General features: G+C 50.7%; 1 protein-coding gene across 1 annotated transcript; it reads left to right on the forward strand.

Moving 5' to 3' along the window:
- The first annotated feature begins 22033 nt into the window (after positions 1-22033).
- Positions 22034-58971, forward strand: SLC2A1 (solute carrier family 2 member 1). The gene is made up of 10 exons (XM_077837154.1): positions 22034-22136; positions 35607-35699; positions 49509-49669; positions 52206-52446; positions 53491-53653; positions 53740-53927; positions 54303-54407; positions 55845-55946; positions 56476-56679; positions 58082-58971. Exons 1-10 carry the CDS (start codon positions 22119-22121, stop codon positions 58277-58279), a joined length of 1473 nt encoding a protein of 490 aa, XP_077693280.1. The 5' UTR covers positions 22034-22118; the 3' UTR covers positions 58280-58971.
- Positions 58972-60948: the final 1977 nt, after the last annotated feature.

Genomic DNA, 60948 nt, shown 5'->3' on the forward strand with positions numbered 1-60948 from the left:
ATTCATTGCCCTGATTGTTCACACATCACCCTCTACAACCCTCTACAACATGAAGGGGAAAGGAGTCCAGGACAGCTGGCTGTATTTCAAGGAATCCCTGTTGAGGTTACAGGGACAAACCATCCCGATGAGTCGAAAAAATAGTAAATATGGCAGGCGACCAGCTTGGCTTAATGGTGAAATCCTAGCGGATCTTAAACATAAAAAAGAAGCTTACAAGAAGTGGAAGGTTGGACATATGACCAGGGAAGAGTATAAAAATATTGCTCGGGCATGTAGGAATGATATCAGGAGGGCCAAATCGCACCTGGAGCTGCAGCTAGCAAGAGATGTCAAGAGTAACAAGAAGGGTTTCTTCAGGTATGTTGGCAACAAGAAGAAAGCCAAGGAAAGTGTGGGCCCCTTACTGAATGAGGGAGGCAACCTAGTGACAGAGGATGTGGAAAAAGCTAATGTACTCAATGCTTTTTTTGCCTCTGTCTTCACTAACAAGGTCAGCTCCCAAACTGCTGCGCTGGGCATCACAAAATGGGGAAGAGATGGCCAGCCCTCTGTGGAGATAGAGGTGGTTAGGGACTATTTAGAAAAGCTGGACGTGCACAAGTCCATGGGGCCGGACGAGTTGCATCCGAGAGTGCTGAAGGAATTGGCGGCTGTTATGGCAGAGCCATTGGCCATTATCTTTGAAAACTCGTGGCGAAAGGGGGAAGCCCCGGATGACTGGAAAAAGGCTAATGTAGTGCCAATCTTTAAAAAAGGGAAGAAGGAGGATCCTGGGAACTACAGGCCAGTCAGCCTCACCTCAGTCCCTGGAAAAATCATGGAGCAGGTCCTCAAAGAATCAATCCTGAAGCACTTGCATGAGAGGAAAGTGATCAGGAACAGCCAGCATGGATTCACCAAGGGAAGGTCATGCCTGACTAATCTAATCGCCTTTTATGATGAGATTACTGGTTCTGTGGATGAAGGGAAAGCAGTGGATGTATTGTTTCTTGACTTAAGCAAAGCTTTTGACATGGTCTCCCACAGTATTCTTGTCAGCAAGTTAAGGAAGTATGGGCTGGATGAATGCACTATAAGGTGGGTAGAAAGCTGGCTAGATTGTCGGGCTCAACGGGTAGTGATCAATGGCTCCATGTCTAGTTGGCAGCCGGTGTCAAGTGGAGTGCCCCAGGGGTTGGTCCTGGGGCCGGTTTTGTTCAATATCTTCATAAATGATCTGGAGGATGGTGTAGATTGCACTCTCAGCAAATTTGCGGATGATACTAAACTGGAAGGAGTGGTAGATACGCTGGAGGGGAGGGATAGTATACAGAAGGACCTAGACAAATTGGAGGATTGGGCCAAAAGAAATCTGATGAGGTTCAATAAGGATAAGTGCAGGGTCCTGCACTTAGGACGGAAGAATCCAATGCACCGCTACAGATTAGGGGCCGAATGGCTAGGCAGCAGTTCTGCGGAAAAGGACCTAGGGGTGACAGTGGACGAGAAGCTGGATATGAGTCAACAGTGTGCTCTTGTTGCCAAGAAGGCCAATGGCATTTTGGGATGTATAAGTAGGGGCATAGCGAGCAGATCGAGGGACGTGATCGTTCCCCTCTATTCGACATTGGTGAGGCCTCATCTGGAGTACTGTGTCCAGTTTTGGGCCCCACACTACAAGAAGGATGTGGATAAATTGGAGAGAGTCCAGCGAAGGGCAACAAAAATGATTAGGGGTCTAGAACACATGACTTCTGAGGAGAGGCTGAGGAAGCTGGGATTGTTTAGTCTGCAGAAGAGAAGAATGAGGGGGGATTTGATAGCTGCTTTCAACTACCTGAAAGGGGGTTCCAAAGAGGACGGCTCTAGACTGTTCTCAATGGTAGCAGATGACAGAACGAGGAGTAATGGTCTCAAGTTGCAGTGGGGGAGGTTTAGATTGGATATTAGGAAAAACTTTTTCACTAGGAGGGTGGTGAAACACTGGAATGCGTTACCTAGGGAGGTGGTAGAATCTCCTTCCTTAGAGGTTTTTAAGGTCAGGCTTGACAAAGCCCTGGCTGGGATGATTTAACTGGGAATTGGTCCTGCTTCGAGCAGGGGGTTGGACTAGATGACCTTCTGGGGTCCCTTCCAACCCTGATATTCTATGATTCTATGAATCTATAAACCACTTTAGCCTTGCTGAGGACTCAGTGCAATCAGCAAGCCAACTCGATATAACCTGGTTGTAAACCAATAGATGTGTGTTTACATGGAGGTTTGCGCCTGTTTAACTAAACCAGTTTAATGAACCCCACGCACGTCTGTGTGTAGAAATGCACATTCATTTCCAGGAGAGTTTGGTTTCTGTTTTCTTTTGGTTCTAGAGGTGAATCCTGACTTTGTGAAGGTGCTTCCCTATTATTGGCCTATCTCAGCGGTTCTCAAACTGTGGGTCAGGACCCCAAAGTGGGTCACGACCCTGTTCTAATAGGGTCACCAGGGCTGGCTTTAGACTTGCTGGGGCCCCAGGCTGAAGCCAATGCCCAAGCCCCACAGCCCAGGGCTGAAGCTGAAACCCAAGGGCTTTGTCCCTGGGCAGCAGGGCTCAGGTTACAAGCCACCCGCCTGGGGCAGAAGCCCTTGGTCTTTGGCTTTGGCCCCCCTGCCCAGGGTGGTGGGGCTCAGGCAAGCTCAGGCTCAGGCTCTGGTCCCTCCTCCTGGAGTCATGTTTTTGTTGTCAGAAGGGGGTTACAGAGCAATGTAGTTTGAGAACCTCTGCTCTGCTTTGCTGTGCCCTGGCAGCACAAACCTGGTTTAATTGAACAGTTGGGGATTCTTCTGGTGAAGAGGCATCGCTCCATGGTGTAAAGCTGATGTAGCCACCCTGCATCCCTCCCTCCTGGCAGGCTGCTGGGTTGGAGCCAAGAAGAGGGGATGTGGCCAAGCAAGAGCAATCCTCAGTTGCTGGGATGAGACCTGTGCCTTGAGGCCATTGCAGCCAGCTGTGGAGCAGCTGAGGAGAGACCAACAGGAACAGGGACTGTTGCCCAGTGCTTCCAGTGAAGGGTCCTCAACCCTGGAATTGTCTCACTCCCCTCTTAGGGTGTGACTGCAGTGGAACTGGAAGGTGTAATTTCCAGCTCCAGGACACAACTACCTCCGACCCAGTGGCGGGAGAGGCAAGCCGCTCCACTACATACCTCTGATCTCAGACGGGTACATACCAGGGTCAGAAGCTGTGACTGGATGACAGGAGATGGGTCACTTGATAAATTGCCCTGTTCTGTTCATTCCCTCTGAAGCACCTGGCATCGGCCAGTGTCGGCAGACAGGACACTGGGCTAGACGGCCCCTTGGTCTGACCCAGTGTGGCCGTTCTGATGTTCTTACACTCAGGGCATTACCCCTCCAGCACTCAGAACACCGCTGCTATACTTCTGTTTGTAGCACACTGACTCAATGAGAGCTACACAGGTATGTGTCCTCGAGCTGGGGATTTCACCTTCCAGCTCTGGAACAGATGTGCCTTCTGTCTATCTGAGCCCAAGTTCCCTGACCTTCAGGACACACTGCAGGGGCTGTTCAATGTGTCTTAGAATCATAGGACTGGAAGGGACCTTGAGAGGTCATCTAGTCCAGTCCCCTACACTCAAGACAGAATTAATTATTATCTAGACCATCCCTGACAGGTGCTTGTCTAACCTGCTCTTAAAAATCTCCAATGATGGAGATTCCACAACCTCCCTAGGCAATTTATTCCAGTGCTTAACCACCCTGACAGTTAGGAAGTTTTTCCTAATGTCCAACCTATACCTCCCTTACTGCAATTTAAGCCCATTGCTTCTTGTCCTACCCTGAGCCATTAAGGAGAACAATTTTTCTCCCTCCTCCTTGTAACAACCTTTTATGTACTTGAAAACTGTTATCATATCCCCTCTTGGTCTTCTCTTCTGCAGACTAAACAAACCCAATTTTTTCAACCTTCCCTCATAGGTCATGTTTTCTAGACCTTTAATCATTTTTATTGCTCTTTTCTGGACTTTCTCCAATTTGTCCACATCTTTCCTGAAATGTGGTGCCCAGAACTGGATACAATACTCCAGTTGAGGTCTGATCAGCAAGGAGAGTGGAAGAATTACTTCTCATGTCTTGCTTACAACACTCCTGCTAATACATCCCAGAATTATGTTTGCTTTTTTTACAACAGTGTTACACTGTTGCAAAACCTAAACCACTGACTGCCAGAAGCTGGGACTGGATGACAGGGGATGGGTCACTCAATAATTGCCCTGTTCTGTTCACTCCCTCTGGAGCATCTGGCACCAGTCGCTGTCAGAAGGCAGGATACTGGTTGGACCATTGGTCTGACCCAGTATGGACGTTCTTATATTTGTATTTTTTAATCAAATCTATTTGATTTAATACGTTTCAGAGGTGCCACAAGTACTCCTTTTCTTTTTGATTTAATATGTAATGCACTTGTCCTAACAAGTACATTTAAATCAAATCAATTCAATACATCAGTAAAGCCAGTAACAATTAGACTGACCTGGCATGGTAGTCAGTCGCCTGCTCACTCCGTCCTCGCAAGCTGGGGACTTTTTGGCTTGGCTCCAGACCCAGGTTTATCACTGTTAGGATCAGGTGCATATAATGATCAAACAGTGATTTTCCAAACTGATCCTTACCCCAGGGTCCACTGTCCGGAACTCAGCACTTCCCAGGCATGCAACCAATGGACCATCAGACCCAGGAAACCTCTCACTTATGGATGAGAGACCAGAAACTAACGAACATACAGTTTGCCCAGCCTGCCAAAAAGCTGTCCCAGGACACAACTGCAGCAGCAAAGGTGCTGTGAAAACAATCCCCATACTTTCTTCCCCTACACACCCCTACCTCACTGAGACGTTAATTGTAGAGTCTATTCAGGATTGTTCACATACATTCCAGCCTCACTGACCTCTGCACTCCAGGGAGCAAATGGGAAGGTCTGAGTGCGTCACAGGTGCCCTGAGTCTGCTTTTTTTGCTTTACAGGTCAGACTTGGGCAGAGCTGATTTCCCTTCCCTTCCCTTTTAAGTCAGTGCATATTTACCAGGGTAGGGTGACCAGATGTCCCATTTTTATAGGGACAGTCCCGTTTTTGGGGACTTTTTCTTACATAGGTGCCTATTACCCCCCACCCCCGTCCCGTTTGTTCACAGCTGCTGTCTGGTCACCCTATACTGGGGCCTTGTCTACCCTACAGACGCTACAGCAGCATGCTACAGTCACCACGTAGCATCATAGTGCAGACACTCGCTATGGCCGCAGAAGAGTTCTTCCATCACTGCAGCTCATCCACCCCTCCAAGAGGCAATAGCTGGGTGGGCAGAAGAATCATCCTGTTGACATAGTGGTGTCTGCCTGGGGGTCTAGGTTGGCTTAACTACGTCTCTCAGGGGGGTGAATTTTTCATATCCCTAAGCTACGTAGCTAGAGCAACCAAAGTTTTAGGTGTAGACCAGGCCTGAGGGTTAACAGCTCTGCAGCCTAAGGCCCTATTAGATGTCCGTTCTAAATCATATCTACACAGAAAAAAAGTGACTTTTAAAATAACATTAGCTCAATCTGGGCTTTGCCTTTGGCAAGAAGAGGGTGCTTCACACTGAGCTAACCAATTGCAGCGGCTATCTCAATGGAACATCCTGCTTTGGAAGATCGAGTTCGCTCAGTGGCCTTAGTTTAACATGACGGGTGCATTGGGGACCCACCATTAACACCCCGCAGAAGCAGCTTCACTTCTTCCCAGTTGTGCTGCCCCCCGGGCTATAACACAGCCATGTGTTACGCTACCTGCCCCTGAAGTCAAATAACCCGTTCAAAGCATCAAGTCCAAGGCCTAATATTTCCCAAGTGACGAGTGATTTTGGCTGCCCAGTGAGAGGCTTCATAAAGGGTCCTGGTTTGTAGAGGGTGAGTGCCGAGCACTGTTTGAAAATCAGGCTTCTTAAAGTGTTTCCGGGTTAGGCCCGAAAGGAAGAAGGCACCCAAATCACTAGTCACCGAAAGTTTAGGCCTTCTCCCCAGGACAGTGTAATGCTTTGGACACTGGCAGATCCTCAGGTGTTTTACACATTAAGCAGGAGCAACAAAGGCCTTGACTACCGGGGAACGTGTTACCGGCTAGATAGGACTGGTCGACATTTAAAATGTAGGTCACCAGTGGGGCCACGTGTGAGTGGGCAGTGGGACCTCACCACTGCCAATAGTGCGCAGGGCGTGTAAGGTGCACACAGCTGCAGGCACCACTGGAGGGCACCCGGATGGCTAGTGAGACTGAAGGGGCTCTGTTAGACTCAGGTGAGAGAGAGACCGCGAAAGGGAGCAAGAGCAGGGAGGGTTGAGGGGCCTGCTGCAGGGTACGTGCAATGCACTGGCTTTGTGTGTACTGGTGAGGTAGTGGTGGAAGAGAGCTTAGACACTCTGCCAGGGGAGATCTCCTTTAGTCCAGGGGCCTGTTTGTGGAGCTGAAGGATGAGAGCTCTAGTCCTCTCTCCTGATGTGTGGCGGAGTTACCTAGTGGTCACATCTGATAAGTGCAGATTTAGCAAGTGGGCCACATAGACAGGAGAGTCCCCTCCTGCACCCACACAGGGTTCTGTCCTCCTCCTGTCCTTGCAGCGAGGAGGCCAGACCCCACTGTCAGTCTCAGCAGTGCAAATAGAAAGTAACCCCACTGACTTCAGGGGACTTACTCCAGACAGACACTGTGTAAGTCAGAGCAGAATTTGGCTTGTGCTGCTCCAGCTACAGGCTCTCTCTACTGGGAGCTGATGCATTTTCATTATGGAGGTGAAGAGGCCCTCTTTGTGGGTGAGATCACTATATCGATGTCACACCCTGGGCACATGACTGACCACTGCTCAGGACCAGCTATCCTGCCCTGCCAGAAGCCTGCTTAGGAATTTACATCAGTATAGGTGATTTCAGAGTAACAGCCGTGTTAGTCTGTATTTGCAAAAAGAAAAGGAGGACTTGTGGCACCTTAGAGACTAACCCATTTAATGTATTTGTATTTGAGCATTATTTATTTCCACAGTATGCATCCGATGAAGTGGGCTGTAGCTCACGAAAGCTTATGCTCAAATAAATTGGTTAGTCTCTAAGGTGCCACAAGCCTCCTTTTCTATCAGTACAGCTGTGTCTCTCAGGGTTATGAAAAATCCACACCCCTCAGAGATGTAACCCCTGCCGTAGGCAGTGTCCGGCAACCTAACCACTGGATGACTTCTTCCCGTGAGACAGGAGCACCCCTCTCCCTGGCGTTAGAATGTCTACACTTCAGCACAACAGCGGTGCTGCTGCACTGGTGCCACTGTGGCATTTTAAGCCTAGACAAGCCCTTCCTCCTTACAACATGAGCAAACGTCTTCTTTGATGAGGTCTGGAGAGGTCTGGTGGCTGATTCAGAGGCTTTGTGAGGGGTGGATGACATAGCTGGAGGGATGTGGATTTGAATTGATGGGAAGGAAATGGCAGACATTGGTGACAAGTAGCTGTTAATTAACCCCTTTTCCTCCTTATTCAAGGGAACATCTTCAGTTGCACTGGCGAATTATTAAGGAGTCAGAGGGGAGCAGATGTGAAATGCATCAGATAAGCTCTTTCATGATTTTTGTTTTAGTACTTGCTCTTTAAAAGGAGGGATTGTCCATTACTAGTCTTCTGGAGAAGCATGCTAGAAACAATAAGCAGGGCAAAAAACAAGAATTCGTTCCACTAGAGACTGTTCTTAACTCTCTTTATTGCCCCCTTCACAGACACAAGGAGTTCCAACATAGCTCTCTGCCTGCCAAAGGCAATCAGGCAACTGACAAACTTTTCAGAGGCAGTGCGGGTGCAACATAGCGGTGTATGCAAGGACTTTAACTCTAGACATGGAATAGATGGCTCCTGCTATACAAACTATATGGAATGTGAGCTTGGCATTACAGAACTAACTCTACTTGTGCTGGTCAAAATATATTTGCTCCAAAATGAGGGAGAAATGCCTCCCCCCTGCACATTATAATATCACCAAAATAATAATGCACGGGTGTGTTTCTACTTTGGTTGTTAAGAATATCATCCATTATGGAGGCATAGAGTTGGCTTGTCTGTTACTTCACCCACAATATTTCTAGCTAGCTAGGTATCCTTCAGTTCTTGTTGTGCTGTGGTTTCTAAGAGCCTGCTCACACTTGGGATTGTTTCATTGATAGAGCTGCACTAGTGCGATCTCCCAAAGTAGGTGTCTGGTATGGGTGTAAAATGTGAGTAGCTTTTGAAACCAAAGAAAGCCAAAATGGTGAAAGTCATCTGACCTGAGGCAGCATCAAAAAGTTAATAGCCTTGTTACCTAAAAGGGCTCAGTGTCCATTGACTCCCAGGTCTGCTGTTACTAGATGCACCTTAGAGACTAACCAATTTATTTGAGCATGAGCTTACTGTGCGCAAATGAATGGGCTGGTCTCCCAGGCACCCCAAGCCCTCCTGCTCTTTCTGTGAAAACAGGCTAACGCGGCTGCTGCTCTGAAGCCTGTTACCAGATGGGCACCTCCAAACATATCAGTGCACTCGAGGCCACCACTGCAGGCTGATCTGTGCGGGGATCACAGAGTCTCATAGAGCATCAGGGCTGGAAGGGACCTCGGGAGGCCACCTAGTCCCACCCCTGCTCAGAGCAGGACCAACCCCAACTAAATCATCCCAGCCAGGGCTTTGTCAAGTCAGGCCTTTAAAACCTCTAAGGAAGGAGATTCCACCACCTCCCTAGGGAACCCATTCCAGTGCTTCACCACCCTCCTAGTGAAAAATAGTTTTTTCCTAATATCCAACCTAGACCTCCCCCACTGCAACTTGAGACCATTCCTCCTTGTTCTGTCATCCGCTACCACTGAGAACAGCCGAGCTCCATCCTCTTTGGAACCCCCTTTCAGGTAGTTGAAGGCTGCAATCAAATCACCCCTCACTCTTCTCTTCTGCAGACTAAATAAACCCAGTTCCCTCAGCCTCTCCTCATAAATCATGTGCCCCAGCCCCCTAATCATTTTTGTTGCCCTCCACTGAACTGTCTCCAATTTGTCCACATCCTTTCTGCAGTGGAGGGCCCAAAACTGGACGCAGTACTCCAGATATGGCCTCACCAGTGCCGAATAGAGGGGAATAATCACTTCTCTCGATCTGCTGACAATGCTTCTACTAATGCAGCCCAATATGCCCCGTTAGCCTTCTTGGCAACAAGGGCACACTGCTGACTCATATCCAGCTTCTCGTCCACTGTAACCCCTAGGTCCTTTTCCGCAGAACTGCCGCTTAGCCAGTCGGTCCCCAGCCTGTAGCAGTGCGTGGAATTCTTCTGTCCTAAGTGCAGGACTCTGCACTTGTCCTTGTTGAACCTCACCAGATTTCTTTTGGCCCAAACCTCCAATTTGTCTAGGTCACTCTGGACCCTATCCCTACCCTCCAGCATATCTACCTCTTCCCCCAGTTTAGTGTAATCTGTGAACTTGCTGAGGGTGCAATCCATTCCATCATCCAGATCATTAATGAAGATGTTGAACAAAACCAGCCCCACGACCAGCCTCTGGGGCATTTGACTTGATACTGGCTGCCAACTAGACATTGAGCCGTTGATCACTACCCACTGAGCCCGATGATCTAGCCAGCTCTCTATCCACCTTATAGTCCATCCATACTTCTTTAACTTGCTGGCAAGAATACTATGGGAGACTGTATCAAAAGCTTTGCTAAAGTAAAGATATATCACAGCCATCGCTTTCCCCATATCCACAGAGCCAGTTCTTTCATCATAGAAGGCAATCAGGTTGGTCAGGCATGACTTGCCCTTGGTGAATCCATGTTGACTGCTCCTGATCAGCTTCCTCTCCTCCAAGTGCTTCAAAATGGATTCTTTGAGGACCTGCTTCATGATTATTTCTGGGGACTGAAGTGAGGCTGACCAGTCTGTAGTTCCACAGATTCTCCTTCTTCCCTTTTTTAAAGATGGGCACTATATTAGCCTTTTTCCAGTCATCTGGGAACTCCCCCAATCACCATGAGTTTTCAAAGGTAATGGCCATTGGTTCTGCAATCACATCCACCAACTCCCTCCACACATTTCATCCAGCCCCATGGACTTCTGCATGTCCAGCTTTTCTAAATAGTCCTTAGCCTGTTCTTTCACCACAGAGGGCTGCTCACCTCCTCCCCATACTGTGCTGCCATCTGGGAGCAGACCTTGTCTGTGAAGGCTGCCACCACAAGTCTCTGCTAGGCTTTATATCAGCTCAAATGGAACTAAAGCATCTGCCTATAGCTTTAAACAAGTTAAACAAAGCAACAAGCACTTAATAGAGGTCAGATCCATTCATTAAAAGAAAACATATTTGTTTTAAACAAACTATTTATTAGAAGGGGTGTGAATTGAGGGGTTGATAATGGGATGTGATGGGTTTTCACTTAAGAGCCACTAGTTCTAATTCAGTCTATACTAGTAATGGCTATTCCTGGGAGATATAGATATATACATTGTGACAAAGTTCCTGCTCTACCTTGGTGGGTCTTGCGCTTATTGGCAGATTTGCTCACCTTGGAGCTTCACAGCAGTCCTCAGCTTGGCTGTTTTTCTGAATTCACAATCCCAGTCAACTCCTCATGTGTCTGATCAGGAGTTGGGAGGTTTGGGGGGGAACACAGGCCCGCCCTCTACTCCGGGTTCCAGCCCAGGGCCCTGTAGAATGTAGCTGTCTAGAATGCCTCCTGGAACAGCTGTGTGACAGCTACAAGTCCCAGGGCTACTTCCCCATGGCCTCCTCCCAACACCTTCTTTATCTTCACCACAGGACCTTCCTCCTGGTGTCTGATAAGACTTGTACACCTCAGTCCTCTAACAATCCACATTCTCACTCTCAACTCCTAGGACCTCTTGCTCCCAGCTCCTCACATGTGCACCACAAATTGAGGTGAGATCCTTTTTAAGCCCAGGTGCCCTGATTAGCCTGCCTGAATTGATTCTAGCAGCTTCTTGATTGGCTGCAGTTGTTCTAATCAGCCTATCTGTCTTAATTGTCTCCAGAAGGTTCCTGATTGTTCTAAAACCTTCCCTGTTCCTTACCCAGGGAAAAGGGACCTGGTTAATTGGGGACCAAGAGCTTTCCCTTCAATCACTCTTCTGTAGCTCTTTAACCTGGAGGAAGGAGGAGGAAGAGGGCTGCTGCTACAACTCCAGCTCCCACTCCTCCCCTGGCTGAGCCAGACACCACCCCACTCCCTTCTCTGCTGCTACCTGGTTGCTGGCTGGCTGCTGGCCCCCCCACCCTTGGGTGCTGCTACTGCTCCAACTGCAGCCCCTTGGGGGGAGGGGAGCCTGCTAGCCCACTCCCCAGAAGGGACCCCAGTCCCAGCCGCTGTGGACACCACCACCACCTGAGAGGGGTCCTTTCTGCCTAGCTGGAGCTGCTGCTGAAGCCCAGAGGATGAGGAGAAGAGGACCATCTACCAGTGGGGGAGCACCTAGAGACTCTGCAGACCACTGTGGAGGGGGCCTTCTGAACTGAGTAACTTTCAGACTGTGCTCTTGTGGTGGGGGTCTTGAGTGTGTTTGCAGGGACACGGGGGGTGTGGTGTGGAGCTGCCCCCTGATCTATCTGTGTGTCCCCCACCACTGCCCCCTCCACCACCCCCACTGGCTGTTTACCATCTGCCTCAGCTCCTGTCTCTGGACTCCGCTGCTTGCTTGGCTTGCCATGCCCTGATTCCACCCTTGGGCCAGAAGCCGCAGCCAGCCAAAGTGACTTTGTGCAAGCGCACGTGGGCACACGTGCCCCTCCCCCGGACTGCCCACCTCACAGCTTTGCCCCTTGCTGCCTGCCCCATTTGCCCTTTGCAGCTTTTGCCCCCCCTTACTAGCTTCAGTTTGTTTGCCTGCCCTGCCCGTTTTCCCTCTGTAGCCTTTGTTTGTTTCCCCCGCCCCAGCCTCTGAAGCTAGCCCCTTGGTTTCCCTGCCCTAACTCCAGCCCGCCTAGCCCCTTGCTCCGTGCGCCCATGGGCTTGAGCCACTCCCCATTTTAGTTTCAAACCTCTTCACTGCACCCCCAATGCTGTTGTATCCCCCCCACCCCTAGTGCAGCTAGAGGAGCCGGAATTCCACCCCGTGTCGGCGACTGACCCATAACCCCTGTTTTGTCCCTGCGTCCAGCCCACCCTTTTGGAGCCCTCCTCCCCTGCCTGCAGCCTAGCGGGGAGGAGTGATCAACCTGCTTCCCCTTTCCGCTCCTCCTTCTGGTGACTCCCCTTCCCTCCCTGCTCACGATGGGGGGGGGGGACGAGACGGGTGGGGCCCCTTCAGCAGGCCCAGCTGCCCCTCCCCCGCCTGCCCCTCCGTCACCCCCCCAAGCCTCTACCTCTGCTGCTGAACCACCTGCCGCCACCCCCATGGTGACCTCCGCTACTGCCACATCCCTTGCCCCCTCAGATTCGGGGGGAGCCTCCCCAGCCGGCGGGAAAGGCCAGGGGAAGAAGAAGGGGAAAGGCCCTGCTAAAAAGACCAGGCCCTCCATGGCAGGGGCTGCCCCCACTGCCACAGCCCCACCACCAGCCGCAGCGACTCTCCCTGCTGATCCCTCCACCAGCTCTGCGGGTGCCCCTCCCCTGGCCCCCAGGGCCTACGTTCAGGTGGCAGCAGCCCCCCCGCCTGCCGCTCCGTCATCTCTCCCACCCACCGCCTCCGCTACCATCTATAGCGGCCAGGGCCCCTTCCCCACCATGACCAGGAAGCACGGCGTCCGTTGCCTCCTGGTGCTCACCTCGTCCCACGTGGAGACCTACGTGCGGGCGTTGGCGAGGGTGGTGGGGCCCACGGCCATTGTGGCAGCCTCCAAAATGTATGGCAAGGTCGTCTTCTTCTTAGCATCGGAGGCCACCGCCCAGGAGGTGGTGGAGAAGGGACTGGTTGGGGGAAGGAGGGCGTTCTTCCTCCTGGAGCCGCTAGAGGACCTGGGCGCCCTCCTGGTCCTGACCTCTGTCCCTCCCTTTCTTCCCAATGCCGCCCTGTTACCTGCCCTCTCCACCCTGGGGAAACCCATCTCCATTATCAGCCCTCTCCTGTTGGGCTGCAAAGACCCCGCCCTCCGTCATGTCCTCTCGTTCTGCCGGCAAGTGCAGCTTCAACTGCCGCTGGCGGCGCGTGAGGGAGAGGCGCTCGAGGGGTCCTTCCTAGTCCCCTACCAGGGGGCCCATTCCCGGGTGCACTACTCCACGGGGGAGGCCCGGTGCTACCTCTGCCGGGCAATGGGGCACGTCCGGAGGGACTGCCCCCGGCCCAGCAAGGGGGGGCATCCGGGACCCCTGAGCCCCGGCAAGACACCGGCCCTGTCAGCGCCAGCGCCCCTAGCTGCCCGGCACCCGGAGCCACCCCTCCTCCTTCCCAGTCCACCACTGCTCCCGCTTGGGCCCAAGGGGCAGCTCCCCCACTATGCCCAGACGAGCGGGAGAGCCCCGCCTCTGTTGTCTGCAATCTGGCGGGGCCTGTGGAGGAGGCTGTGGCAGGGATGCCGCTGGGCATGGGAGAGGGCCCACCCTAGGGGGAATCCTCCCTCCCTCATGCTGCCCCACCGTTACCCCCCTGAGTCCCTGAGCCATTGCCTCCACCCCCTAACATGAGCCCTGCTAGCCAGCCCCCCGGATGATGTCATGGAGGGCTGGGCCCTGGTCCAGGGGAAGCTCAAGCTCCGCTCCTCCCATCCGATGAGGAGGTCCCCCGGAAGACCAGGAAGGGGGGCACCAATGCCAAGCCTTCTGCCTTGCCCACGGGTGTATTCCATCCACCGGTGCCAGCTGGAGAAGACATGGCAGCACCGGAAGGCAGTATCTCCCCTCCACGGGAGTCCCTCCTCTCCAAGGCCCCCGACAGAACCCCTCCTGCCCTGGTACCATCTGAAGCCCCTGTGAGCCCCAAGGCAACCGTCGCGTTGCCAGTGGGGAGAACCCCGGGGTGGCAGACAGCGATCTCCCCTCCATATACTAGGAAATCGAGGCCCTGGGTCTGACTTCGGTCACCCAGGGGGAGGATGACTCTATGCCAGTGGGCCTCGATCTGGGCAACCTCACTCCAGCCCCCCTTTTTCCATGCTCACTCCCTCCTAACCGTTGCTTCCACTCCCACTTCCGAGGAGCCCCTGGACTCCTCCATCAACCCGGCCGCAGATGTCACCCCGCTGACGGCCACCGAGCCTGTTGAGGCGACGGCGAGAGCCACGCGGCCGGTACCCAAGCCACCAGGGGCACCCCTCGTTGGTGTGGAGCAATCAACCTCCTTCCTGGGCTGGGGCCTTACAGAAGATAGTCCACCTCCTGATGCTGTGGCTGCCAAATCCACCATAGAGCCTGCACCTGGCATGGCTGAGAGCCCCCTCCCCACCCCCTTGCCCCTTGAGCCTGATTGGGAGGCACCACCATCCAGCTACTTGGCTCCCGAAGCCCAGAATCTCGTCTCTGCCCCTGACCTTGACCCTGTCCCTATCCCGTCCACCTCCCGCGATGTTATTGCCGCTCCTGGGGCTGTCTCCTTCCCTTTTCCAATAGGTGACCCCCAGGGAGCGGCCTTTGTGTTTCCCTGTCCCGACCCACTAGGGGCTGCTATCCTCCCTCCACCGCCCCCTATTGTCCCAAGGTTCAAAGCAGGCCAAATGGCGCCAGTCCATCAGGCGCCCCGTCGGGGGTCTGCACCACGTCTGCCTGTCTCGGTGGGCCACGGGGCTGTACCAAGGGCCCCATCAGGGGATAAGCAGGAGACCATAACCCCACCCCCCCATGCGCTGTGAGAGGAGTTGCGGGAGTTTTTAGAAGACGTCCGTGGCTCCTGCAACAAGGTACAGCTTGCTCTCCAGTGATGGGGGGACTTTCATCAAATCCTCCGGGCCGCGACAGCCCTCATGCGGGAGAGTAAAAAGACCTGGAAGCAAGGCGCCGCGGCCTACCGGCGGGTCTGTATCTTCCATGATTCCTTACTCACTTACGGGGTAGGTCACGGACTGTTGCGTGGCCCATCAGGAACCACGAGCGTCCCTGCTGGCGAAGATCCCCCCCAGCCCTCCTCATGGCACCTCTCACCATAGCAACATTGAACACCCGGGGCTGTAGGATGGGTCTCCGCAGGTCCCAGGTGCTCTCCTTCCTTCAGGAGGGTGGGTACTCTGTGGTTTTCCCGCAGGAGACCCATGCGGATCCGACCGCCGAAGACAGCTGGCAGCTGGATTGGGGGGACAGGGTCTACTTCAGCCATCTCACAGCTCGTACGGCTGGAGTGGCGACCCTGGCTGTTCGGCGCCCGGAGCCGCCCCTCCTCCTCCTCAGTCCACCAGTGCTCTCGCTCGGGCTCAAGAGGTACTTCACCCATCTCGCCCAGACGAGTGGGAGAGCCCTGCCTCTGCCGCCTGCAATCTGGCGGGGCCCCTAGAGGAGGATGCAGCAGGGATACCGCCGAGCATGGGAGAGGACCCTCCCCAGGGGGAATCTTCCCTCCCTCATGCTGCCCCACTGCTGCCTCCCACAGTTCCTGAGCCATCGCCCCGGACCCCAGATGATGCCATGGAGGGCTGGGGCCTAGTCCAGGGGAAGCGGGGCAAGCGGAAGGCTCGAACTCTGCTCCTCTCCACCGATGGGTCCCTGCAGGGGTTCTCCTTTTACCCCAGGAGGCGGGAGGGCAGGGCCTGAAATGTCTGCACACTCAGGTCCATGTCTTCCGCCTCCAGGCCCTGCAGAGGCTCCTTTATGGTGCAGGTAGTCTGGTGTGGAGCGTACTTTGGAGGGAGGAGGGAGTGAGCATGGAAAAAGGGGCACGCCTTCTTGTGCCGCTTCCGAGTGCTCCGATACGACTGGAGCTCCTTTATCTTCATCCGAGAGGTCTTCCTCTCCGGACTGCCAGTCTTTTACCAGGACCTCCTCCGGACCTGGAAACTGCTTTCAACGACCAGGTCCGTGGCAGCCATCGAGGGGGCAGATCTCCTCGTGGAACCCTACTACACAACCCCCAGCTTTGCGTGCAGGTGACCGAGTCCCCCTCTGTGCGCCAGAGGTTGGTCCTGGCAGAAGTCACAAGAGTCAGAGACCTCCTGGACTACGACCGGGAAGACTGACTGGATCCCCTGACGCTCGCTCAGTGCATGGGGCTCTCCACACCTCGTACTCCCTGGCGCGTACCTCAGGAGGTGAGGCCCGTTTTGCCGCCCATTGCTTGGGTTTATCTCGACCGGGTCCTGCACAAGGGCGCGCCCTGCCTACCCTCCACCTCAGGCCTGCCGGACCTTTTCATCAGGCCCCTTCACTGTGAGCCGGCTGCAAGAGATGCAGCCAGTCTGCTTCCAGACCGTGCCAAGCAAACATCTATACACGCTCGTGCTCCACACCCTTCATGCCCTCACCCTCGTGTCCCACCCCGCTACAAAATGGCGGGACCTTCTGCCACCTTTGGAGGGTGAGGATCCCCGGAGGGCCAGCCTATATTCCACCTTGGTCCCGAGGCACAATGGGGATATCAGTTGGCGGCTCCTTCATGGAGCCGTGAGCACGGGCATGTTCTTGGAGCGGTTCACCTCTATCCCAGACACCTGCCCCTTTTGCAACGTGAGGGAAACCCTGGCACACATATATCTGTAGTGTACCAGGCTGGAGCCCCTATTCCGGCTCCTCACCAATATTTTATTACGTTTTTGGTTGCACTTCTCCCCTCACCTTCTTATTTATGCACTCCCTATCTGTGGTCCCACAAAGTCATGGGATTTCCTGGTCAACCTCCTCCTGGCCCTAGCTAAAATGGCCATCTATAAAACCAGAGTGAGGAGGTTGGCCGATGGAGTCTCCTGTGACTGTGGGGCCTATTTCCGATCCTCGGTCCATTCACGTATCTGGGCAGAGTTCCTCTGGGCGGGGTCCACTGATTCCCTTGATGCCTTTGAGGAGCAGTGGGTGCTGTCCAGGGGTCTCTGCTTGGTGTCCCCATCTAGTTCCCTTCATTCGACCCTTTGCCCACACTCCTGTCCCTGTTATTTCATTAGTTGTCCCCAATATTTATTTGGTGTCCAGGTCCTGTGGATCTCCCTCTTAGGCTGAGGCGGGGAATCCTTTAGCAGTGGGCAGGCTTTGCCAACCCACTTCCCAGATCCCAATAGGATCACTCTCCTGTAGCCATCTGGCCCGACACTGTCACAATATTTATATATATAAATAAGTAGGTGGGTTTTTGTTCCAGCCCTGGTGGATCGGCGATACCACAGAGATGGAAGTGCCCATCTTCATGGAGGAGTTGTGTCCAGATCAGGGTTCAGGTAGGGGAAGCTTTACTGCCACTTTTTTTCCTGGGTATGTTCGGACTAGAGTTTGTGATCCTGTTTGAATGCGAGTGAATCAAAGTCAGTGTCCAGACTATTAGCTACAATCGTGTTCATTACCTCAAGTTTGTTGGCAATCACTTGAGGACTACAAACCCCCTGTGGATGAACAGTGTCAGTCACCATGCCTGTCAATCTGATCTCTTTCACCAGTACTAAATTGCCTTGCCTACCTTTCAAGGGAGAATTGTTTAATTAATGTCTTCCTGGAGCTCTGGCCAGGCGAAAGCTGTCTGAGTGCTCCCTAGGGTTACTAACAATATAATGTCATAAAAACTTTCACAAGATATTTATTCTCTCATTGTGTTTCAAAATATTTGTTAACAGGCAGGAAGGACTGTGCGTGGGAATACTTATGGCAGAGGGAAGTGGAAAGTGTCAGGTGTGTCTGGAATTTGCAGCCAGAGACTGACTTTGTTTTGCAATGCCAAGGTGTTGCTTCTATGGAAATAAAATGAAGCTGACTTCCTGGAATGCTGGTAGAGATCGATCTATAGAAAGCCTGACTGTCAGTCCTGTGACCAGTCCTCTTTTGGGCAAGACATGCCAATGTCAGATTTCCATACATATCCCTTTGAGTTTACATATTGCTCACAAGATGATGAGTCCAGACACATTCTGATAAGAGTTAATGATTCATTCTTTCTTATTTACATATGTTTGTATCAACTAAGTCACTACATGGGAGCATGAATAACCAGTCTGTCTGCAAGAGGATGTACATCTGGTAACCAAAGTGCCCTGCTCTGCTGGGTCCTGTCTGGTGTATATCTTTATAAGCAGTGTACCATATAAATGTTAGCTGGTAATTCATTAGAGATGGTTAGACTCAGGGCACTGGATGGGTCACAGGACTGCTACTGGCAGACTGAGCCTTCCACTTCTAGGTCAGTGATTGAAAAATGACCCAGGCTCATAGTTCAACTTTAGAGGCTGAAATCTGAAAGCTTTTATGTTACATATATGAAATAAATTGCAGACGCTGGCCCCAGTTTATCTAATCCCATATGCATGTGTTTAACTCTGAGCGTGAGCTTAATAATAATAAGGGAAAAGGCCAGATTTTGCTTTGTTGAATGGACTATTGAATCCCTCCCATATTGCACATATATCAACTGACACTGAAAAAATTGGATGGTGTCTTTGCACACCTGGACTAACTTAGTTAGAAAGGTATGTATTCTACATAATTATGAATAGCTTGTCTACCCACCCACTCAAAGGACTGGACTAGCAAATATCCCTTAAATCCCCCTGTAAACACTGATTGACCAGCCTTACTCAGCACAAAGGGGGATTATTGCCTCTGTATTTACAAAGCCCCTATAATTTCCCCTCCATCAGCACTTCTTCATGATTTTCCCTAGTAAGATTATCTCCTACCACCTTCCTTTAAAGGGAAGAAATGTAGGGTTTCCTAAGGAAACAAACAAAGATTGTCATCTCTTTGTGCCATGAGAGTAATCCCCAGATCAGTACTCCACACCCTCACCTTTTATGTCTATGCAAGAAACAGGCAGGTTGGTGGATTGTTGAAGACGGAGGAGTCAGTGACCATGCATCCTGTCACATATACACTGTGAAAGGGTTTGCTCTCCCTCCCTCCCTTCCTTGTGTTTCACAAAGATTTGTTGGACCAAGATTTTAAAGTAATCTAGATCAAGATGCCCAGATGTAAAAGGCAGATATTGCAGAGTCTGCATCTCAGTGTGACCTGATCAGATAGAAGGCTCCCCAAGGGGCTGAGCCTACACCCATTGCAGACAATGGCAAAGATCTGATTGATTACCATGGAGAACAACAGGCCCCTGCATAGAAGTGGTCAGAAATTTTCAGTAGAAAATGCTGATTTGTCAAACCTGAAATATTTCACAAAAATATTTAGTCAACCTGCAGGCAGGGTTTGGATGGAAATCTGCCTGGTTCTGAGCCAGGGCACCTAGTGGGCTGCTGGAGACCTCAGGGCTTTCAAGGATCCATGGCTCCCAGACTGCCACAGTGCAGTCAGCCCCAGGTCCTCTACTCCCGGGCAGCTCCACCATGTGGTCTTTCTCCCCCAGGATGCGGGAGCTGGGCAGAGTTGAGAGCTGTCTGGCCAGGGAATTTGGAAGCTCTGAGGTACCCAGTGCTGGGGCAGTCTGCATGGCAGAGCTGCCAAGGATCCAGGAATCTTTTGGAGCCCCTGAGTGAAATTGACATGATTCTTGTCAGTTTCATGGCTTCTATTTAGAGATGAGCAGCAGTGAACCACTGACATCAATCATGTCAAGATCACTTAGCTGCTGGGGTTCTGGGATGCAAAAGTGTTTTGGAAACATCATGTTTCTTAAATGAAATCTTTGGAATCCCCAGTTCTGAGAAGTTTAGAAAAATCTGTTTTCTGCTTGAATCCACCTGAAACAAAATTTCAAAATGACAAAAATTCCTGGGAACCGGAAATTCTGGATTTTAGTCTTCTCTGCCCCTGATGTACAGGTTCAGCATGTAGTAAGCAATCCAGTGGGGGAACAGATGGGGGAGATGATCTCTCTCCATTGAAAGGGATGATGGGGTAGTAGAATGTCTCCAGATTTATATTAGTGAGGTTTAAAAACACACACAATGTTTAGAAAGGATAAATCCTTGTGCTACCGGGCCTAGGATTTTTTGTATGATAGGGGTTAGAATTAGGAAGAAATTGCCCACTATGGTGTTTTTTGCCCCTTCATCTGGTTCTGACTGCAGTCAGAGACAGGATCTGATGAGATCTGGCAATTCACTGCCACCTTTTATCCGTGGTCACAACTATAGATTCCTGTTGTTTCTTATTTGTTTGTTTTTTTAATGCTTTACAGTTTCTGGTGTCCTAGCATTTGTCAATTTGCTAGTATGAACTTTTTACAGTGCTAAAACATTTCCACAGGAAATTAAAATTCATTTCTCATGTGTACTCAGTGATCCTAGTCATGCACCAGCTGCTGACTGTAGCAGATTTCAAAATGCCAATCAAAACTACAGGCCCAAGAGCTCGTTTGCTGTCTCTCTCTTTCCACGCACGGCTCAGGCGGCGCCTCATGGTCTCGGACACCATCCGATGGTCCAGGGACATCTACATCGAACACATTACCGGCCACCAACAGCACCAGGAGGTGTGAGCTGGTACGACATCGTGTATCCGCTATGGGAAAGGGACTGAGAGGCTTTTTCTATGGGACCATATGAACTGGAACCCTAAACTCACTGAACAGTAAATCCCACCAAATAAGGGTAGATCCATCCCCATCATCGTATCTGCTCATTATACTCCACACCTGAACATAGCCATTGTATGGACAACATACCCCCATAGCTCAATGTCTGTACTTTGACCGGTTAAACTTTTACCCCCAATCAGGGAGATTGCAGATTATGTATTCCTTACGCCACCAGCTCCTAAACTGAATTTCGCACCCCTTGATAATCTGTATCTTATTCCCTGATAACCAGAAACTTCTATGCTTGAACTCTGTACCATTTTCTTTTTATTTCAACGTTATCTTAATAAAATTATTTAACCTGCGGTCCTGGCAAGATTGATTATTATTCAATAGTGGGTGATTTTACTCCGTTCTTATCACTCTGCTGGGGAAGGGACCCGGCTGCTTGGAGCAAGGGGGTGGGGAAAATATGTTTTGTTTTCTTTGCGAAGTGTGGAATAGAGTCAGTCCTGCCTTACAGCCTCCAGCAGACAGAGCAACAATCTCCTTTCAGCAGAGGAGCCGGCTCCACCTTTAAGCTCAGCAGGTGCAGTGAGAGGCCGAAAATTCAGAACAGCGACGTCCCCGAGGGATGAAAACACAACAGGAGAAACTCCAGTGTAAAAACACCATTTAAAGTTGGCAATCCTATCCCTCCCCTTCCCCCCTCTGCTCCACCCCAACATCGCCAAGGCCTGAGTGAATTGCAAAGGGAGGAGTTTGGTACCGAGCAAGGAATGAATTGCAGGCTCTGTTCCTTTCCCCCGGACCCTTTTATAAATGAGCTGGTTGTAGCGTGTGTACGTGCCCGGGAGAGAGAAAGCGTCCATGGGAGGAGCGTAGCATCTTGAAATCTCTCTGTCTCGGGCCGGGCCGGGCCGGGCCGGGCCAGGCACGAAGACTCTCTAGGGCTGCGGGCCGAGCCGAGACATGCCAAGCAGGAGCCCCCGGGAAGAGGAGACCCCTCTGCGGTGGCTAGCTGGGGAAGGGCCCAGCCGGGAGGCTGCGGGGATTGCAATGCTGTCCTCGTGTGTCCGGGCTCGCCTCTGCAGCGAGCTCCTGGGCGATGAGCGCGAGAGCCGAGCCCCGGCCGCCCGCGCGCCCGCCCTTGGCCCAGCCAGCGCGTTAACAATGAGAACCACGTCCGCCCCCCGCCGCGCGCCGCGCGCGGGAGGCCAGGGCCCTTGACGGACGGACGGGCCAGCCACTCAGGGCCCAGCGCCCGGGCCCTCGAGCCCTCCAACGGCGCACCCCCGACACACCCCCGTGAGCGCGCGGCCAGCCAATCAGGCGGGGCGCTCGCGACACACGCGCACACTTAAGCCGGGTCAAGGCGCGGCGGCCGGGCCAGGGCTTATACGGCGCGTTCCGAGCGCAGCGCGCGGCACGGGCAGCGCCGGGGCACCGCAGCAGCGCGCCGGAGGACTCGCGTCGGCTCGCCGGGACCCCCCCCGCACCCCCCCGCGCGGCTCGGCGCCCTGGCCCGGGGCAGCGTCCCTTGGAGAGAGCGCGCGGGCGCAGCACCATGGAGTCGGGGAGCAAGGTGACCGTGGGCCCGGCGGGGGGAGGCTCCCCGGGACCTTCCGGCGGGGGCGGCGTGTGCGTGGCCGTTTCGGAGGGAAGCGGGGTTTGGGGGAGGGCAGAGCGGCCTGCGGGGGGTCGCTGCTTCCCGGAGTCTTTCTGCCCCAAGCAGCCGCCTGCCTGGCCCTGGGCGAGGCGACGCGCACCGGGCGAGCCCCGTGGCCGGGGGCGTTCGGGGCAGGGTGGCTGGTCTGCGCTCACCCGCAGCGCAGAGGGAAGGCGGCTCTCGCGGGTCCAGCAAGGCCGCTTGGCCGCCGGGCTGGGTGCGGGCTCCATGTCCCTCGGGCCGGACTCAATGGGGCGTGAGGCGGGGCTGAAAACCCTAGGAGCCCCCTGCGCCTTATGGAGCATCGCCGGGGGCGCGAGTCCTGGCGGCTGTTTTAAACCTTCCCCCTCCTTGGCGCCTTGTGGGCTTGAGCCGCCGCCTGCTTTGGGCTCCTTAGCCAGTGCCCCGCTGGCAGCGATGGGACCCGGCTGTTGCCCCCCGGCTCCCTCCGGGGACGCCCCATCCTGCATTGCCCGGCGGGGGCGGCGGAACCTGGGGGGTCGGGGTACTGCGCAGCGCAGCCCAGTCCCAGCAGCGTGCGGAGTGGAAAGTTTTCAGCCTCGAGCGGCGATCGTGTGTTTAAAATAAAATAACTAAACAAATTAAACCCTTAGACAAGTGACTGATGGGGGGGGGGGGAGTTCCCTGCCGGAATCCCAGATGCAAGATAATCAAGCCATGTCCGAGGTGTTCGGTAAAAGGGCAAGTTTGCAGGGCTTAGGACTGGGGGGTTAAACCCCCGCTCCACAGCCTTTGGGGCTGGACCGGGGGGGAGAGTTCGTTGAAACTTGGTGCTGCGGTTTGGTGGGAAGGATGCCCGCCCCTGTAGCCGGTCTGTATTCAGTTGCTTAAAATACCCCAGCCTTCCTGTGTGCGCGTTAGCCTTGCCTGGCCGACGCTGGTGACCCCAAAGCTCCTAGTGGCACAGGAGGGAAGGGCTGTAGGCTTACGGGTCAGGACGGGGCTCGATGTCCCGCGTTCGCAGCAAAGTCCCCCCGTTTTCCCAGCGAGCCAAGGGCCGAGGGGATGCGGTGCTTCGGAAAGCTGGAGGGTTTCCCGTGTTGCCAATTCCTGGGATTTTTTTCCTTGATACTTGACGGTTTTTTCAAGCCCTACCGTCTGGAATCGAGGGTTTCAATAAGAATCTCCCCTTCCGTTTGACATGTTTTCCGAGCACGGCTTGTTATGGAGAAAAGCTGGGAATGAGGCCAGGTCCCCTCCAAAGGTTCAGACCAGAAGGCAAATAAAAAACCCCGAATCTTATTGGGGGAGCGGCCTGATTTTTAAAAGATGGGGGGCCCGACTCGGGATTTTTGAACATGTGGGGTTGGCAGTCCTGCTCTTTCGGTCTACGTTGTCCCGTTACGTAATGGGTCGGACCATTATGACTGTCTAGTCTGGCCCAGAATTTCACCAGGTGGTGATTCCTGCATGGAACTTGTTTGAACTGGAGCAGGGATGTAATCCCAGAGAGAGTAACCAAGGATACCCTCTTACAAATTATACAATCACAGTAAGGCCTTAAGGGGGGAAATAGTGTATGTATTTCTAATAATTCTTCCTTTGAGTTGGGCCTCGCATCATCGTTCAAATCCCCTATAATCTAATCCCCACACAGGCTTGACTTTCCCTCTTTTTGGTACATTTGCAGGACCGTGTTAAAAGGATTTTTTTCTTGTTTTTATTTGCTTGGTGGAAGAGCCCCCTAGTAGTCCCTGCCCTGAAGAGCTGCTTTGTTCTGTGCTTGGACCATACCTAGGACCATCTAATGCTAGTCCGGACTTGGAGCTCTTAAACACTAAGTGGATTAATTAACCCTTTAGGTTTTGTTTTTCTTCCCTCCTCCCTCAGGCTCCAATCCACAGCAGTCACCTTGTTTTACAGAGTACTGGTATGTGACGATTACATCGGTGCTCATGGTAAAAGAATAGGTTTTATAATGAAGAAAAGAGGGTGGGGGATCCAAAGCAAAAAACAGAAAAATCCCATCCCTGCCTAACTCCACAGAACAGAAGGGTTCAGACTGAGACTCCAAGTGGTCTTTTCTGATCTGACTTCTTATGGGTCTCAGATCATCCCAATGAGTAAATTGTTCCCCAGTTGCTCACATCTTCCCTGGTTACCTTCCACTTCACAGGCTTATCTGTTGCGTTACACTGGTATAGCTGATTTGGGTGGTGGTACTCCAGATTACAGCTGCTAAACCGTGGCCATGGAACAAAGGTTTGTAGTCTGGCTGCGCTGGGCTAGCTGCACTAGGCGAGTTTATAATGGTTGTATATTTAAAAATTGAGTATCCACGCAAACCCCTATGTAGCCTCTCTTTTGGTATAAACCTGGCTTACATCGATTTAGTTTAAAATGATTTCTTGCTAATTTAAACTAAATCACTGTGACTGGGTTAAATTGAATTAAGAGCGTCCACAGAGGGGGTTGAACCAGTTTAACCAAATTGATTTAAAATAATGATGTTCCTTAAACTGGCAGCTCTTGTGTGAAGATAAATGTGTAGACTAGCACTTACAATCATATTAGGTACTTTGAGTCAATTGACAATCAATTAATTCGAGTTGCATACTTGACGGTCGGGTCCCTAAAGCAGATTTTAGACCCCAGTGTGCAATGAAAGGGGATACTAGAGTCCAGGGCGGGGAATTCAGTCCAGCAGGCTCCTTCCCTCTCTGTTCAAGAGACCCATCTCTTTTAAAATAATAACCGGTCTTGTGACCATGCAGGGAGGGCACAGGAGAAGCAATGCTGTTCCGCCAGTCTGTGTTTTCTGGGTCAAGATGCTTACAAAGTTTATTTGTGCAACACTGTCTCCAGATTCCCTCCTTTCTCCCTAGCTTTGGAATGTGGTTTGGGATCAGCGCGTTACTGTATTTAGTTCGCTGCGCTCTTGTGCATTTTCAGGAGTGCTGATGGCTGGGTGGGGAGCTGGCTGGCAGCTCCCGGAGTGGAGCGTTCCTGTGCGCCCAGCTGTGGGCTTGGAACCGGAGCTCTGGGACGTGACAGCCAGGAGCACCTCACAGGCACAGCTTGCTCCGGAGGGGGAGGAGGCGAGCGGCTGGGACTGAGGGAATTTTGCCCGGTTGAACATAGAAGTCCAACGCTGGGCCAGATTCTGATCTCGGGCACAATGGTGTAAATCCGCAGTAGCTTGCATTTGGCTGTAGAAGCCCCAAAGGAGGACAGGGGGCCGGTTCACCTACCATAAACATAGAACTGGCTGGTTTCTATCAGCTCTGTGCTTAGAGGATATTTCCTCGTCTCTCTTTAGCGGATCTTTTCAACCTCTCGATGCTGCCTTCATTTCTGGGGTGTCACTTCAAGCTGTTCGAGTGGAGACCGTTTAATCATAAAGGTCCCCGGGGCGAGTAGAGACCAGAGCGCTGGGCAAGCACCGGCTAAGCCGGGCACCCCGTTACCCGCTGCCTCCATCCAGTCGGGCCCGGCTGCCTGTCTTGGGGGTGCCCGCGTTTCCCCGCTGCCCGGGCCGGGGGTGGCTTCGTGGCTCCCGGGTACTGAGCAATGGGCCGGGCTGGGCTGGGATTGCCGCGGGTTGGGCTCGCACAGTCCCGGGGCTGGCAGCAGCCGCTGCCCCGGCTCCATTCGGAGGGAAGCTGCCGGCATGTCCCCGGCGCCAGGGGGCGGTGTCGCGCTAGCCCCTGCGATGTAGGCCAAAGGGGAGAGCGAGCCCGACATCCCCGGGCGGGGCCCGCCGGAGCTCGCTGCCCATTGGCGGCCGGCGGCGAGCCCCTCTCAGCGGGCTGGGGGGAGCCTAGCTTCGAGCCTGCGGCAGCAGCTGCCAGCGCGGGGGGGCGGCGGGCGGCGGCAGGGATCCAGGGGCACAGCTGGGCAGTGCGGCGCTGGGGAGGTTCCCGAGGCTCCCCCATCTGTAACTTACCGAGGCTTGTTGCAAGGCTCTAGGTACCGGGCCTTCATTCCTGCCAGGGGGCGCCCAGCCGGATCTCTCAATCTCCATTCTCTGTGTTAAGATCCGGTCATTGCTTTTTTTATGTGTAGTAGCTCCCATGCTTTCTGGGCGGAGATAGGGGAGGGAAATCCCTGGGTCACATCCCAAACATAATAACTTAGGCAATGAAACCTTCCTCAGATAGCATGATCTGCACAGGACCATGCAACCCTGACTTACAGGAACTTGGGGGACCACTTGGGAGGAAGGATTACTTACCTGAGTAGGGGTTGCAACTCCAACTGTATTTCTAATGTACATCACAAGACCAGGTCTTCTTAAACCACTGTTTTGATCTAATGAATATCTGACTGATGCACCCTCCACTATACAGCTGCAATACAGCACCTTCTGATGCCTAGGCAGAGCCCACAGCTTTGCTTGCAAAATGCTGTAATTTCCTTCCCTCCAGCCCTGCTACTAGTAGCCTTCAGAAAGAGCCCTGCTACTTTTGTAACATGTTACAGGATATGCTGCAACTGACTGGGTCATGTTATGTAGCAGATTGCATTACACTCTCTATCCTCCCTCATTACAAAGGTGGAAAGTCCTGTAATTCCCTTCTAGGACTAAAGAGTTCCTTATTTCCTGTTTCCTGTTCCTAATTGCAGACTGAGCCCTTTTAAATGAAGTTGAGAGGAATTAATAGGTGTAAGGATGGAGGGAAAAGACAAAACAAATAAAAAACACAGTAGAAAGAGACAATCAGCTGTGGATACTCCTGTTTATCAACTAAACAAACTTTAGTCTTAACTCAGTGGTAGAAGATTTTGTTGGGTATCTCTAAATTTGAGATAATGGATGATCCAGTTAGGATAAAATAAGAGTCCATTCAGACTCAACTAATTTTAGCCCTAACTGAACCTTTTGTGAGAGTCAAAAAGGCTACAAATAACACCTTTAAAAGTATCTTCTTTGTGAGTCTCTACACTTCCTGGTTCAGGCTAGTCCATGAAGTAGGAAGTGGCAAAATATCATGGGAGAGGCTGTGCTTCATTTTCATTCCCAATTTTCCAGACTCCAGATGGCTAGCCAAAGCTTATCCAAACTTATAACCTTTAGGGTGCCTGATCTGACCATTAAACCTTTTAAAGAGATAAATTTAACCCAAAATTTAGGTTTTGTAAAATTTATTGGTGGAGACTCAATAATAGGAAATGCTATAAGAATTTTCTGGGGACAAAAACAATAGAATTTAGGTAGAAACTTAATTTGGTTCTAGTAAAAATTAGCCTTAATACCTGCAGAATTTAATAAAGCACAAAATCCTCTTCATATGAGTTTTGAACCATCCTTTAGAATTCTGTAACAAAGCTATCATTTTATATGATCTATATGATGGATTTAAAAAAAAAACCCTGTAGAAAAGTTACTTTTCTGTTCACTTCTACAAGACTTCCATAAGAGGCAACTAATAGAAAATGTTTAATTCTAATGGAAAGTTTAAAAAAGCAAATATTCTTCTGCCTTGACTGCAACCTAAACTAATTCAAAATCCTGCATGAAAACCTGAGAATGGAATTGAATGGAAACTGCCTCTAAACAAAAGTGACACTGACTGGATAATTTTCACTGTACAAGAAGATAGAAATCCAAAAAGTAAAAACAACATACAACATAAATAGTGAAGAGTAAATTGATCTTTAAAATTTTCAGGTTTAACAATTGAAGGTGTTAATACGTGCAGTATGTAAAATTATTTATTTAAGCTATGGGCCAATTAAAGTGGCTAGTGACTTTTGGATGCCCATCTTGAAATAACTTAAAGGGGACCTGGTTTTCAAAGTTCTGAGCACACACTTTCTATAAACTATGCCCTTTTATGGTGCTCTAAGATAGCTAGTCACTTTTGAAAATCTTGGCCATGGTGTAAGATGTCTGTTAGATGTTCACCCACTGATAATTTAAACAGTCCTGCAAGAGGAAAGGCACATCTGGCTGAAGAGAAGGCAAATCAGTGTGATTCCAAATGTAATTGGAGAAAGCACATTGAAAGGTGAATTTATAGTAGTTGCATGGATCAAATTCCTTTTAAATGAGAACCAGTACAGCACCTGACTGTACCAGACATCCAAACCCGTCAAGGACCTGTGCTACGGTATCCTTCCGTAAAAGCTCACTGTACAATAATTAGTTCTATGCAAACAGCGTGGTGCAATCTTATTGACGTAATGCTTCATAGTACAATATTCTGAAGATCTGTTTATTGCCATTTATTGTTGCCTCGTCATTCAGGGTGTGCAAATCATGATGACTAATTAGAAATATTCTTATACTTTCAGGCTGGTGTGAACTGCTCTGCTCCAGCATGGGGCAGAAGGAAAGTCTTTTTCTGTTTGGTAGGAGCTGATTCCGTGAGAGCAGGGGAGAGGAGTCTGCCTCTTGGACCTTTCTTTATTTGGAGGGGTGGGGGATGACTTGTGTGCTTTACATAAAGCTGCAACTACTGGCCTTTTAAAAAATTAAGAATCGTTTTATAACAGTGGTGTTAGGGCATGTTCAAACGCAAGCTGCTTTTCATGTCCACAGTGATGACACACTGTTGCTTTCGTAGGGGGAAGCTGTCTTGTGTGGTCATGGTGTGGCAATGATTTATGCAAAATAGCTTTTGGAATGAAGGAAATCAGCTGTGCAGAAAGGACAGAGTATGGGACAGGGTCTTAACTTCCAGGATCTGTTCCTGGTTTGTGTAACAGGATGGCTTGACCCTTTAAGGGCTAGAAGCCTGGGGCCAGCCAATCCTAGTTAGGAAGAAGACACACCTGTGCCAGGGATCAGGTGATTACCCTATAAGGAGCAGCAAGAAGCTGGGGAAAGGGGATGATGCAATCTTCAGAAAGAAAACTAGAGGATGCTGTGGCTGGCAGTGAGCAGCTCCTGCGGGAGACCCTTGACCATGGAAGGTTTTGAGCCTGGAAGTCAGAGACAGCGGACTCCATAGGTGTCAGAAGGAAAAGAGTCTGGTCTGGCCGTGGCCTGCAAAAGCAGGAATGGCCCCAGGCAGGAAGGCTGGCATTGGAAGAGAAACTTTTAGGGGTTTTTTGTTAGATGATTTGATGATAAACCTGACAGAAGGAGGGGTATTTTGGATCACAAAGCCGCTGGGTGACTGAGGGGTTCAAGAGGGCGAACGGTGGGGATGCTTTCGGGGCTGCCCTGAAGCCAGTGGGGCCCCTGGGAGGAGCCCATGCATTGACATCCTGCCACTTGCTTCCTGTGACCTTGAGCAAGTTAGCCTTCCTGTGCTGCAGATCCACTGTGTGCTGTGCTGATGCTGATCCATGCCCCATGTATTGAGGGGCTTCATTCAGTGCTGCTGTTGAGGTCTGCAGCTGGGAAGTGCCAGGCTCTGCAGCAGAAGTCTGGTCCAGCTCCGTCCAGTTCATTTGCTGGAAAAGATTCCCATTGGATTAACTGGGAGTTGGATTGAACCGCTGATAAGGCGAGGGAGCTGCTCCACAGCTGTCCAGCCACCTCCAGGCCTGTCTAAGGCATATAGGGCAACCCATGTTTTCTGCTTCTTCCAAACCTGCCACAGGTTGTAAAGACAGGGCCCTGATCCTGCCATACAGCTAAGGCTGGCAGGGACCACTACAATCCATTCACAGAGAGCAGCTTTCAGGAGTGAAGTCATAGGCTTCATGTGCACAGGACAAATGAGTGTGTCTAAGAGCTGCATTAAAACCCAGTTATGGCCAAAAAAGGCTGAAATTCCGTGGGGCTGGCCAGTGTGAATGGCTTATCTTTTGATTAGCCCAGTCTGGCCCCATCCACTGTAGGGCTTGGTCCTACTTACATTTAAGTCTGTGTCAAAACTGCCATTGGCTCCAGGCCTGCAGGATCAGATCTGCGACAGCCAAACTGTATTTAATCTAGTTCAGCCACCACTGCATATAAATGGCTTTAGCTGTAAAATAGTTCTGCTCTGTGTGGAAGGAGCCAAGATCTCCTTCTGTGCTTGCTTCCTAGAATCAGGAGAAGGGAGGGGAGAGGTTTAGGAATGGTACTGAATCTCTGGGGGCCCAGGTAGGTTTGCCACCTACAAGATGCAGAAAACCCTGTCACAGGCCACCCCAAACAAAAAGGGTCCTATTGCCAACCCTACCAGAGAGCCTTCTTGGGGTCCATACCACTTCCTGGAGCCTTCAAGGGAATACCTATTGTCCCTCCTAGGAGGAGCCACCGCCTCCCTCACCCCACTCCTTGTCCATTCTGCTTGCTGGTCCCTGGCACCAAGAGGAGCCACCATGGTTTCTGCAGGTGAGGGCCTGCCCCGTAGAGGGAAGGGACCAGGGTACGAGCTGTGCTCCCAGCCGTGATCTGCATAGCCAGTAGTTTCATGATCACTACGGGCATCACCCAAAAAACCTGGCACATAATACATCTTTTGACTGGCCATGAGCAAGGCAGTACAAAAACTAGCCAGGCCAGGTGGCAATGCTAGGTCCAGAGCCATCCTGCCACATGTTTTCAGTGTGGGTGGGAGCACATGGTGGTTTGTGCCTTACCCAGCATAATGGGGCCAGATCATTACTGGGTGCAGTTGTATTAACCACAGTGAGCCCCACCTTGTGCCCCCTTTAAAGGGGAATGTATTACATAGTAGAAAGTAAATACAGTCACGTGCACACAGCCTCCTGTTCAGTGCTCTCGTGTTAGCAGTGGGTAACAGCATGGGTGCTCAGCCTCTGCCTGCTGGTATTCTCGGGTTACGTTGGTACGGTGCCCTTAAAGGGACACACCATTTCAGTGCCTAGCATTAGCACCGGCTGAACATCAGAACATGCTGCAGGAGCATGGGGTGCCGGCAGGCATGGTAGCTGGATGCCATGCCTGGCATTCAGGAGTGCGAGGTGAGAAGGGGAAGCATGTATTGCTGGGGAAGGGGATTTCTTTCCTCTCTGAACCTATACGGACGGGATGTGGCCCCTTTCTACATAAGCTCAGCAACACAGAGAAAGAAGTGCCTGTGAGAAAAAGGAACAAAGTGAGCAGTTAAAGGAATCATTATAAACCTGTCTGAAAACCTCAGCTTCTGCCTGAATCCCATGCGATATGTGCCCTGTGCATCATGAATGGTGTGTGCATCTGCTCACATGCTCCACCCCTTCCTTGTCAGTCTCAGGCCACCAGCTGCCTGCAGCCCTTCATCAAACTCAAGTGAGATCTTTGTCCAGAGCCCCCAGAGGTTGACTTCCTATGTAGGCTCAGTGTCCTCTTCATCCCCATCCTCCCAGCCCTTTGGGTGTATGTCCTTGTCCCTCAGTGTGTTTGGGGAAATGGGCTTGGGCTGCAGGTGATGGCTCCTAGCCCTGGTCAGCTGGGCTTGAGAGAACTAGCTGTACCCAGAGCGACTCACTTCTCACGGTGCCCAGTATCTCTGGTCTTTGTGGTGTCAAAAGGCACTAGGACCTGCTCCTCTTAAGGCCTGGCATCTCTGAACTGGAAGGATAACCATTACCGATACTTCCACAGGGTAAAATTCACCCCTGTGCAGATTGTGCACCACTGGGGATGTCTATCTTATGGACTTTTGTGCTTTAGAACTTGTACGGATCCTCTTGATACCAGCTTCTGCTCCTTGATTTTTGCAAGCCAGCAGGCACTGAATCTGGTATGAGTTAGAGCAGCTTAGGGGCTGCTCTAATTTATGCCAGCAGCATATGGACCTTGTATCAGCTGTAGACTGGGGTAGCAGGGTGGAACTCAGTCCTGTCCTTCCCCACTGAATTACTCTTTGATGTGCCCCTTGTACCAGGCTGGGGGCAGAGTGATTGGCACAGAACCCAGCTCTGATATCTTTACACTAGCTGATACCCTGCTGCCAGGGGAATTCTCGGCTGGCCACTCAACCCAGAGCCTGGCTTCTTTTATGCAGATGGAGAAACTGGCCCTGTTTCAAAAAGTGGTGCTTGGAGCTCTGCAACAATCATGCAGTGTTTCCTTCCTTAGCCCAAAGCCCCTTTGAAATCCAGGAGAAGCTGCCCTCGCTGAGGAGGGCCTGAGTCTTAAAACAGAACAAATCCCCCTCTCCCCATCTGTTGCATCACAACTGAGTGCACCCTACAGATGCAGGGCCAGATGTGCTGGTATGCTCCAGCTGCTCTGTCACTTGAGCAGTGCAAAGCTACCAGTGACTGGCCTTGAACATACTTTTCACCATTCATGCCCTTTGTTTGTCTTTTGCATTTTACTCAGCCTAGTCAGTTTCTCTTTACATAGGCTCACAGATGGCACAGCTAGAAGGGACTGTTAGGATAGCCTAGTTGGACCTCCTGCATAATACAGGCCAGAGGACTTCATGCAGCAATTGGATGACCACTTGTGACTGAACTAGAGCAGATCTGTTGCCATTCATTGTTGCACCCAGGTTCCCATGTTAGCACTGGGCTGCAAACACAGCAGAGGACTATTCCAGTGGGAACACTGCTGCTGTTTGCATTTCATAAAACCAGTACAACCCCCTGCTCTGAAATCAACACAAGTGCCCATATGATTAGACAAGGGAGGACTGGGAGACTTGCATTTTACCTGCTTTGGGAAGGTTCTGGGAAAGCTTTAAATGCTGAGCTGCCTCTCATGTTCCATCATTCCTGTTTGCTGGTGGATGCAGATCTCATGACTTAATTGAGGCATCTCGTTAACTGTTGCTGGGTAACTTGAGATGGTAACCTCATTGGCTATCCAGGCTCATACTTGCTACCCAATGAAATCAGCGACTGGTAATTAAAGTCAGGCAATTAAAAAGTGGGTTCAGCATCCCCCTCTGAAAAGAGGGCGGGGAAATGAAGGGGACCAGGCCATGGAAGGAGGCTCTGCTTCCAACTGAGCTGTGAGGAGAGGTGCAGAGTCAGAGGGACAGAGACAAGACAGGTGGCTAAGCCAAGAGCTGCGCAGGAGAGGGCTCTTGAAGCTGGGCTGCCGAGAGGAAGGGATGAGGGACCTGAGCTGTGGCTTGTGAATCAATCTGTGGGCGGATTAACGAGGAAGACAGTTTCAAGGAGGATTTTGACATGAGTAAGGGCCCAGAGGGGTTGTTCCAGGGCTGCAGGGGTGATGTAAGCAGGCAGAGGGCATAGGCTAGTGTCTGGGGAGCCAAGATTGGCAGATGCTGTAGAGCAGAGTTCCTGTGGTTAAGGCAGAGGAGGAGCAGGTGTCTTGTACACAGGCCTCGGTCATGGTCTGACCCCTGCAGGTCCTTTCTGAGCAAAAAAGTAATTGCAGTTAATTGTAAAAAGAAAAGGAGTACTTGTGGCACCTTAGACTAAATTGTGGCTCTGAGACTGAATCTCCCATGTGACCAGGCTCTGGGTCCTGGCTCTGTACAATACAGGGGTTGGGGTGGAGCTGGATCATCACCCTACTACGCCCCCGGCAGATGCACATGGCCTAGGTTAAAGGTTTGGGATCTCTAACAAGGGCACACTGAGATCTGGCAAACCTGCACGGCTGTTTCAGCAAACTCTGCCCTCCACCAAACCAACATTGCTTCAGAGAGCGGGTGTGAAGAAATCAAAGAGAGGGCTTTAATTTCACATGGCTATTCCAAAGCTCATCAGCCCAGCCTGTGAAAAGTGGATCCCAGTTTTCTGGGTACAGCCACCAGGCTGAGCTACTGGTGACTTTCCTGCCTGGATCAATGGGCCATTCATGGAGGTGTCCAATTACCAGCCTGCGTAGACACTCCCTACCCCCACCCTCCCACTTCCTCCAAACAAACTGCCAATTGTTACTCGAACGCTAGGCAGGGGAGAGGTAGTGGGAGAGGACTTGCCAAGTAGCTGTAGGCATTGAGCGTTGCATAAATGCAGGGATTTTGCTGAGTAACTGAACTATACTGACAGATTGTTGTTTGCCTCGGCTGAACCAGGCTGCAAGTGCAACCCTGCGTTTGCTTTCCTTTCAAACTTCAGCCCTGATGCCATGGCATTACCCCTTCTCCTGCCCAAGTGATGGGGCCTTCTGATGCATATCCTCTGGGAGGAGAGAGGACCTTGACTCTGGAGGATGGGTACTGCTCCCTGGAATGGATGTACTGTTTGTCCCAGCCCCAGTTCATAAACAGTAGGTTTCTGGTACTCAGCTCTGCAGAGATTTAAACTAGTGAACGCCAATACCTGATACTTATCTTACCTACACAAGCTTAAAGCCAGAGTAACTCCATGGAGGTCAATACGGTATCACTATTATTTATTTAGCATATGCATAGACTAGCCAGGCGATGGCATCTTCAGAGGCCTGATGCAGTTCTTCTAGGCTACCACTGAACCTAATTGTCAGGCATTCATCAACAATGTGCGTCATGCAACAAAGGGCTGTCACGAAAGCCCCGGCAATACTGCCTGCACAGGGACCTTGCCCTGCACGCCCAGGATAGAGGGCAGGCCCATGCCTATGGCCCAGTGCCTGGAATCCCACAATTTCAGCATTTGCTTTAAAAAAAAAAAAGTTCAACCTCTGGATTGAAAGAAAAGTTTGAAAACTTGACCTGAGTTTCCTTAGACTGTAAGGTCTTTGGGGCAGGGGCTGTCTCTTCTGTTAGTACAGCGCCTAGCACAGTGGGATTCTGGTCCATCACCAGGGCTTTTTGGTGCGACTGCAATTAATAAATGACTAATACCTGCCTGAGTCTGCAGATAGCCTGAAACAGTAGCCCCAGCCATCTTAACTCTGAAGAAGAGACCACAGCCACAGTATGGTGATCAGGGCTCCCATCTGAGGTGTGCCAAGGGTCCTGGATTGTTTAGTTCAGGCCTGTATCCTTTTAAGTGAGAGGAGATTCAGGCTCCCCATCTTTCCCAGGAAACTGCTTTTCGTAATATGATACATACACACGTATATATTAACCCCTGAAAGATCTGGTCAAACACTTTGCTGTAGAAAATGGGTGGATTTAATCTAGAATTGCATTGATGGAACAAGTAAGGAAATGCTAACAAGGGATACCCTTTATGGGATACTAACTCAGTGGGCCAAATCTGTCTTCATGTCAATCAGTGCAACTCCACTGCAACTTGTGAGCTTGCATGGGTGGACTTTGGATTTTTTTATTCACTATCCATGCCCCAATCTGCAAGCTTCTCTACTGGGGGCTACTTTTCTGAGTAGGGAGAAAGCTGGGGGACGACTGCTCTGCTCTGTTCAGCCTCTCGCTCAGTAGTGGATACGCTGGAAGCCAGGAGAAGATGAGCCCTAAATCTCCTGGCTCGTTGCAGATGGGAAGGGGGCAGGGAAGGGTGTACAAGTCTTGTACGTGCACAGCCGCTGCCCAGTTGAGATCCAGAGGACTGGATCCTAAAATGGTTCAGGTCAGGAGCCAGGTGGGTGACCTGGACCGGGGGCTGCCCCCACAGTCCTACATTGGAGAGAGGAGCATTTCCCAACCTGACCGCATGTTTCTCTTGAAGCAGATGACAGCTCGCTTGATGCTGGCGGTGGGAGGAGCAGTGCTGGGCTCCCTGCAGTTTGGCTATAACACTGGAGTCATCAACGCCCCTCAGAAGGTAAGGGGGAAAGGCTTGGTGTAAGTACAAACATTCTCTGCTGTACTCATGCTGCCCCGTGCTTGTGCTTTGCAGCCTGTCCTCACACAGACAGACATACACACAGCACACATCCATCGCACACCCCACAACATGAAACCTCTCAAACTGCAGCACATCCCCACACATGGAAACAAACTGCCACGCACGTGCACACGTGGAGAGTGACGCATCCATCATTGTAACACAACACTTGCATGCTGCAACACAATGTGAATACTTGCACACTCCAAAACCACTCCACACATGAAAACACACACCGACACATACTACCCCCACTCCAAGCTCCGCTAAAATAGCACATCCTGTTAAACAGCTTACGGACGCTAATGAGATTTATTAAGCAGTTATTTGGCTGTTGCCAGGAGCATTAGTTTCCTCTTTCTTTACTATTTTTTTAAAGAATTCTGGGAAAGTTATTACATAAACTGACCTCTTCTCTTGACTAATGAGAGAGGCCCCAGCAATGCAGATCAGACCAGCATCCGAGCCTTCCCAAATTAGTTCAGACTCGGGGCTTGGATTTGGGACCCTTTTCTAAGGGTATGTTTACATTGCAGTTAGATACCTGCGGCTGGTCCATGCCAGCTGACTTGGGTTCATGGGCAGAGAGGACCCATGCCTGTGGATAGTGGGGGTTGGGGGGGCAGAGTGAGGGCAGCTGGTGTCAGCAGTGTTACTGAGCATGCTCAGTACAAACCAAACAGCAAATCTGCATGTGTTGTGGTGTCGTTGTCGTTTCCCCCCACACACACACACATTCCCTCTGCTCATGATGCTTGGGCTAAGGGGCTGTTCAATTTGACATTTGGATTCTGGGACCCTCCCACCTCCACTAGGGAAAGTGATGGAGGAGCCTGTAATGTAGATGGGATTCAGGAGTTCTTAGAGCCAGCTCAGAGCAGGTCTGGACAACACTGAGCATTGCCTAGATAGGTCCCACTGGTTGAGCTGCCTTGGTAGTATGATGCCTTTGGGCTGGGATAAAGAATCTGTTTAAAAAAAAAAAACAACCCACCAAATAGTTGCTTTGAAGCAGGATGAGTTTGACAGCCTTTGGTTCAGCCCACAGGGAACCTGATCTCTCCAGCTGCACAGGTGCTGATGATAGGGATTACCTACACTTTATTGGTGTCTCTTACCCTTATATGTGTTCCTTCTTGTCTGCTGCTTAGCAACCACCCCTGCCCTCCTGCACTGCCCTTTTAGATCAGCTGTTTGCGTATTTGGTCAGCTGAGTCATACCAGATCTGCATCCTCATGCTGAGACTATTACAACAAGGGTGGGAAGAGACTCCCTGTGAAAAGGATCCTCTAAAGCAGGGGTAGTCAATAGGCAGACCCCAAGCCAAATCCAGAGATGCTTTTGAATGGACCCCAACATCTTAATCTTATTTACTTATTGTTACTGAGGTGTGAAAAATGTTTCTCTGGAGTCTGGACTTTGACAAAAATCAGACTACCCCTGCTCTAAAGCCAGATTCCATTAAATCTGCTGTCCTTGAGGGCTGGGGATGACATTGCCCAACCTTCCTTCCTAGCTAGCTAGCTTGCAGGGGCAGGGTATTGATACCAGTTTCAGAAATACTGGGCTTTCACTCACACTCCTGATTTTTACTGATGTGAGTAAGGATGGAATCTGTCAGGAAGTATGGCACCAAGGTACCCCATTATCTCCTAGCAGAATACAACTAAATCCCAATAGCATCCGCAGGGTTACTTGTATCCTACAGGTTTCAGAGTAATGGCTGTGTTAGTCTGTATTCGCAAAAAGAAAAGGAGTAGTTGTGGCACCCTAGAGACTAACCAATTTATTTGAGCATAAGCTTTCGTGAGCTACAGCTCACTTCATCGGATGCATACTGTGGAAAATACAGAAGATGTTTTTATACACACAAACCATAAAAAAATGGCTGTTTATCACTACAAAAGGTTTTCTCTCCCCCCACCCCACTCTCCTGCTGGTAATAGAGACTGGGAATGGTTGAGTCATTATAAAAAGTAACCTATTTCCCCTTGTTTATTCCTCCTCCTCCCCCCTTCCCCCCACTGTTCCTCAGATGTTCTTGTTAAACCCTGGATTTGTGCTGGAAATGGCCCACCTTGATTACCATACACGTTGTAAGGAGAGTGATCACTTTAGATAAGCTATTACCAGCAGGAGAGTGGGGTGGGGGGAGAGAAAACCTTTTGTAGTGGTAAACACCCATTTTTTCATGGTTTGTGTGTATAAAAACATCTTCTGTATTTTCCACAGTATGCATCCGATGAAGTGAGCTGTAGCTCACGAAAGCTTATGCTCAAATAAATTGGTTAATCTCTAAGGTGCCACAAGTACTCCTTTTCTTTTTGTATCCTACAGTGCAGGACACTACAAGTGTTGGGGACTGGAGCCTGGGAGAAGATACCTAGGAGACAGATAGGGCACTCTCTCCTGGTCTCCCCGAAGTCGGGGGAGGGAAGTAATGCCAAAGAAACCAGGATGGGGTCCTGCTCTGAGTGGATCATCACTAAGGGTGGGGTGGAGTTCTGACACCTTTGTGTGTTTGGTGTCCAGTGACAAAGCCCTATTGGCAGTCAATAGGAGCTGAGAACGAATTCACTTAGGTGACTGTGAAAATCCTACCGATCACTTTCATTCTGGCATCTAATGTGCACACTGGAGATTCAAGAAACTTTTAGAAAAAGCTCTGACATGTTTCTCCCACATGCCAGACTCAGCTGTTTTCAGGGCCCCAATGTCTCAATCTGAAACATCTGTGTCTGCCATGAAGGACAATCCACCCCCACCCTGATGATCACACCTGCTGCCCAAAGGCAGACAAAAGACAAGCCTTGAACTGACTGCTGCTGGTCAGCTTGAAAAGGACCAGGCATTCCAGGGCCATGGAGAGAATTAAAACATCAAAGCATCTGTGTACAATTCCAAATAATTAAAAATACAGAGGTAGAATTTGTGCTGTAGGAATATTAAGCCTATTGCAGGAGGGATCAGCAGGCCAGCTGCACAGTGGCATGATTTGAATTACAAACAAGGCCCTGTTACTCTGAAACAGCTCAAAGAGGTTAACAAAAAAGCTCCTTTTAGAAACTTTCTAATACTTGTAAACAGTGTAGAAATTTGTAATGACTTAATCCATTTTCACCTCAAATTAATATGGATCATCTAGCTAATTAGGAGACTGCAAGAATGTTTTTTATTGCAACATGCAAAGTACAGTTGAGCTAGGAAACTCGTTTTGGGGGGAGTTTAACCCCTTTCACACCAAGGTCTAGGCTATAGTCTTGCAAGAGCAGAACTAGTGTTTTGAACAATTCTCTGAAGAGGCAAAAGCACTGGCTATGTGCTAAATTACTATTCCGTGTTGCAGCTAAACATACAGAGTGTGACTCTACACGAGGGATTTAATCCTGTGAGATGCTGAAGAGCCGGCTATTCCCAGTGAAGTCTGTGGCTCAGTGTTCACTGACAGTCTGTGTGATGCATGTCTTGCTACTGAGTCTCCTTTCTCTTGCCTCTGTAAATCTGAACTAACTCAGCTGATGTCATCTTGGTGTCAAACCAGTGTGAAACCAAAACTGGGGCCCCTGGTAGAATTCCAGTCTGCCTTCTAGTTCTCTCCTGGCCTGGACACTTTGTTGGGGGAAAGGGGCTCATGAGACATTGCTCTGCAAAATGAGCTCTTGGTAAAGGGATTATGGGTCTGAAGCTTGGGAAATCCAGGCAGCCCTGCTGGGCTGGGCCTGTATTGGAGAAGCTGTGTGTTCTGCAGGGGTTAGATGGACACAGTGCTTAATTTGTTCCAGGGTTAAGCCCTGGCATCTCTGAGCTTGAGAGTTCATAGCCCCAGCACCTCTGCATTTGCTGTGTCAGTTATGAATGTAAAAAAATATTGCTTGAGCCCCAGCACCTCTTTCCTTGCAAATTAAGAACTGGTGGCCAGTTGTTGCAGGGACAGGCTGGCCCTGCCTTTCACTGGCATTTTCATTAGTGATTTATGGCTAGTGTTCTGGGACCCACCAGAGACTAATTGATGGCAGCTTCTATGTTGTTGGCTGCAGATCCATCCCAACTGAGAGCAGAGGAGCAGCCTCCCCTGTCCTGCAGAGCCACAGTAGAGGGAGGGCATGGCTGTGAAGGAGAGATCTAGAGCAGCCCGGCTGCAGAGTCCTACCTGAGTTAAGAGTCCTCCTCGTGTGCCTCACTAGGACTTTCGGGGTGCACCTCATGGTTCTCCATGCTGCAGCGAGCTGAGCTGCTCTGTGATGGAGAACTTTTGTCCTGCTGGGCACATGAGGAGTTGTGGGAAGGCTCTGGCAGACTCATTGCAAAGAGGGCAGATTACTAGCCTGAGTGGAAGTGGAACCTGGGCTCTAACCCACCCCGGAAGTCCAGCCAACATGCCTGTGCTGAAAGGCTGTTGTACATGGCCATGGCAGGGGTATAAGAGCTTGGGCTTACAGCTGCGGTGAAGAGATCCTGTAACAGATTCCTACTAAGAAAGTAAGTTTTTGATGCTACCCCACCCTGCCCACAGGAGGCCTTCACTCCTCCCAGCTGGAGGGCATTGGCAAAGGCACCTGCATCCAGACTGTTAGAAGCAATCATATCTGGTACTTTGCACAGGGGAGGGTGTGAGGTGGAAGCCTAGGATGGACTGTAGAAACCCGGAGTCTCAGCAGGGGTTTATTCCCCATAACCTCAAAGTCATTGCTTCCCAGGATAGAGTTCCCCATCATGTAAGTAGGGCCTGAATTCGTTGTTCCTAGATGTAGAAATTCTCATTTAGCCACATCAAAACACATTTGGCTTGCACCCAGCTGATTCAGAGTGATCTAGATTGCTTAAGTGACCTGTCCTCTTCATTATTTATCACTCCTCTAATTTGTCATCTGCAAACTTTATTGGTGGTGGTTCTGTTTTCTTCCAGGTCATTGGTGAGCCGAGCAGCTCATGGGATTGTTCTTTGACCCTGCAAAGATTAAAGTAAAAGCTCTTACATGGGATACATTTGAGAAGTTAATTCCCAATAGGTTACCCATGGCCTTGGGCAGGGCATACAGTGAGGTTATATTAGGAACATTCCCCATAGCCCATCCATGCTACTTTGCAGAGGGTGTGTGGGGTGCGTCCCCCACAGGCCATGCGTACTAATCCCATGGAGGTGTGCACAAAGGGCCATGGGAAGTCTGAGTAATTCATTCCTTATGAAGAGAGTTTGGCTCATTTTTATTTAAATGATGCATTTGGGGGGTTAAATTCTGCCCCATGGGGAAGGAGGGAAGCAGGACTTAACCAAACCCATGGATGTTAATTACCCTCCCTGGGTTTCTTTGTGTCCTGACCCTATAAAATCCTCTGTGGAGCTAGTGTCCCAGACACTCCCCCTTTAGCCAGCTTTGCACTGGCCCCACAAGCTGGGCTCAGGAGCTCAGTCATGTGGGCGCATCATGGAGCTGGAGACTTCACAGGCCTACTGGGGTGTGGGGAGGCAAGATAGCTGGGGTCCAGTGTCTGGGAGATGGGGGCCAGGGCCCTTCACCTGGCAAGTGGACTTGGGGCCTGTATTTTATACCTGAGAGGAGGAGCTGGGATGGGAGTGAGGGTTAATCTCCTGTTGCTAGGAGAGCAGGGAGCACTGGGGAGGGGGAGAGGAGAGATCAGGGCTGTGTCAGGGAGAGGGGGGATGTGGAGCAGCAGCAGTTTGCTGTGGGGCCTCCCAGCTGCTTGGGCTCTCAGTAGCTATTTCCCTGTGAGTGGCCTGGCCCTGGCTGTTCCCTGGTGCCAGCGCACAGGGGCCCAGGTGCAACTGGGCTCACTCTTCTTCCCTAGGCATGGGATGGGGGTCTCTACTGCCCTCCCCCTTTGGTGGGCACAGATGGGGGCTGTTCTGTGCCATGCCATGCCATTCCATTGCACTTGGCACTCCAGGGATGAGATGGGGGGGCATGAACTTTGTCAGCCTTTCTTCCCCTTGGCCGGCCTTGATGCCGTTCACGGTGTGTGTTTGCGGGGGGAGGAGTACCAGTAAACCACTGCACAGCGCTGGCCAGCCTGAGTCCCCAGCGGCAGCGAGGTTGAGATACTGGGCAGTTTGGGGTTGGGATACAGAGCCAGTCGGTGTGAATGTTGTCTGGGCTCCTAGTAGAGGAGGAGTTGTTGGTGACTGGTGGGGAGTGAGTGAGCAAATCCCTAATGGACAAATACTCTCAGCGCACGCCCTGCATCATTGCTGGCCAAGAGTTTAATGGGCTATTGAGGCCAAAGCCCCCTCTCACCTGAAGAGACTGGGGCTGATCCCCATGGACAGAGCATGGTGCAAGCTTATGTAACTCACTGGCAAAGTGTGGGTCGTGCCCACTGCTGCCCAGTGGCTGAGCTGCTAGAGGAGAATAACCTATGACGGCTGCCAACCAGTGGAGTTGCTTTGTTGGCTCAAGCGGTAGAGATCAGTGCTGAAGTTCTTGGGTTTCAAAGCCTCTGGTAGTTACACGTGTGCTGCCTGCTGGTGCTGGTTTGCAGGGCCCTTGGGCCGCCCCCTTTCACCAAGCTGCATTCAGATTTCAGCCTCCAGGCCACCCTGGGAAGCTGCTGGCCTGCGTCACACCCTGCACACAATGTTGCCCAGGCTCCTGATGAGCTTGTTTTGACCATAGAACAATGGTCAAGATGACAATGGCTGCAGCAATTGGGATTCCTGGCACTGCTGTGCCCATAAACACACCTGCATGCTTCAGCCGTGCAGGAGCAAAGTATGGCTGGTCACTAGGCAGCCTCCAAGGGTAGGGCAGGCGCTAGGAACAGGGAGACTCAATGAGAACTGCTGCTCTTTAAAATGACCCTCTGTATTTAGGGACAGCCCAGGAACTTGGCAAACTGAAGCATTGTCCCTGCTCTCCAGGAGGCGCCAGCCTGGGATCACTGGTATTGTAGCTAATAGTCTGAGTACAAAGAGGATGAGGGAGTGAAATGCTGATCTACAGCTAGACCCCGTCAGGTGCTGGTGGAGCTCCAGCAGCAAAGACAGTTAGGTGAGATCTTATGAAGTGGATCCTCAACTAGTGTAAATCAGTGTTGCTCCACCAGCTGGAATTGGCTGCATTTCATGGGGTGGCTTTAGTGGTATAAATGGAGCAATGTTGACTTACCCTAGCTGAGGATCTGGCCCTCAGACTTCCCAAAACTAACTTCATGCTGGAGGAGAGCAACAAAACCCACATCCGTGCAGATCTTCAAGGCAAACACTGGGGGATGAATATCTGCTGTGCTGTCACTTAAGAGCCCCCTCCTCTCTCCTGCGCTGCCCCCCCTTCAATTGCTGAAACAGCTTCTACTTAATTCCTTGGGGTGTTGGGGGAGAAGGGGTGTCAATACAGGCTGGACTAGGTATTTGAGAAATATGTAGGGGAATGTCTCTGCCTTGGACATTGCACAATCAAAGTGGCTGATCCTGCTCTCACAATCGGTGCCAGTGAGCCATTCAGCTCATGTGGACTGAAGGAGGGAGGGGGGAGTGCAGAGATCCAAGTCAGTTCTCTTCTCCTCTCCCCCTCTCCCCCCGGCCCTTTCCATTGCTCACTGGATGCCTGGGGGTGAAGTTCACCAGATCACAGCTTCACTTGTCCCCCTGAAATTGCAGAGCCCCTATGGCAAATGGGACCTGTGGCGTCAAAGCTTTTGAACCAAAGATTTTGTAGGCAGGCAGCAGGAAAGCTGAATGGGGCACCGCTCCCCTCTGGCCTAGTATATCCCTCTTTCCAATTGAGGAACAGCTCCTCTCCCACCTGCAGCCCTTTTGCGACCAAGGAAGGAGCCTGATGGTTTACTAGAGAGATGTATTAATTTCCCTGCCTTCATAGCTGATAACGGGGTAACCCTGATGCCCCTGCTTGGACTGGCTTGGTTGCTCTCCAGCAAAACTGGACTTTCTTTTCTTCTTGCTGTATGTAAATGGAGGCCAATTGCCAAAGACACCCTGGCCTTTATGTTGCTGACACTGAAATCAGCTTCCTGTATTTTAATTTTTGTGTAATTCATCCCTGGGCTGTTTACATCCCAGTAGGGCCAGACACTTCTTCCCCCCCAAACACATGCCTCAGTCAGGTTACCACTGCCCCAGCACCTGCCCTGCTCACCTGGCTCCTCCTCCCCAGTGACTCTCCTGCTCCCCCATCCTTAGCAGCAGTCACCCCAGCTCCCAAATAATCCTCCCCCTTCCTGCAGCAAGCTGTAGGACCCCCTTTCCCTTCCTTGACACAGCAAGGACCCACCTTGTGTTCTCACCTGCTGCACCAAACTCCATCCCCTCCCTACCGCCACCCCCAGCAGTATTTTCTGCCAAACTTCAACCAGTTTATAGCCCACCCCCAATCTCCCAGCAGTGAGTGCAGGATTGCCACTGCAGTATGTTTCCCCATGTTTTTGTGAAGTATCATGCTGCATGGAGTAGGGGCTTTCCCCCTTTAATAGATCAGTCAGTCTTCTGCTGTTAGCTTAGCTCTTCCTCCTAACATAACAGGGTTTGGAATAGACCAAGCACGGATGCAGCTCAGAGGTCACTGGGATCTCAAATTACATCAGTTTTCCCCTAAGTTCTCTCTCCAAAGTATTTATAATGTTTCTCCTGCTGGATCTGAGCAGCCTCTCTGAAATAGAACAGCACACGTGTTCCTCCCCTGCCTTAAGCTGTTTGTGAATTAGCCACCTTGGCTGCTGCAAGAAAAGAAGTGCAAAACCTGAACTCGGACCTTGCCAGAGGCAGGAGAGAAGGAAACTGTCCAAACTGGCCCTTTGCAGTCTATTTGTAATTACACAGTCCATTGAAGTCAATGGGAGCATTGGATCAGGTCCATAATGGATAAGTACAATTATATGCATGGAAGGGGAAATTATGAACATGTGATAATGAAACAGGCTCCAACACATAGATCTGCACCTGTACTTCCATTAGAACCCTGTTCAGCTGGTCTGGCACTTTGAGAAGAAATATCTTTATAAGCTGAAATCTAGTGGAGGTTCCAGAGTCTTATAATTGGAATCAGATTTGTTCCTTTTGGGGGGTACTTTCTTTCCCTCTGTTTGAGAAGAGCAGTAAATCCACAGTTTCTGACATTTTCACTCTGATTTTTAGAGGGATGCTGTCAACTTGTAATCTAGTCTACTTCAAAAATGACCCGTAGTTACATTTGCTGTGCCTGCCTCAGAATCCTGCTGGCAATCTTTGTAGTTACACAAACGAAGTTACCCCTCTCCCGACCTGGGACAGTGACTGTCTGCCCTGTTTAACCCTCCTCGGGATCAGGGATGTAATTGATTGACCTGCTGCCATTCTGCCAAGTGTGTTAGGCACCTCTCCCTTCTCTCCCCCTCCAGAGGATCCCAGCTCCACCCACCAACCCAAGAGACTCCCTGAGATTTCACATTCTGCCATGCAGACCCTGCGCAATTCACCTTCCCATCAGTAAACCTCTCCTTTCTCTGCATTCATATTCCTGCCTGTCTGCTGTGGCCTGGGGATGAGGCTGTCCTTTCCCTCAGGCACAGCAAGGAGGTCATTTCAGAAGTCTTGTGGTTTTGTTGACTGTCACTAGGGTGAGATCACAACTTGTCTGGCCACATTTCTTTGCAGTCAGTTTCCTCCCAGTGGTGCTATGGCAAAGTTATTAACTTGCTGCCAGCCTGACCTGTGGAGAACTGGTTTGGTGACTCCCATCTAGTGGAGGAAAAGTGTCACTGGTTTAAAGAGAGTCCAGCCTCAGGCCTGCGCAGGGGTGTGTGCTTTGTGATGGAGCAGCTTGTGACTGAGGCATGTGGTCCAAGTCTGGGGTCAAGGAAAATAGCCTGTAGGTGAGGCCTGGGAATTTTTGGCATTTATCACTGCAGATGAAATCCAAACCGGAACAGAGTGTCCGTGGAGATGGAAGGAAAGGGACAGCCCTAGTGACTGGACAGTAAATTAATAGCCAGGGAGAGCTCCTTGGTTCTGTTATTGAGCAGGAGTAGGCTGAAGGGTAGGCAGTGGTTCACCTAAGTAACGGGGGTGATAATACTTGGCAGTGCTATAGCGCGTTCCCAGAGGATTGCAGCACGTCTTGTCTGGCCTGTGCCTCTGAGGTTCCTGCACTGGCATGTATTACCAGAGTATCTGTACACACTGTGTGCAGTGGTCGCTTCACTCTCCACTGAGATGCAACCCGTTGTGGGGAGGAACTTGGTAACGGCGCCCAGTAAGGCAATATGGCAAGGAGAATCTTGTCTCTAGTTGAAATGGGAGGGGGAATTTAAAGAGGCAGAAGACAGTTACCCAAAAAGGGGCTGCCAGGTTCACCACTCTTGTGAAAAGTGCCATGTGCTTAGAGCCTGGCTTTTATGTCTCATCTGACATGCAGCACGTGTTGGAGATAATAAGGGAGCTAAGTTATTCACTCCATTTGGAAAGCACTGCACTTGGCTTTGGCATATTCCTGGGTCTGGCTGCAGGGCTGCCCTTAGGATTTCTGGGTCCTACACAGTATTAAACTGGTGCCCCTATGCCCAACAGCAGCCCGGGCTCGCAGCCCCGAGGGAGTGGGGAGGGGAGGAGGCAACTAAGGATACCGAGCCACCAGGCCCGCCTCACGGCGGCAGAGAGGTACAGTTCCCTACAGAGACCCCCATACCCTCTTCCTCACGCAGAATGCGTGGCACAGAGCTTTCGGCTCTGTGGATACGGCTCCTGCCTAAGGAGACTGCTGGGTGTGCGGGAGCCAACCCGCTCTTACCTGCTGTCATGGGCAGAGGGTGAAGCTGCCGCTTGGGGAGGCTAGCTCCCCAGCCCACCTCTTCTGCCTGTGGCCCCACTCATACTCCAACCCTGCTCTGCCCCAGGCCCTGCCCTCTCCCCACTGTCTCCCTCATCTCTTCCCTCCTTCCAGCCAAATCCCTGAACCCAAATGAAGCAAATTACATCTGAAAAAAACACTGTTCTGCAATTTCTTTCTAAAGAAAATGGAGCATGGTTTCCACTGCATGCCAGATGGTGAAGTCTGGACATGCAGAAGGTACCTAATTAAAAAGCACTAACTTTGGGAATAAAAAATGTTAGTCACAGGTTTTTTGATATAATACCCTGAAGTTTGTCAGATTTATTTGCAAAAACTTTATAGTAAGGGCAAGTCAGCTGTCCTGCTGAATACATTAAATATTATCCAAAAAAAAAAGTACTTGTGGCACCTTAGAGGCTAACCAATTTATTTGAGCATGAGCTTTCGTGAGCTACAGCTCACTTCATCGGATGCATACTGTGGAAACTGCAGAAGACATTATATACACAGAGACCATGAAACAATATCTCTTCCCACCCCACTCTCCTGATGGTAATAGCTTATCTAAAGTGATCATCAAGTTGGGCCATTTCCAGCACAAATCCAGGTTTTCTCACCCTCCGCCGCCCCCCCCCCCCCCAAACTCACTCTCCTGCTGGTAATAGCCCATCCAAAGTGACCACAAAGTGTGGTTTTTGGAGGGGGGTGCGGGGGTGAGAAAACCTGGATTTGTGCTGGAAATGGCCCACCTTGATTATCATACACATTTTAAAGTCTGCTGCAGTTTCCACGGTATGCATCTGATGAAGTGAGCTGTAGCTCACGAAAGCTCATGCTCAAATAAATTGGTTAGTCTCTAAGGTGCCACAAGTACTCCTTTTCATTTTAAAGAGAGTGGTCACTTTGGATGGGCTATTACCAGCGGGAGAGTGAGGGTGGGGGGGGTTGTGGAGGGTGAGAAAACCTGGATTTGTGCTGGAAATGGCCCAACTTGATCACTTTAGATAAGCTATTACCAGCAGGAGAGTGGGGTGGGAGGAGGTATTGTTTTATGGTCTCTGTGCATATAATGTCTTCTGCAGTTTCCACAGTATGCATCTGATGAAGTGAGCTGTAGCTCACGAAAGCTCATGCTCAAATAAATTGGTTAGTCTCTAAGGTGCCACAAGTACTCCTTTTCTTTTTGCGAATACAGACTAACACGGCTGTTACTCTGAAACCTGTCATTAAATATTATGGAATACATAAAAGAACAGCTCTTCTGTTTTACATTTTCTTAATCAGTATTTCTAAGCTGATTTTATATTTAAAATGTACTCTTTAGCCTTCATAAAGTAATCCATTCCAGATTACTACATATTTAACTCACTGAAACAAAGACATTATTTTAAATTATTTTAAATTAATCAGAGGTTTAGTGTGTTCAAAACAATGTTCATTGCTTTTAGAAAAAGGGAACACTAATTTATGTTGTGTGATCTCTGTAATAGACATGTTTATGAAATTTCACCAACTTTAAGAAATGTTTCCAAAGATTTTAGGCATAACAAGGGTTTTATACCTTACTAAGGTACTGATTTTTTCTGGAGGGTTCTCTTAAAACTAGTTCATCAAATAGAGTCCCTTTAAGGAAAGGAAAGAGTCCCTTTAAGGGCTCTCTTCAACAGGGGGTGAAGGGAGAAAGGAATGGACAGGAAGACTTTGGAAGCAAGTTTTTTTTATACTATAGTCATTAAAATTAAAATGTGTATTTTAGATAAGGGTGGTCTTTTGAACGATTTATTTAAAAAACTATGTCTGAAGATCCAAGCATTTAAGGCTAAAGATGAATACTCAGATTGCACATCTAAAAATCTATGCAAGGATTTTTTTTAGAGATATGAGTTTATAATCAACACACCATTGAAATATTTTTAAAGCAAATTTTAAACTAAGGTCCTGTAGACTAACACGTTCTGAGTAAATATTACAGCAATGCACAACTGTTTTTGTCAGTAAATTCAGAAACCTGGGGGTTGGCAAATGCCTGTTAAATGGCTTCATTACCACCTGAATGGCTCTTAACACTTTCAATGTTGTGCTAATAGGTCTGGCAGGCTGGAAGGCTTTTTCACGTTTAACTAGATCCCCTCCGGAGGAAGGCTCACCAGGCTGCAGCAGTTAGCTGTTGGAGCCTGCAGGAAGGGTCAGAACACAGATAGGAAGAGGTGGGAGGGTAGACACTAAGACCCAGGGGTGCCCCAAATTTTCAGGTGTCCTACACAGCTGTGTATGCCTAAAGGCAACTGCATATGCCTAAGTACAGCCCGGTCTGGCTGCCAGGTCTGGGAACTCTCCGAACTTGTGAGAGGCTGGATGGTTGAGTGCTTATGGACATTAGCCTGGGACTTAAGACAGTGCTACTCAAAGTGATGGTCCGTGGATGGGTGCCGGTCCGTGAGCCATTGGCTACCGGTCTGCACGTGCATTGGAAAAAAAAAATTGCTGGTCCCCCACATCAGATAGCTTGAGAAACACTGACTTAGGAGACTCCAGTTCAATTCCCTGCTCTGCCAAAGCCTTCATGTGTGACCTTGGGCAAGTTGCTTGTATTATGTGCCTCAGTTTCCCCACTGATCAATGGAGATAATATCCCTGCCCTGCCTCAGGGGTGTGTGAGGATAAATACATTAAGGATTGTGAGATCTTTAGCTGCTACAGAGGCGATCCGGATAAGAACCATAGGTAGATAAATGTCTGGCTAATTCTAGCTGGACTATCCCATATTAGTTTGGGGAGGGAGCTTAATATGTAAAATCTCTAAAGTTACAACACAGAGCGTGGGTGGATCTGTGCAGATAATGGGTGAGGAGTGAGACTTCATTGTTGTCTAGGCTTCGTGCAGGGCCTGTGAGCAGGGTGAATGTCATTTGGCGTGAGCCTGGGTCTGTCCCCAACTGACTGGATTTCCTTCTACTCCTGGTGCAGGTGATTGAAGAGTTCTACAACCAGACGTGGCTAACTCGCTATGAGGAACCGATCACCACTGGCACCCTTACCACCCTGTGGTCCCTCTCTGTTGCCATATTCTCTGTTGGGGGAATGATTGGATCTTTCTCCGTTGGGCTGTTCGTCAATCGCTTTGGCCGGTAAGTACTGTGCGTGCTGGAACTGCTCTGTCCATCCTGGGGCTGGTGGGGGCTCATCACCTTAGTATCTGGGTACATCACAATCAGCTCCCCCAAGTGGTAGGGCAATACTGTTATCCCCCTGAATGCCTCCCGTACCATCCTCTTCTGGCCTCCCAAGCACGCATACCATCACCTCCATCAGGCTGTATAAAAGGCAGCCTCTTAAATCCTCTTCCTTGTCTGTTAATTTCATCACATTGGAATCCTCTTGAAATCCCTCCACTGGCTCCTCATCAGATCTAAGCTTCTTGTCACTGCATAACTCTGCCCCTGCCTCCTCATTCTCCCTCCCCCTACTCCACCAGCATTCCCAGGCTTGGTCACCTCTGTCAGCTCCTCCCCAGGCCTGTCTGTGCCTTTTCCGTCATGCCCCACCATGCATGGTACCAACTCCATGAGCTTATCCACAAGGCCCCTGCTCTGCTGTGTTTCAGCCCCTCTTTGGCTGTGCTGCCTACCGTGAACTGATATGACTTGTGTATCAGCTGCCTGTGACTGTTCCCTTTCCTCTATCTCCAGAGCAAGGGCCGCCCTTCTTTGATGTCTGGAAAATGCCCAGCAGACAGTGGGCACTACAGAACGGGTCCTGAGGGACAGCAGAATTCATTGACTTACCCACAGCCTCAGAGAGGCAGGAACAGAGCACAGAGCTCTTGAGTCCTAAGCCACGGCTTTACCTATAAAACCACTGAGCTGTACTCAGGCAGTTCGACCCCACTCTCTCTTCTGAGAAGATTGGAACCTGGAGCCAGGACTGCTTAGTGCAGAATCCCCTCCACACAGGCCAAATGTGTGTAATCTCCATGTCCAATAGAGTTTGTCTATTGGCCTCTCCAGCTTTGCGTGCACACTCCTGTCAAACAAAGCTGCATTGAGAAAGAAAATAAGGAAGTGTTGTTTACTACTTCTTATAACACAAGAACTAGGGTCACCAAATGAAATTAATGGGCAGCAGGTTTAAAACAAATAAAAGGAAGTATTTCTTCACACAACACAGTCAACCTGTGGAACTCCTTGCCTGAGGATGTTGTGAAGGCCAAGACCATACCAGGGTTCAAAAAAACTAGATAAATTCATGGAGGATAGGTCCATCAATGGCTGTTAGCCAGGACAGGCAGGGATGGTGTCCCTAGCCTCTGTTTGGCAGAAGCTGGGAATGGATCACTTGATTGTCTGTTCTGTTCATTCCCTCTGGGGCACCTGGCACTGGCCACTGTCAGTAGACAGGATACGAGGCGAGATAGACCATTGATCGGATCCAGTGTGGCTGTTCTTATGTTCTTATTGTGCTTGGGTCCTCAGGTTTCTGTTTACTGTCAAAGGAGAATTTCATCTCTCCCTTCATGACTAGACCCAGTGTCTCCATCACAGCTGCTTGGAGAGTTTTTTGCTCATGCTTTGTGTGAAGGCTCATGAGTGTAATCGTTATCCCACACTGGTGTTAGGCCTTGTTTGGTGGGTGGCTCTGGCCTCAGGGTGACCAAGTGTCTGGTTTTTGCCCTGAACACCCGGTCGAAAAGAGATCCTGGCGGCTCCGGTCAGCACCGCTGACTGGGCCAGTGACTGTCCAGTTGGCGGCACTGCACAGTGGGGCTGGCAGGCTCCCTGCTAGCCTCCATGTGGCTCCCGGAAGCAGCGGCATGTTCCCCCTCCAGCTCCTACCCGTAGGGGCAGCCAAGGGGCTCTGGCCAAGCACCACCCCCAAGCTCCCATTGGCCAGGAACTGCAGCTAATGGGAGCTACAGGGGGCAGCATGCAGAGCCACCTGGCCACGGAGCCCCCACCCCTGCCCCCCCATACTCCAAACCCCTCGGCTCCACCCGTCAGCCCGGAGTCCCCTTGTGCACCACAAACCTCTCATCCTTGGCCCCACCCCAGAGCCCTCACCCCCAGCCGGAGCCCTCACCCCTCTTGCATCCCAACCCACTGCCTCAGCTTGGGGCCCCCTCCTGCACTCTGAACTCATTTCTGGCCCCACTCCTCCCCCAACATCCCAGCCCCCTGAGCCAGCTCGGTGAGTGAGGGTGGGAGAGCGGGGGAGGGGGATAGAGTGAACAGGGGGTGGGGCCTCAGATGAGGCGGGCTATGGGCAGGGCCTCAGGGGCGGGGCTCGGCAAGGGTGTTCAGTTTTGTGCGAGTAGAAAGTTGGCAACCCTAGCCTTAGATCACTGCAACAAAGTATTTGAAAACCAAGTAGAGTTTTCGCCCATCCTTGCTTTAACAATTTTTTGTATTTCATGCAGCTTGGACACTGGAAACTGCTTTGTGTTTAATTTTCTACTTCTTCATTCCACTTCATTTCTCGTTCACATGTTCTGCACCTATTGTCTTTGCCTCTACTCTCTTTCCACAATTAGGCTTTGGAAACCTTCCTCTTTTCTTTTTACCAAGAACTAAAATTTGGGCTTCTGTGATTTTCCCAGTGCCCCTTGGATGCGGCATTGGGACAGCTGCCCTGCTGCTGGTCCTGAACTCCATGTCTTTGCCTCCCCAGACGTAACTCCATGCTGATGTCAAACAGTCTCGCCTTCCTGGCGGCCATCCTGATGGGGTTCTCCAAGGTGGCTTATTCCTTCGAGATGCTGATCCTGGGCCGCTTCGTCGTTGGGTTGTATTCTGGCCTCACCACTGGCTTCGTGCCCATGTATGTGGGTGAAGTGTCTCCAACAGCACTGAGGGGGGCTCTCGGAACATTCCACCAGCTTGGCATAGTCGTGGGCATCCTCATCGCACAGGTGAGTTCTCCAAGGCACCTGCTGCTGCACTGGCCAGTCCGTGGTACGCTGTCAAGTGGTCGGTTTCCCAAGAATTCATCTGGTTTCCTGCCTTTGTTTTTAATGTTGCATTGACCAGTTGGTGAGTTTTTATCAACGCTGATTGGAGATGTTTGAGGTGCTTTGAGAGACAAAGGGTGGACTGGGGCCAGGGCACTGAATTGGGATTCAGGAGCTCTGGGTTCCGTTCTGAGCTCTGCTTGTGACTTGCTGTGTGACTTGGGCAAGCCTTGTAATCTCTGTGTGCTTGTTCCTCACCTGTAGAATGGTTATAATGACTCTCCCTGTGCCTGTTAATTGTGCGCTCCTTGGGGGTGGGGGGGGTGCAGCGTCTAATACGATGGGGCCCTGTTCTTGAGGTGCTAATGTATAATGGGCAGATCTAGGTTTGGTGCTCATGAGGTCCACTGTAAATGTCATCTAAGTGTGGCCTGGTATCCATGGGGACTGAAGATGCTCAATTATCTCTGGCTCCTCTAGAGAGAGACGGGGATCTGGTGCCGCTGTGCTGGCTTTGCATGTGATGATCTCTTGTGGCTGTGCACAGAGGGCGAGAGATCTAGACCTAGGGCTGTGATTCTGGTGCTGTAGTTCCCTGGTTCTCATGCTGGCCCTGCAGTCTCATGTGATCTACCTTATCCCTTATCTGATTGTCACGGTTCCTGCATTCATAGCATTGCTCAAGTGGAAGGAGCTGGAGCTGGTGGGACAGTATTCTCTAGCGCAATGTGGCTTCTCTTCCTGCTGGTCTACCTAATGACGTTTGAGTCTGGTGCTGCCTCCAAACCTAGGCCTGCTCCTTTTGCTCAGGCAGTAGAAGCGCAGTTTCAGATTCAGACATTCAGTCCCTGCCGCTGACCCCACTGGGGCCCGTCGGTGGTTGGGTTTAGTGTGTAGGTACGGGGTGGCCTGTGATACACTGGAGGCTGTAAGGCCAGATTCTCTAGTCCACTCTCTGTTACCATGGCGTTTGCAGGAGGAGCTAAGCTTGTTGTCTCTCTACAGGTGTTTGGGATGGACTTAATCATGGGGAACGAGTCGCTCTGGCCCCTCCTGCTGGGCTTCACCTTTGTCCCTTCCTTGCTGCAATGTATCATCCTGCCCTTCGCCCCCGAGAGCCCCCGGTTCCTCCTTATCAATCGCAATGAGGAGAACAAAGCCAAGAGTGGTGAGTTGGCCTCCCCTGCCCGGGGAAAGGCCCTAGGGGGCCGGCTCCCTTCAGCATTCCTCACCTCTCCACCTCCTTCCCCCCAGTCCTGAAGAAGCTCAGAGGGACGACAGACGTCAGCAGCGACCTGCAGGAGATGAAGGAAGAGAGCCGGCAGATGATGAGGGAGAAGAAGGTCACAATACTGGAGCTCTTCCGCTCCCCTTTGTATCAACAGCCGATCCTCATTGCCATTGTGTTGCAGCTGTCTCAGCAGCTCTCGGGGATCAATGCGGTGAGTGCAGCGCTGCTGGGTCAGCTGTGCCGAGGCCTGGCCGCGGGTGGATCTCACAGGGCTGTACCAGGAGGGGGGGCAGTGAGCTCTCCATCCTGCAGTGCCACATCCAGGGTCAAACGCTCCGAATGGAACCCTTGGGCCAGTGCCCTGCCCACTTGGCCACAGTGCCTCCCATTGGTGCAGCTTTGCACACCCCTCCACACAGGGCTGTGCTGAGCACCACAACCCAGCCCTCTCTTACTCTATATATACACCCCCACATGAATGGCATTGGTCAGATGGTTTGAAGTCATGCTCTGCCTGTAGATGCTCAGAGATGCCTCAGGCTGGGACCTGCAAAGCTTGTTCATGGTGTGTTGCTTTGTTCTGTAGGTCTTCTACTATTCTACCAGCATCTTTGAAAAGTCAGGTGTGGAGCAGCCAGTCTATGCCACCATCGGCTCCGGGGTGGTGAACACTGCTTTCACGGTTGTCTCGGTGAGTGTCTGCTGAAGTCTTCCTTCCCACTGCATGTCCGTAAGTCCTTGCAGGATTGAGGCCAGTGCTGGTGTGTGTGGATTTGGCTGTGAGCAAGGCCCCATTAGATAAACACCTACCCAAATGTGATGCTCTACCTCTAATGCGGGTTCACATACAATGCGATAAACCTCCGACACGCTGCTCTGAGCAGCGTGTTAAGGGTGTCGGGCCAGGCCAGGGCCGAGGGGTTGGATAAGGGGCAGAGGGTCTCAGGGGTGGTCAGGAGCTTCCCCCCCACCCCCGCCCGGATCTGGGAGGCAGGAGCTGGGGGGGGCACTTTTGGGGGGCCCACAGTCCCAGAGTGGCCTGGGGGATTAGCAGGGGGCAGGAGCTGCCCGTTCCAATTCCCTCGCCCTGGCCCCAGCCGTGTCACTTGGAGGAAGTGAGATTGTAAGATTGGGATTCCCCCTCCCCCCCCGGCACTCACCAGCAGAGGTGGAAGCAGAGCAGCCTGGCCCCAGCCCGCTCCACTCCGCCAGCTCCCAGCCACAGCACTCCACTTCCTGCCACAGGTAAGTGAGGGACCTTCCCCACCTCCACACACGCACAGAGCGGCATGGCTGGGGCCAGGGCAAGGAAAGCAGAGCGGGATGGGGCTGTGTCGCTCTGCGTCCCACCGCTGCCGGTGAGTGCCTGTCAATGGGCGGGGGTGTGGATAGGGGTCGGAGCAGTCAGGGGACAGGGAGCAGAGAGGTTGGGTAGGGGTTGGGGTCCTGGGGGTGATTAGGGACAGAGGTCTCTGGAGAGGGCAGTCAGGGAACAAGGAACAGGGGGGGCCAAAGCAAGTTCAATACAAAGCGGTCTCCCCATAACGTGGTGAGATTTTTTGTCCTCCGAGGACCGCGTTCTATCGGGGTAGAGGTGTACTTCACACTGCTCTAGCGCTCCCCCTCGTTGATCTCAAAGCTCTTTGCCAAACGTGGTGAGAAACGTCCCTCATTTCACAGCTGGAGAAACTGAGGCTAGTGTAGTTAATGGCAGCCTTGTTAGAGGTGTCGAGCCCTGCAGGTCCCACTGGCATTAGTGCCTCTGAAAACTGTGCCACAAGTGACTTACCCAAGGCCATGGAATGAAACTGCAGCAGCGCTGGGATTAGAACATTTTAGACCAGGGGTTCTCAAACTTCATTGCACTGCGACTCCCTTCTCTACAACAAAAATTACTACACAACCCCAGGAGCCTGAGCCTGCCTGAGCCCCACCACCCCAGGTGTGGGGTCCGAAACTGAAGCCTGAGCCCCGCTGTCCCGGGCAGTGGGGCTTGGGCTTCGGCCACTGGCCATGGGTTAGAAAGGATGAGCGTGTTCCCCAGGGAGGGGTATTGGTGGGGCCGGACATGGGTCCATCCCCTGGTTGTAGATGTGCTGAACAGTGCTCCCCTCCCTCTATCTGACAGCTCTTTGTGGTGGAGCGAGCTGGGCGCAGGACGCTGCACCTCATCGGCCTGGCTGGGATGGCAGGCTGTGCAGTACTCATGACCATTGCCCTGGTGCTGCTGGTGAGTGATGGTTCCGAGTTCAGAGTAACCGGTTTCGGGGTTGGGTGCCACCTGGAGACACACCCACTGAGTAATACAAGGGAAGGAAGGGGTGAGGCACTGAGCCCTCAGGTGGTGGTAGTTGGGAGGCTGGTCGAAAGGGAGACCTTGCAGGGATGATGTCACATTGTTGGCCAGTCAACGCTGCCTGAATCCCTGATGTCATTTCAAGAAACCCTTCCTCCATGGGGTCGTAATTCTGGAGAATGCTGGCTCCTGGGATAGCAGTGCTCATTGCTTCAGAGGCAAGACACCTGCCTCCAGGCTTGTCCAGCATGAAAGTTAATCCCCAGCCCACTGGAAGCACCTCGAGATCATTTGTCAAAGGAATACGACGGGGTAGAGGAAGCTTCCTGAAAGTGGGGGGGCCCTGGCCTCCTGCCCCACACCCCACCCCCGTTCTGCTGCTCCGGAACACAGTTGTACCAGAGATGCAGGGTCCACGTATGTTTGGAACAAATTAATGCTCTTCTCTCTTTCCCTGTGCTAGGACCAAATGGCCTGGATGTCCTACATCAGCATCATTGCCATCTTTGGGTTTGTGGCTTTCTTTGAGATTGGCCCAGGCCCCATCCCTTGGTTTATCGTGGCAGAATTGTTCAGCCAAGGCCCTCGCCCTGCTGCTTTCGCCGTTGCCGGCTTGTCCAATTGGACCTCCAACTTCATCGTGGGCATGGGCTTCCAGTATGTGGAGGTAATTCCCCTGCCCTGATTATCCTCCAGCTCTGTGAGTGCTGAGGACATAAGGCTGCTGTGAGCCACTCTGGCAGAATTTCACTTTCCCGAGAGGGGCTGGGACTGGTACTGTAGGTGGGATTGAGCATCGCAGCCTGCATCCACACCTGGATTGGGGCTTCCCCCCGGTTTGATCTGGGGTTGTGGTTTGGGCCCCTTTCTCTCTGCAGCCAGATAGGCTGGCAAATGGTGTTAGAGAAGGGACACTCTAATGGATGCAGCCACCTACTGGGGCAGTGCAGGGATACCCGAGTAGGACAGAGACTGATTAGCATCCAAGAGTTCAGACTTAGCTTGGTGTCCGTGTGTTCTACCCCCCGAGTATTCTAGAGAGCGTCCAGCTGCTTACATCCTGGCTGCATTTGGTTCCCTGGCTTTCTGTAAAGACCAAATGCACAGCAGCACGCTGGATGATGCTAGCGAAGTATAACTGTCTCATCTCTTGCAAGCCCCGAGCAAAGGAAAGTCCGTATCATTATCCCTGTTGTACGGCCCAGTGAGGCTAAATGACTTGTAGTGGAGCCAGGGATAGCAAGCAGCTCTTCGGAGCCTCCAGCAGTGCCCACCACACCATCCTGCTGCCTCCTATGCAAGCTAACCAGAAAGACCCATGTGTATTTTCCCCAGTGGGGGCCTGCCACCGCTCTGCCTCTGCCAGTGCCTCAAAGGCTTCCGTGGTGCCTGAGCCGTGTGCTGGCTCCACTCCTGGAGGGGAGTTTCACTTCCAGTGAATGGTACAAAGACACAGGCCGGGTCACCTTGTGAGGATCTGCCCTGCTGAAAGGGCACACCCAACCCAAACAGCTCAGCATTGCTCAGCCAGGAAAATCTCTTGCTTCCCACACGAATGGGTCTGGCCAGGTTGCCCCTGGCTGCTCAGGGCCCTGTGAGAGCATGAGGCTCATGCTCAGCGTGGCGTAGGACTTTTGTCTGAATGAGGCAGCTCCCCAAGCTACTCAGGCGGAGGAGATGCAGGTTTGCAGCTCTTCTTATGTGAGTAAGCAACTGAGACTGAGCTGAGGCTGCTGCTGGTGCCTTTAACCCCAGGATCAGCTCTGTACATGACCCTCTAGGTACAAAACTGCCTAGCAAAGTCATGGGCCAGGTTGCGCCATCACAAAGGCAGAGCTAGGGCACATCCTTTAGGTGAAAGGTCACCTGGGGTTGGGTTCAGGTGTGTTTGACAGCTGTCTGTATAGAAATAGATAAGGAGGCAGTGGATGTTGCTCAGGAATTGGTAGCATAATGCCTGGCAAGCTCTGTGGTGCTCCTGAGCACCCCAGACCAGGCAAGCCCTGTGCCAATGCCGATTGGCACCTCCAAGAAACATACTCACCGATTCCCCGGCTGTTCCTTTCCAGCAACTCTGCGGCCCATACGTCTTCATCATCTTCACGGTGCTGCTGATCCTCTTCTTCATCTTCACCTACTTCAAGGTGCCCGAGACAAGGGGCCGGACCTTTGACGAGATCGCCTCCGGGTTCCGCCAGGGCGGCGCCAGCCAGAGTGACAAGACGCCTGACGAGTTCCACAGCTTGGGAGCAGACTCTCAGGTCTAACAAGCCAGCCGCTCGTCCTTCTGCTCCACCACGGAACTTCGCTTCCAGGGGGTTTAACGCAGGTGCAGAAACCAGGCAGGAGGGCTGAGCGGGGAGAGGGGGTGGCGGGCGCATTTGTTCCATCTCTAGAGTTCCCCAGCAATATACGGACACACATTTGCTAGGAACAATTTTAGCTGATTTCATGTCCAGGATTTCAAATATGATAGATTCAGAAACAACTAATGTTTTAAACCAACCAACCACCTCCAGCTTTGTGAGCCGGAGGCGGCTCCCTTATTAATGAAGCGACAGATTTTTTTAATTAGAAGTTTTTAAAGGTCAATACTTTTAAAGGTTTTAATCACTGAAGAAAGCCTGTTTTAATGTCTCAAACAGTCTAAAATTTCAAACCCCCAGTGGGCTGGGGGAGCAGGATTCTACCCACCAGGGACCATAGGGGGAGGGGCCAAGGACTGTAATGTTAATGGATTCATTCTGATCCTCTACAAGTCTGAGCAGTAGCTACAGCTGAACGGTGCCCCAGGAGGAACTCGGAAAGGGCTGTAGTGATACATGGACAGTCCTAGGGGGACCTGCCTTCTGGGGTCCTCACCACATCTCCCAGGATTTAGAATCTCCAGTGGCAGCTTCTCAGTCCTTCTGAACCTGTCCCCAGCTGAATATACTTCCCTCACCTGAATGAATCATTTCCTCTGAGTCAGATGGGTATAGTTTGGGTGGGGTGAGATTTTTGTTGGTGGGGGGGAGGGGGAAGGGAATTAAAAACCGTTTGTTTTTTTTTTTTTTTAGTCGGGCAATATTTGCCTTATAGGTCAATTGCCGTGAATATGGACAGGGAAGCCTCACTACTGAAAAACCAGCAACCTGCCCCCTTGGCTCATTGTTAAAAACAAACCAACACACCAGAATTGAAATCCAGTCTTGCTTTGCTCCCACCACAAGCAACCCTTGCATTGAAGGTATATTTAAGAAGCAGTAGTGGTATGTTTACAGGCCGCAAAAGCCAGTTTGGGGCAAAATAAACTGGCTGCCACAATACAAACACTAGCCCAGTCACTACCTTGTAAGTCCGAGACTCTCAGAAATGAATCACAGGTTTCAAAGTAGCAGCAGTGTTCGTCTGTATTCTCATAAAGAAAAGGAGGACTTGTGGCACCCTAGAGACTAACCAATTTGAGCATAAGCTCAGGAAAGCTTATGCTCAAATAAATTTGTTAGTCTCTAAGGTGCCACAAGTCCTCCTTTTCTTTTTGAGAAATTAATCAGTTGAATGGAGACATACATTTCCTGCTTTGTGTATAGACTGGAAGATATATATTTGTTCAATGGTGTTAATAGTAGACATTAAGTTATAGTGTTTCTGATTGATTGACAAGCAAAGTACTGTAAATATTCTTGAACTATATTCACATTGTACAATGTAAACAAAGTATAGATACAAAGGTATAGTTTCTATAGCAACTGTAATGAAATGCTTGTTCAATAGAATGAATGACTTTTGTATAGTTAACTTACCTGCACTGTAGTTGCATCTGTTGCACTGAATTTTAGTCTTAGCATATTACAAACAAACAAACACCCTGTCCTTTTAGAGGCTCATGGCACATTTCCAAAGCCACCTGCAGCTATTTAATAATAATTTTTTATTTATTTGTCTGTTTTTAAAGTGGCTACATGACCACACTTGAAAGAAAATAAACTTAGAAAAAAATCATCTCTCTGTGTACAGCGCAAAGTCCGAAAGACTAACTGTTTTTTAAAAAAATAAATAAAAATAAGTGCCAAGAGAAGGAAGAGAAACTTGTGTGGTGTGGAAAGAATTAAAAAAAAAAAATAGTACATAGGACAAGATGTGCAGTGTTGTGTGAATTTGTTCCATTGGGGGTGATGTTCAGACTTTGGCCAGCTCAGGGCATCAGGGGCAATTTACTAGAAGATGATTCTACAGGTGATTCAGCATTGTCCAGAGCTCTCTGCTGAGGGTCCTTTCTTTTGACCCCAAGACCTACATCCCTGTCCCAGTTTTTCATTCTGTTAGAGCTGTGGAAATAAGTGGATTTATTTTTTATTTTTGTTAGGTCAGTGGCCAAACCAAAAAAAAAAAAAAATGGAATCTAAAATTATATTGATTTTTGATCTGCAATAAAAATGTTGGACATTTTCAGCAAACTAAAAATTAAAAACAAAAAAAATGTTTTGGATCAAACATAAGACTTTGGAAAATGAAATTGAAATAAAATTTGAATTGAAAAGTCAATTGAAATATTTAGCCTGTTTTGATCACAAAAAAACCTTCCAAAAATTTGCAAAATACTCTGACCTAAATATGCTTTTTTTTTTTGGGGTGTGGAGAAAAGTTTTGTCTGGACCACTGTGCCCAGCTCCTGTTTTTGCCCTATAGTTCTGGGTGCTGTAGCCATTCCTTCCTCCAAGGGGAGGGCCTTGTGTTCAGGTGAGCTGTCCCCCCATCCCAGGATTTAAATATGCTGTGTCTCCTAGAACTAGTTTTAAAAACACTTTTGGGGGAGGGGGGGAACAAAATGGACTCATTGTCAAAAATGAGCATTCTGGTGGGGAAGACGGGTTTACAAATTTTTTAGATTTTTTTTAAATGAAACTCAAACTGTGTTTTTAGGGTACCCCCACTTCCCTCATTCCCCTCTAGC

The sequence above is a fragment of the Eretmochelys imbricata genome, chromosome 18, assembly GCF_965152235.1.
Source record: "Eretmochelys imbricata isolate rEreImb1 chromosome 18, rEreImb1.hap1, whole genome shotgun sequence".
NCBI classification, from domain to species: Eukaryota; Metazoa; Chordata; order Testudines; family Cheloniidae; genus Eretmochelys; species Eretmochelys imbricata.

Excerpts from the sequence above, each read along its gene's own strand:
- SLC2A1 (XM_077837154.1), top strand. Across the intron at positions 35,700-49,508 it reads TCATCAACGCCCCTCAGAAG|GTGATTGAAGAGTTCTACAA; the intron begins GTAAGGGGGAAA and ends CTCCTGGTGCAG. Across the intron at positions 53,654-53,739 it reads GGAGAACAAAGCCAAGAGTG|TCCTGAAGAAGCTCAGAGGG; the intron begins GTGAGTTGGCCT and ends CCTTCCCCCCAG.